The sequence below is a fragment of the Alexandromys fortis genome, unplaced genomic scaffold, assembly GCF_014885135.2.
Source record: "Alexandromys fortis isolate MF-2015 unplaced genomic scaffold, M_Fortis_MF-2015_v1.1 scaffold_3, whole genome shotgun sequence".
In the NCBI taxonomy this organism is placed as follows: domain Eukaryota; kingdom Metazoa; phylum Chordata; class Mammalia; order Rodentia; family Cricetidae; genus Alexandromys; species Alexandromys fortis.
The window spans coordinates 31,456,682-31,528,770 of NW_026067909.1; the positions used below are offsets into that span (position 1 = coordinate 31,456,682).

At 43.0% G+C, this 72,089-nt stretch overlaps 1 long non-coding RNA gene across 2 annotated transcripts; it reads left to right on the forward strand.

The window, feature by feature from the left end:
- The first annotated feature begins 24,110 nt into the window (after window positions 1-24,110).
- On the forward strand, window positions 24,111-36,992 carry LOC126498331 (uncharacterized). Of its 2 annotated transcripts, XR_007590816.1 has the most exons (5): window positions 24,111-24,294; window positions 31,293-32,072; window positions 32,813-32,977; window positions 35,851-35,984; window positions 36,770-36,992. It is a non-coding gene; the product is annotated as an uncharacterized lncRNA (long non-coding RNA). The 2 variants fall into 2 exon arrangements; XR_007590815.1 differs by having other exon boundaries at window positions 35,851-36,992.
- Window positions 36,993-72,089: the final 35,097 nt, after the last annotated feature.

Consider the following 72,089-nt stretch of genomic DNA (forward strand, 5'->3'; position numbering starts at 1 on the left):
GTTGGATGGATGGATGGATGGATGGATGGATGATGGATCAATGGTTGGAACAATGAATGGAAGAATGATGGATGGATAGTTGGTTGGCTGGCTGGCTGGATGACGGATGGATAGATGGTTGAATGAATGGATGGATAGATGGTTGAATGGAAGGATCAATAGATAGATATATACTGATCTACACTAGTAGAAATAATAAGGATACAGCCTAAAAGAGGGCTTTTTAAAAATGTACACCTTTAATGCCTCTGGATTTTTTTAAAATAACAATCAGTACAGATATGTCAATGTATTCAGTGTGAATGCATGTCTAAAGTAACAAATAACTCTTTTGTCTTTATTTCATGATATAATCTCCATAGAATGAAGCACCATGTGAAAAACAGGACACTGACTAATTACTTCTGGAGTGAATGCATTAAACAGGGCGATTGCTTACCTTTTCTTATTTCTCTAATTCTTATCCCTTCCCATCGAGCATATTCATTGGATATTTTAATGTACTCATGCTAATGTTTTGCAACTTCTTATTTCCGACTTCAACTTCAAACATACAGTTTGCACTGACATATGAACTGTGATCCTTGATCTAGGATGTAGACTTTCTCCTGTGACTTTACCTTAAGACCCTCATCCACTGCCACACTGGTGACTTTAAGATTCTTGCACCAGATAGTCAGCTGACTCGAACATAGATTTCACCTTGGGTAAATTTCAACTATATCCATTTTTCTTGGAGTGTATCGATACACGAGGGATGCTGTAGTAGGAATCAAATCTACAGCATATTAACATTTGTATGTAGAGCCTAAGTAGAAGGCAGGGCCTGCTACTTCTTCCATTCCTGTTTTCTCTTATTGTTTTGCTTCCAGATGTCTCTCATTCCCGTGTCTCAATAGCCTCCTAACAATGTACTTAAAGTTACTTTCCATTTGCCTTAGATTTGCTGATGAGGTGTGATACAGTTGAATCAGGTACAAATACAATATATAATGATTATTTTTAAATTGTTTTTGCTGAATTTTCTCAAATACAACTTCCAAGTAAATACACACGAAGAACGAATGTACTAACAACAAGCCTGAGAGCTGAAGAATAGAGAACAAAGCAAATAACAGTAATAATAGTTTTTCCAGAAGCAAAGCAGATGCCTTATTTCTTAAATTCCATATTCTAAAATCATTAAGATGGAGGCTCACTGATTAAGAGCACTGGCTGCTCTTTCAGAGGACCTGGATCCAGTTCCCAGCACCTATATGATGGCTCGCAACCGTCTGTAACTCCAGTTCTAGGGCAAACAATGCCCTCTTCCTACCTCCTTCAGCACAGCGCCCCTGCTAAGACGTGTAGCTCTTCTCTCTCAGAACTATGCAGCTTGACTTTATTCTCATTTTCTGACACAATTCTTCCATTGTTGGCCCGTCTAGTGACTGACCACAAAACAGAGCTGGGTAAAGTACTCCGTAAGTATTGATTCTCCTCAGGTTTGGTGGAGCTGTTGATGTAGGTTTCAGAACCCTATCTAGATGCCTATGTTTCCAGAGGTGAAAACTTCTGATCTTCCTGTTTTGTTTTTACTTCTTATTCTTGGCTGTGTTTAGAACAGCATGCATGGCCGGGCAGTGGTGGCGCACGCCTTTAATCCCAGCACTCGGGAGGCAGAGGCAGGCGGATCTCTGTGAGTTCGAGGCCGAACCAAAAAAGCTATGGAGAAAAAAAGGAGAAAAAAACAGCATGCATAATTGACAGAAGGCAGCTTAGCAATATTAGGTGCTGACTGGATATTTTATCATTTTAATAAGAAGACTGGAAACCACTAGCTGAAGATGCCTAGGGGACGAGAAGAAGAATGTTGCAAATTTGGCTCTAAAGCTGAGCATCTGTCTTAGCGAGGTCACAGATCAGTCACGTGATAGTTTAGTAATTTAATCTGGGCTTCTACTGAAACTCTGGCCAAGGGTTCTCTTATTCAGAGAAACTGGAATGAAAGTCTGTGTTGCTCTTTTCCCTTCCTCACTTAGAGTCAAAGGTATGTAAAAAGTGCTGGTAAGTGAACTCTAAGTGGCTATGGCCCAAGAAATCAAGCCCACTGAAAACCTCAGTGGGACATCTGCTATAGCCGTGTGCAAAACGGAGCTGAGTCTAAGCACTGTGAGGTAAGGCAATGCTTGTCTCTGAAACCGATAGAGTGAGATCAGGTTGTGAATATGCAAAACCACATCATAATGATATTTGTGCTTATAAAAATAAAATGTATGCAAAATATTCACAGATATTTTCACCACAATTAGAGTCAACAATTGTTTTTAAATCAAACGTCTATTTTTCATTAAAAAATTAGTCATTTGTTTAATTTTGTGGGATTTGAAGATATTTTTCTGATTCCCTTCAATCTGAACACTTATTATTATTACCTTTTATTTATTTTATGTCTGAGTGTGTCTGTCTGTGTGTGTGCACATGTGGAGGTCAGAGGAAAACATGGAAGAGTCCTTCTTTCTTTCCACCAGGTGGATTCCAGAAATTGAACTCGCTGTGACATTCAGACTTCACTGTGGGGCACTTTTACCAAATAAGTTATCTTGTCAGGCCTCTCTTCAATCTTTAGGTTTTTATTTTTATGATTAAGAAAACAATAGATTAAAATTTCTTCATTTTTAGTCCCCCTATTGTAATTATCTAAATTTATTCATTTGTTACTTATTTCCCCTCTTCCTCCTAGGCATCTTTCTCTCCCACTACCCTCCATCCCTATCCCTCCCCTCCCATCCTCTGCCACTCTCCCTTCCTCCCTAGTTCCCTCTTCTCCTTCCCTTCCCTTTCTCCTCCTTTGCCAGCCCTCTACCCTTCCCCCTGCCCCTCCTTAGTCTACCCTGCTCCTCTTCCCCCTTTTTCTCCTCTCACTGCTTTGCCTCCTTCTCCTCCTCTGCCTACTTCCCTCCCCTGCCCCTTTCTCCTCCTCCTATCTCTGCCCTCCTCCCTTGCTTCCTTCTCCTCCTCTGCCTGGCCCCCTTCCCCTCCTCTGCCTGGTCTCCTCCCTTCCCCCCTTCTCCCCTTCCCCTTCCCCCTTTCTCCCTGCCCCCTTCCCTGTCTCCTCTTCCTCTGCCTGCCCCTCACCCCTTCCCCTTCTTTCTCTCCCTTTCTAACTGTGGCCTTTACCTGCTCCCCTCCAGGGAGGATTGCCTCTGATGTTAGCAGCTCTGGGCCTCGCTGCTTCTAAGCTGTCTAGACTTCATTAAGTGCTATAAAATATACTAAATATTGTCTTGGAAAAAGTTTAGGTGACAAATCAAGACTTGGTAATTTTTTACTAAACACCATTACAATGATTAATAAAAAAAAAAATAGTCCTTCCAATCAAAAGAACCTAAGGGAACTGTGGGCAACCCTGATGCACTATTCTCAGGAGAAGAGATTAAAGGTGCAAAGAGTAACTGGCTGTTCTCTGGGCTAGCAATTTGGATTCTCACATATTACAGTAAATATTAAATTTCTACTTCACAATTTTGGCTTTAGTAAAGCAAATGTTTCAACTAAAATTCAAATTTACCCTTCACAATGAGTCCAGTCCTGCATATATTACTGAAACAGCTGTTAAATGTCTATGTTTGTGTTGCTATTGGAATGATCCTCCGTCACATGAGCCCTTCCCTGAAAAGTCACAACATTCCCAGCAATCCCGTTTGATTTTCCGTTTCCCCAAAGTCTTTGCAAGCCACACTGTAATGCTGCTATTTTGAAGGGCAGCGATACTTTAAGAGACCCAAGGCTAAGAAAAACACACCAAGTACTTGCTCATTGAAAATAATTGATGTGTAATTCTAACTCTTGGGCAGCTACAGGGCACGGCCGAATCCTGGGTACAAGCTGAGGGCGGCATGCAGACAGACATGATGCCGGAGACAGAGCTGAGAGCTCTACATCTCGAACTGCAGGCAGCAGCAGGAGATTGGGTTCCACCCTGGTTTGGGCCTATACTTGAGCATATGAGACCTCAAAATCCACTCCCATAGTGACACTTTTCCTCTAACAAGGCCTCATCCAACAAGGCCACACCTACTAATAGTGCCACTCCCTATGGGCCATGCAAATCACATGAGTTTATGGAGCCATTCCTATTCAAAGCACCACAGTCCTCATGCCTTGCTCAGCTTGCTTTCTTATAGAACCCAGGACCACAAGCCCAGGAGTGGTCCCACCAACAACTGGCTGGGTCCTCCCCTTTCAACTCTAATTAAGAAAACGCCCTACAGCTGGATCTTTTGAAGGCATTTTCTCAATTGAGGTTCCCTCCTTCCAGATAACTCTAGCTCATGTCAATTTGGCATAAAACTAGTCAGGGCAAGCAACAAGAGTTCTTAACCACGAGCCATCTCTCTACTTCAAAGAAGTGTCATTTTTAAAGGGTGTGTTCTGGAATTAGCTGTTTCCACCTTGGAAGCACTGGGTGTTGGGCCTTGACAAGCCCTTGCTGCTAGTTGGCTTATTTGTTCGTTACGTGGGTACCCCAAAGATTCCGGGCATCCTGGATCATGGCAGCCTTTAGCCTACATTCTGAGCATAAGCCAAAATTAAGTACATTTAAAATGTCCACTAGGTTTCATGTGCAAAACTTCTCAATCATTTGCGCTATACACAACGTGGCGATGTTTTTCTGTGACTTGGACACAACATAGGAACTCCCTGGAGGCCAGGTCGTTGATCATGTTACATTGCCTGCTTAATGGACACAGCATCTGGCTTCCATCACCAGCAAACAGACAAAACTAAACAAGAAGAGCTAGGGTATGTGGCTCAGTTGGTAAGGTGCTTGCTTAGCATGCGTGGGGTTGTGGGTTCAATCCCCAGGACCGCACGTACTGGTCCAGGGAGATGCACTCTCTTGGTTAAGGTTTCTATTACTATGAAGAGACACAGTGCCAACAGCCATTTAATTGGGATTGGCGTATAGTTTCCAAGGTTTAGTCCTTTATCGTTATGGCAGGAAACACGGCAGCATGCAAGCAGACATGGTGCTGGAGAAGGGACCAAGAGTTCTACATCTTGATCGGCAGGCCACAGAAGGAAAAACTGTCTCCTGATGGGCCAGACTTGAGCTTATAAAATCTCCAAGACCTCCCCCACAGTGACACGCTTCCTCCAACAAAACTACTCTTATTCCAACAAAGCCGCATCTCCTAAGAGCGTCCCTCCCTATGGCCCAAGCATTGACACACATGAGTCTATGGGGTCATGCCTATCCAAGCCACATGAACACCTGTAACATAGCAGTGAGTAGGAGGAAGCTAGAGGATCAGGCATTCCAAGTCTTTAGCTACTCAATGAGTCTGTAGTCTGCCTGTGTCGTAAATGACTCGTCTCAAACCGAACAGAGCCCTCCCTAGAAAACAGTCACTGCATCGTCAGTATTAGAGATCACTTGTTGAGTATGAATGCAGACGAGAAATAAGTTAGGAACTGCGAACTGATTTGTCATTAAAAAAATATTTGTCATTAAAAAGATCTGTAGAAAGGTTAAAACTCGGTTCCCAGATGGGCATTTACATAACCCCATTTATTAGAAGTCTTCATTTTTAGAGCATGCTTGAGAGACCCTGCAGCTTGCTAATGGTGATTTAATGTCACCTAATGTGATAAAAATTGGTTAATGGGAATTTATTTTAGTATTCCCCTGTATTAGGCAATTAATCACTTAAATCAACCATACATTCCAGCCATGTTAGGAACTAAAAGATGCTCTGCTATGGGCCTGATGAGAGATTCACACAGCTGCCACTCAACAGCCACGAAGGAATGCAAAATCTTGGAGTCTCCACTGCTAAGTAGAGATATGAAGAAAAGTATTACTCAAGACAGAAACGCAGTAAATGGGAAACTGATAAATATACTAGATTTGAGCAAAATGAACACTGCAGGTTAGGTTTTCCCAATGGGGGACTATGTCTCCTGAATTGGCTTTGTCTTATGTTTCTCCTATATTAGTTGGAGGTGATACACACTCAGAAAGAATATCAGAAAAGTCCTTCCTAGCTTATAAAACATTACCCCATTCACGACAGTCTTCACGTGATCCCATTCACGACAATCTTCACGTGACCCCTTTCATGACAATCTTCACCTTGACTATCCATGAATGAGATGTCAGTCTCCTGCCTGGAGACACAGGACACCCACGTACACACACCAAGTATGTGAATGTTTTCTTTGTTTCCTTCAAATAATACTGTTGGAAAAAACAATACAACAGAACATCAGGAAGATTTATGAAAACATCCTAGGCTGTGTATTCAGCAAATTGCCTTTAAAGTTGGTGAGAAATTATCACTGTCCTGGGTAAGCAACATCTCATGGATGAAAAAAAAAAAAAAAAGCTGACAGGCTCCTCACCTGTGCCAGTGCTGATGTAGCAGAGATACAAACAGCAAAAATACAGCTGGGGTGATGGTCAGAAGACACACATGGTGGGGGTGGGGGGAGAAAGAGAGAAACAGAAAAGTTTAAAGTTCCTAGGTCAGGAAAACATACATAAATACAGACAATCCCCACTGGTATAGTAGTGAACAAGTCACAGTGGTCACCTCAGCCAATCTGGACCTCTTCCCACCAGGCCACTGGGGAGCTAGATTTTCCCATTGGCTTCCTAGCTCTCTGCTATTCCTCTTAATATTTCCTGGATTTCTCCTGCAATCTTGATTTTCATGTGTCCAGGTACAGAACTTGCCTAGCAAGTCCATAGTCTGATCCCAAGCACTAATTTTTAAGATCAGTGAAAGTAAAAGAACAATCACTCAAAAATACCTTTCATTCCCTCATTTCAGTGACTAATAGCTGAAGAAGTCAGGAGAGATCAATATTTCCTCATATGGATATTCCACAAAGGCCAAATAAGCCAAACTGAACTTTGGAGAATAGTCATTTGGTGTGGGAAGTCCTTCTGTCTATGTGTTGCTTTTATTGGTTAATGAATAAAGCTGTTTCGGCCATTGGCTTAGCAGAATAGGGCAAGGTGGGAGTTCCAAGCAGATAGTCAAAGAGAGAGTAGGAGGAGTCAAAAGAAGCCATATAGCCAACACAGGAGACAGATGGCTCTGCCGGACCCACCAAAACTCATGGTAATACACAGATTAATGGAGATGGGTTTGTTTAGGATATAAGAGCTAGCTTGAAATATGCTTAAGCTTTTGGCCAAACAGTATTGCAAATAATAAAGTTTCTGTGTGATTATTTTGGTTCTGGGCAGTCAGAAACAAACAAGCAGTCTCCCCCAAGAGTCATTAATGTATGTGAAGAGATACATGTGGTTATCAATGTATTTTTATATTTATTAAGTAAAGCCGTTTTTGAGATTATATCAAGAAGGGTTAATTATTATGCACGGGTTGTTTAATTACCTTGTATGTAATTTTGAAAGCTCACAGTATAAGACCAACTATTTGGTTGTTAATATTTTCATAGTATTTCTTTAGAAATCAATGGTTGTGATTATTGGTACAGAAGATAATTTTGTGTCTATATAAACAATATATTGATTTATAAATTTTGTAGAATATAGATGTCAAATATAGTGTTATATAGTCTCTAAAAATTAGAATTAAATATTATGAATAAAATACTTTGTCAAGAAAAGGGCTTACCAGTTTGATACTTTTTTGTGGGGGGAGTGGATTTGAGACAGGGTTTTCCAGTAGATACTACTGATCTAGTCCTAGAACCTGTTCTGTAGACCAGGCTGGACTCGAACTCACAGAGATATGCCTGCTTCTGCCTCACAAGTGCTGGAATTAAAGATATGTGCCACCGCCGTCTGGTGATACTTTTGAAATAATATGCACTGAATGAATCTTGCAATATTTTTGAAAGATTATGTCCTTTAATCCTTGCCTGCTGTGCTTATGAGTTCTTTATTCTCTCTCTCTCTCTCTCTCTCTCTCTCTCTCTCTCTCTCTCTCTCTCTCTCTCTCATCTTTGGTCATACGGCTGCTTGCACACATAGCTCTCTTCCCAAGATACCTACCATATGCCTTGAACTGGGTAGGTACTCTGCTTTTTCCTTTATTCTCACAAGCGTTAAAGGACCTTTTCAGCAGATGAAGTAATTAAGACAGCTCTCCAGGAGATGGCGCTGTATGTCCTCAGAACTACGACTGAGCAGTTCTCCGGGGAAGAAAATTCCTGAACTCTTTAATTCTACAATTTTGGCTGTTTTGATTTTTTCTATAAGTAAAAATGTCTTTCCCGTTCTCCTCCCCAAATATGATCACATAAACCTATCCTAGACATTTCCCAGGGCTGCCAAAGCGTAGTACTACCAAGTAAAGTCTCCAAAAGGACAGCCAAACTTAAAGAAACTAGAATCCAAGATCAAGGTGTTGGAAGATAACTCTCCTATGGGAGGCCAGAGGGGAGAATTCTTCCTGCATCCCCAGATTCTTCTGCTCATGGCAGCACCTCTGGCTGCCTCCCTAAATCTGTCTCCACTCATTTCAGATGAGGACCTTTCCAGAGGCCTCATTTTAAGTGAGATCCAGCTGCAGAGACTCCGTTTCCAAATAGTAGCGGAGTCAGGACTGTAACATGCCTTTGGGGGACCGCAGTTAAGTGGTAAAAATAGCATTATTTTCCCTTCCTGTTCAATGCGGATCGCCGTTAATAAGAAGACCAAACACTTGTGTTCATTTCTTATAGAAGAATTGTATTTGCATTATTTTCCATCTCATTATTCTATGCAAATTTGAGCATCATTTGATTGGTGTCTGAGACTAATCTCCACCACTACTTGAGTTCAACAAAGCCTCTTTTTAAATACAAAGGGTGAGGGCTGGAGATGGCTCAGCTGCCAGGAACACTGGCTGTTCTTTCGGAGGTCCCAGGTTCAATTTCTAGTACCCATGTGGTTGCTCAAGATTATCTACAAGTGCTAGTTTTGGGTATTGCAGACCACCTGACCCTGAATTTACTGTAAACAACTTATTTTCCTCTGCGCTGAGCCTGCAGCTGCTCTGAGCACGAGACCCTGATGACAGGGGAGTGGGTTCTGATGAGTCTGCAGCTGAAAGATGCCAAGAGCTTGGGCTTGGCCAGAGCCCTATATAAGCTGCCCCTGAGCACAATAAAGTGGGCATTCTTCGCATTCTTGTCTCAAGGATGTCTTTATGGCCCTGTCTGTCCGTCTCTGTGTGTATGTTTTTAAATCTTCAGCCTAGTTCCTGTAGCGAGTGGAGTATGGAACAGAACCGGTATAGTTTTACCTGGATCTGATGCCTGCTTCTGGCCTCCACAGGCACAAGATACACATGGAGTGCACAGCCATACATTCAGGCAAAACACACATATACATAAAATAAAATAGAAAAACACTTTGGAATCAGCTAGATAAGGTCAGTACCTACACGTGAACAGGGCAGCTTAGTGGTGTCATACGGTTCACAGCACAGATGTTCATTGTCAAGAAGAAGAATTTCATTGTTCTAGTTCCCTTTCAGTTGCTGTGATAAAACAGTGACCAAAACTAACCCGGGGAGGGAAGGTTTTGTTTAGATGATTGGTTACATCAAGAGGAGCCAAGGCAGGAACTCACAGCAGGCAACTGGGGAGAAAATCCAGGAAATAACATACTTGACTGTCTTGCTTTTCGCTTCAGCTCAGCTAACTTCCCTACAGAACTCAAGACACCTGCTCAGAGTTGGCGCTGCAACTGTGAACTGGGACCCTCTCCTGATAAGCAATCAAGAGAATGCCTCACAGGTCTGCTCATAGGTCCATCTGATGGGGGCAATTGAAGTTTTCTCTTCCCAGGTATGCCAAGTTGACAACCAAAATGACAACCCTAACAACGATTCAGATATCTGTCATTGGTTCTGTCCACAGCAGCACCGGCCTGCTGATCTTACTTGCGGAAAAATCCCTCTGGACTCTGAGCCCATTACTCTAACCAGCACCCGATCAGGAACTGACTTCCCAGAAGAGCTACTTAGCCACTGATTCTTTCCTTTGTGTCCCAGGTGAACTTAAATGAGTTTGTCCTAGATATTGAGAGTTCTGATATTTTCTTTCTAACTTGGGATTAGAGATCCTCCCTGGGGATTTTCCCTTTTCTAAGCCTCATGACGCCTCATTATGTGAAGCAGAAAAGGTCTTTCTCCATTGTCTTTCTTTGAACAGTATTTATTTGGTGTTTTCCAACTTCAGCATTGTTGACAATCGGGACTCAGTCATCTTTCAAGGGGAGTTCTGTCTATCACATGGCATTCACTAATGTCCCTATTTCCACCTACCAGATGTCACGGAACTCATCTCCCTCCACCCCCTCAGGACAACCAAAAGTGTGTCTGCAGACTACCCAATTCCCTGAGAATCAAATTTGTCACTGACTGAGGTCTACAGACTAGACTGCTTTTTAACCCATTAAAGACAACACAAACCCACACTTGTCGAAGGAAAGAAATGACACACTGCCTCTTCTTGGCTTATTTTTGCAAGCAAGCTTTTTAAGGAATATAAGAATAAAAGAATTCTTTTAAGAAAGAATATATACACAGTGGCTGTCTGACTTTATTCACTAATAAGGACAGCATAATATTAATACTGACAAGATGATATCATTTATTGGTAAATATTCTATTTGGAGTTGTTTTGAAAGCATTTACTTTGAAGATATTTAAGGACTAAAATATGAATTCTTTCTTCTCTCACACATGCATCAGATTTAGGAAGACAGCCCAAGGAAACACTGCTAAGGCCGGGTTAGAATAATACTACGAGGAGAATAATAAATGGAGAAGTGGGGAGATGTTCTTGGAATGTTTGAAGTGTGTCTAGCTTTCCTTTGCCTTTGTTTTCTTCTAGCTGAAGACAAGATGGAAGAAACCGTTGACTTGGTTGTGCTGCCTCAAAACTTCAGATCTTTGTTCTCACACAATGGCTATGAAACCTGTTAGAAAACTAGATTCCCCAACAATGGACACTTACAATAAAGATGTGTGGACTAAAGGGTACACTGTGTGACTCACTCGGCCACACTACAGTTTTCATGCCAAGAACTGTTGGTTTTTGTTGGTTGGTTGGTTGTGGTTGGTTGGTTGTGGTTGGTTGGTTGTGATTGGTTGTGATTGGTTGGTTGGTTGGTTTTTGTTTTTTCTTTTAAATTTCGTTTTGTTTTGGGAGGTGGGGAGGCTGCAAGGGCAGAGGGTGGATGAGAAGGGACAGGGAGATGATTGGGACCAGGAAGAATGATGTGAAATTCACAAGGAACCAAGTCAAAAACAATTTTTTTTTTTAATGAGAAAGACAAAAGAAGACAAGAGTTGTCTGGACTGGCTTGTTTTACAGAGGAGTCCAAATGTCGCAGCAAATATGAGCCTTGAGGAACTGCTCTCAATCCACCTACCAAAAGCCCCAGAGAGTCTCATCAAGTACTTTCAAAGACTGACTCCTGAAATTCATCATTAGGCCAATAAGCACTGGTTTAAAAAAAAAATTAGCTGCAGCTAAGATTTATGTCATCAAAGAACACGAGGCAAGAGGTTTTTTTTTTTTTTTTAAATTCTTCTTTCATGTATCACATCCCAACCTCAGTTTCCCCTCCCTCCACTCCTTCCGCCTGCTCCCCACTTCTCCCTCTCCCTTTCCCTTCAGAAAAGAGCAGGGATATTACTGGGCTCTTGTCAACCAAGCACGGCATAACAAGTTACAAAAAGACCAGGCACAAACCCTCATATCAAGACTGGATGAGGCCACCTAGTAGGAGGACAAGTGTCTGAAGTGCAGGCAAAAGAGTCAGAGGCAGCCCCACCCCTACTCTTAGGAGTTCCACAGGAACATCAAGCTACACAACCACAGGGCATATGCAGAGAACCAAGCTTAGACCCAGGCAGGCTCCATGCTTGCAGCTCTATGATCCTTTGTGATCCTACTTAGTTGCTTCTGAGGGCCATGTTCTTGAGGTGTCCTTGACCCCTCTCCAACCTTCACCCTCTTTCCTGAGTGCCTCCCCCAAGCTTTGCCTAGCACAATGAAAACAGTTTCTAAGAGGAGACTGCAGTCCCAATGAGCCCTGTTGGCTGTCTCCAGCAGCACACAGGATGCGAAACCAAGCAGATTCACACAGCAACAGACGACTCAGAAAACAACTGCAGGGAAATGGGGTGTGAGCAGAAAGTGCGTAAACACATTATTAAGTCGGGAAGCCTTGTTCGTGGATGTGAGACTGGGCCAAGCTAGAACAGAATTCGGAGCCGAGGAGTGAGTAACTCAGCAAGGCTGCATCTTATGTAACTAATTAAAGTAGCGTGCTAGAAAGTAGCTGCTTGGTTCTTTAATTAAATTGAGCATTTTCTAAGGGGAAATTTTAAAATAAGGTTTTTAAAATATGATCATTTCTCAAAATGTGCTTTTAATAAATAAATGTTCTCTACACACAGGTGATGCTGGTGTCCTCGGTGTACCTGGTGAAAACAGGTTCAGGTGATACTGGTGTCCTCCGTGTACCTGGGGGAATATGTACAGATGATGCTGGTCTCCTCCGTGTATGCGGTGGAAGCATGTTCACATGTGACTGGTGTTTTCCATGTACTCGGTAAAGGATGTTCAGAATTACTTTTCTGTGGGGTCTCTGAAGAGCCTGCTCTGTGTTTTTTCCACTGTGTGTGGTTGTTTATAACCGTAGCAAAGACTCTGGGTTTAATTTGGATACAAGAATGGACAGCTTGGCCCTCCCCACATTCACTGAGACAGACAATGTTAAAGGGTTTAATCTTCAGTTTATTATGGAGAAAGAGATGCAATTGCAAGGAAAACAGGACACAGGATTCATGTCTGAGACCCGCATCCCACTCGTTTGTAGGACAGCCCTAAAGAGGATCCCTCTTGATTCCAGAAAAAGACACAGATATGAGCAGGACAAGTCTGTGCCAGGAACAGAGGAGAACCTTGGACCAGCGTGTGTGAGCGCGGAGGAGGGGTGCGAACCAAGCAAGGACCTGGGCTCCAATCACCCTCTATCCCTCCAGATAGGAGGGCCATAGGCTCTGTGAGTCCAGCTGTACTCTGGTCCCCAGACAGGTTCCTGTGTCGATGTTCAAGCTACACGGCGGACTCTAATCTGGGACTGTGAGCTGAAATATGCCCTTTCTTCCCTAAGCTGTGCCTATACGCAGCAGCACCGGAAACAGAGCAAGGACATTCTGAAGTAGTCGAAACAGGCACCATGAGAAAATGGAAGGTTGGTGAGGCAGAAAGGAGACAAACTCCTATTCTATGAGGAACCTAGCCGTGGTGTCCAACATTACATTGTATGAGAACACATTGACTTTTCCAGGCAGACGATTTTAGCATCAAATTTGGGTCAAAACTAATTTTCTTCCTCAAAGCTTAATTTTGTTATTTAAAGGGAAGTTATTAAAGGGAAGTACTAGCTTTAAAAAAAACTGTTTATAAAAGTGTGGATCATCTCTGCATTTCCCCAGTTCTGTCTGGAGGACAGTTAGCCGTCAGTGGCGGAGAGATATAGTGTTATTAGCAGAGGCTGGCGGCACGATTTCTCTCTTCCAAATGTGGAGTCTGCGGTATGTTGTGCAATGAGACTGTGATCCAAAAGAAAGACAAGATGGAGCCAAATGGGCCACTTGGTTCCAGGTTGTGCAAATTGGACCGGAAGGGACACATCTTGGAATCATCATGAGGCAAACCAGTTAAGGGAATGTTTGTAAAATATTGGATATTATGAACTGGAGTTTTATTTTTATTATTTTTTTAGCACAGCAGCTGCCTACAAATTCCAATAGCTGATAATTGTCCATGTTAATGGGAGTGCAAAGAAGCGTGGGTAACGGCAACAAGGCGTGCACTTCGGGCTTTGGTGTGCAGTCTGTGTTCTTGGCACCTGCTTCACCTACATAACCGTGTTTGCTCACAACCGCAAATTCATTATGCTCCCTGGTCTCTGATGAAGGATGTCATGGCAATGTCATTTGGAAACAGAATAAGCTGAGAGAAGCAACCCTGGAATTGAAAAAAAAAAGTGTTGTTATAATGCACTAGGCACACACTGTCTAGCAATGCCCAGAAGCTAATTAGACCTTAGACATGGTAATGTCTATTCTCTAGAACTTGAAGGTAAGATCCTACGACTGAACACAGCAATGCTTGAGACACTGAGTGTAGGAAAATAAAGTTGGTGCAAGCTTGGAAGCTTCTTCAGTCTGGCCAGCTTTTAAAGGACTGGGGGTAATGTTTATGCTATAAGAAGAGAAAAATAATCAATAGTTGCGTTCAGTCATGAACCCTCTCAGATACAAGGATGGCCTGGCAAGACTTGCTCACTGGCGCACAGTGGCATGAAGACTCCAGGGAGTTACCAGCCACGTTAATATTCAAAGCCTGCTCTGCAAGCCCACAAGACAAAATTCACTCCTGACACTATTAAAGGGGCCAAGAACTCATGGCTAAATAGATCACAGACCGCCGGCAAGAACCTTCTACAATCATTCTGTTAGATAGATGTAGAACTAAACACGTTTCTAAAGACGTATCTTCATACCCACCCGTGGATTATTGTATTTCTCAGCAATAATAAGAGAAGCCTTTTCTTGCAGTAGATAACACTTAACAAAAAGGCCCACAACTGGTCACTGTGCAAAGAAGAGAAACTGTGGAATTCCACGCCGCAATGGAAGCTGTCTGTCACACCCACTCTTCTCGAGGCTCAGAGATCAATGAGCAAGAAAGGGTAGAAAGATTATAAGAGCCAGAGTCCATGGGTAAACTACAGCAAAACTATGTTCTGGAAACAACAGAGCAATTACACGTCTGACCTCACAGGAGATGCGACTGCAGGCACAAGATTAAGTGAGACAAATTACCAGTATGTTCAGCAGAGGTGGGCATGAAGTCCAAAGCCAACTAAGGAGCTATTGGCAACTGATGGCTCCTGTGGGACAGAGAGTCAGGTTTGTTTAGGGTGAAGACTTTTAGAGGCTATCACTGCCCTGGTAAATAGCCCCACATCCATGCACATACTGCCAGCCTTGAGAGGACTCAGTCAGTTTAAACAACAGCAAAATGGAACACATAAAATTGGGAAGGAATAATGGTGGAGGCGACCAGAAAGGATGTGGAAGGCGGAGGCCAATGAAAACACAATAGGAGAAAAAAAAAAAAAAGATCTGGTCCATCTAACAGTGATCCTAGCAGAGGAACACTGAACTGCTACACAGGAAAACCCAATAGGCTCCTGTAGACGGAGCATGAAAAAGGCCCGTGGAATCGGGGCACCGAGTCATTACCTCTCCCATAGGTAACTCATGCTTTAGAGTCTGCTGCTCGCCTGTTACATTAGCCTGGCAAAGATCAGCATGTTCCTGACCTTTGACGATGAGTTATTATGTGCCGCACAGGCAGATCCAACATCAAGATGTCCCTTCCTTCCCAAGATGTGTCATCGTGGGTTCAGATGGCTGTGACACTTGTTCTTTTACAGATTTGTCACTCAGCTCCACCCGTGAGCTCACGAGGCGTTCTCTGTGACAAGCAGCCCGAAGAAGGAAGCATTCTGCACGGCTTACATTTTATTGCCACCAGCTAGACAGAAATTCTGCTCTATGATAGTCCAATCGAGAAAGAGAATGCTAAAGAAAACCAATAAATCTTGCCGTCCACACTCCTTGGAAGGAGAGGAGGCACAGACCCAAAGGTTATACTGATTTATGAAGTGTGGCTAAAGAGTCTGCTTTGACCAGTCACTGCTAAAGACCAGTGACTAGAGAGACCGGGATTCAGGAGCAGAGTGGAAAGCTGCTCACGCCGTGTGGATATTCACTACGGAGCATCTACCTACAAGAGATGGTAGATGAGATAACCCATCCTGAGTCTGCCAGTCAGGTTCTTCCAGACCCTCCCGGAGAGACTCTCATTAGCCCTTGTTACGTACATCTGCAGTAGCAACCGCAAGGCACTAGAGTAGGAAGAGCTTTTTTTCCAAAGAAAAGCCCAGGCATTTCCAAGTGAATGGGTACTGGGCAGCAAAACACCACAAACAGGCGTCACTTTCTTTATCACCTGACAAGGAGCAACATAAAGGAAGATGGGTTTGCTTGGCTCACAGTTTGAGGGTACAGTGCAGCATGGCAGGAAAGACCTAATGGCAAGAGGCTGGGGGGGCCGGGGTTCATTAGGATCCATGGTGTCAGGAGGAGGAGGCTATTCACGTCTCCACAAACCAGGAAACAAAGGCAGTATAGGAAGTAGGCTGAATCTTCTGTTGCATCCCAGATAGATTCAGTTCCTCCAACTGGGCTCCTCTTCACGCTCCCCAATAGTACAGCTGCCAAGTGTTCAAATGTAAGAGCTTTAGGGGGATTATTTTACCTTTAAGCTGTGTCACTATTTTTCCACCACCTATGGGGTGACAGTGAAGGTACGGGGGAAGTTTCCTAGACACAGAGCTGCAGAGAGACCCCTTTGGAGGGTGGGAATCTACGCGGCGGACACTAGGATAGAAGAGGTGTTGGGAAAATGAGGCTTTATGGAATAGTTTTTGGGACAGGGAGTTCAGAGGAGGGATGGCTTTAAAAAGAATAGGTGTAATCTCAGGCACAGTTTGGAGTCAAAGGGTTTTAAACAAGCAGAACACAGAGCTGGTGGGAATGGAACAGGGGTGGATTTGGAAGGAAGGGGCGATGGTGAAAATGATCAAAATACAATGTATGAAATTCTCAATGAATTAATAAAAGTATTCAAAAGAAATCAGCATATAATTGTAACCCTCAGAAGCGAAGTTTATTCAAGTAGGGAAATGCAATCAAGATGGCATAGCTAATAATGAGTGGGACTTGTTTAGCTGATAGAGCCAAGCGATGCTCACCTCAATGCATAGATTAAACAGAGGCAAAAGCTTGGGAATACTTAATTGTAATTATATGATCATACATCAGCATTTTTAATTGTAGTATGTACATGAAGGTGACATAGGGTATGAGTGACATAAACAGGAAGTAGGAAGCGCTATTCTTGCCTCCTGATAATGAGCTCCTGTGCTGGGAGGAGCCAAAGGATCCTGTTTCCATTGGATGGGAGTTGAAACAAAATTATCCTCTGCTATGAGTAAGAAAGGTAAGACAATGGAAACCCTAAGCATCCCCTTTGTGCCGTTACGAATAAGGAATGGGAGAGGTGAGCTATCATGGCATGTTTCCCCAAACATGACAAAGGAGAGGAAATGTTTCAGGTAGAGGACAAGCCTATGTGGAGTTGGACATGAACATCTGGGAACATCTGGGCTTCAGAATTGACTTTTCGTTGGTCTTTGCTTTTTTTTTTTTTTTTTTTTTTTTTTTTTAGGACTGAGACAGAGAAATGATGTTGTTCTACAGCGCTACCCAAGAACTTATTAGAGCAGACTAGAGATGATGCTAACACGAACCAAGTCTTCTGCCCTCGGTTCTAGCATACAATCCAGTTGGCTCACGTCACATTGCTTTACAGTACAATGAAGCAGACTGTCCTAAGTTCATGCATGCTGCCAGGAGAAAAGCCCAGGGGCTACTGGGAAGTTCCTCCTAGCAAGGGGAAGTTTTGAAAACAAAAATGTAGGTTCCAGAGGAAGAAAAGGCCTCCCAACAGAGCCTAAGACAAACTTGCAGGTCCTGATCAAGGCGAGTTTGCAGGAGTTACTACGGGATAAAGATAGGCAGTTTTCAGATTGTGAACACCTTCATTTGTTGAGTAGAGACATAATATTTATGTCAAACTTTTGCTATCACCTAGGAGATTTTGAGATAGATTGAAATAACCTCAGAAGACTAGTATGTAAGAAGATTAAAAATGGAAACCATTTGGAGACTGCTGAGCCCATTCCCAGGAAGAAGCTGAGTGATTGCATGAGACCTGTGGACAGCTAACGTTTCTTGACTCTTCACCAAGGCCAAGGATGCTGCTGAGCTGTGTCTGCACATGAACGTGTCATTTAGTGCCCAAGAGAATCAACGCTCACACTTCTCCAAGGAGCAGAGGCTGTGGGACTCCAGTTGCCGAGGGCTTGCAGGCACCATGGTTTCTCAAGTCTAAAAAGGTAAGCAGTGTGCATGGCCAGAAAATCCACACAAATGCCATAAGGTTTCCTTCTAACTACACGCTAAATTCCCAGAGGTGATAGGGTCTGACAGGGTCTTACGAAAAGACTAATGCGGCAAGTTAGCACGTACGGGACTGCATGGGGTATCACTGAAATCCTAACTCCCGTTATCTCAGAATATAGCAGTATTTGGCACTGGATCTTTGAAGATAGAGTTGTGTGTAAGTGAAGTCACACGGACAGAGCTTATTTCAATTTAACTGCTGTCCTGATAAGTAGATACTAAGAGAGGCCCTGTGAGAATGTGGGGAAAGGAAACCCTACCTATGCACTATGAGAGGAAAGCCTCAGTGACTCCCAATCCAAAGTCTTTATTTTGGATCTTCAGCCCCCAGGATTAGGAAGAGAACTTTCCTTTCTTCAAGGCGCCAGGCTGCGCTAACAGCAACCCTGTAAACTCATTCTTCAGGGAAGACCAGACTGCTGAGAGTACATGGCATTTAAGTTTAGAAGAGATGAATGTAGGATTTCTTAGATCAGCTCAGCTGGTCTTGCACATAAAGGTGAGAAGAGAAGAATCCCAGACGATTAGTAAGTTTGGGGGTTCTGAAGCTAGCTAAGAGGAGGAGAAAAGCAGGACATGCCAACTCACGCAAGATTGGGAACACACACAGAGTACCCTTGGAGGGGGACATGAGGGACACTGCATTCAAAGTGCTATAAATGGTCCTTGTGGAGAAGGAGCCCAAAGAGACCCAAGGATAATGTCTTTGTTTGTTTGCTTCACAGGAAGTGACTTCATGTAGGACCAAGGGTAGAGGTATTAGGAGAGCCAGGGGAGAAGAACGTGCAAGTATTCACAAAGTTTTATTTTCAAAGCTCGTGTTTCAATCGGGCAGCAATTACTCTAGCTCATGTAAAAACTTGCTTGAAGTTTATAAGCATGATCATGACAGCCACAGACTGATTTGAATCCTAGAGGTGCCATTTCTTAGTCGTGTGACACAGGCATATCATCACTACATGCTTATATGCTTTTATTTCTTTTTTAGGAAATAGGTAATGTTCTCTGCTTCATGGATGTTTGTGATGGATGAGTGAGTGTTAAATGCTTGCGAAAAGACTCAGGTAAGTTAGCCGATCTTATCACATTCCTCATCGCCACCATCACCATCATCATCATCACCACCATCATCCTCATCCTCAACATCACCATCATCATTAACGCTACCATCATCACTATGACCACTGTCATCACCACCATCATCATCACCACCATCATCACCAAGACTAAAACACAGGAAAGCAATATTGGCTACCAGACACATTAACTGGATTGAGAGCTAATTAAGCTTTCATAATCTAAGTAGAATTTACAGGGTTTAGAGCAGGGGGCTTCAGATTTACATTAACTCTGGAAACCCTTTAAGTCTATTTTCTGAATCAATTCATAAACTAAACCTTACATCTACAAAGTCAGGACACAATTTCCTCTTGCAACTAAGGGATAAAGCAGTTGGTAGACTGGTTCTAGATACATGGAAAAGTTCTAGAAAGACACAAAATGGATTATAATTTGCTGTACTCGCTATTCAAAATGAAAACTGTCTTTGTGTGCAGCAAGAGCTTCAGGGACAATCAGAGACCCATCAATGAAGCACATAAAATGGTGAGTTGTTTTATCGAAATAGTGCACATAGGGTGTAGCAGAACAATCCATTATACACCTTCAAAGTAGTGTTGTCAAGATACCAGGAAACAGGAGTTAGTACTTTAAGGAAGAAGTCACCACCCTTCATTCTAATGGGAGTTCAGAAGACCAGGGTGTCTGCAGAATCACGCTCACTAAAGACTGGGCTCATGGGGTATCAGAGGAACCAAGAAAAAGGGTTCCTTAGAAGAATGGCAGATATTAGGGGGAATGACCCAGTCCCTTCATTAGACTGCCCACTCTTTATTTTACAGTGATGGAAAGAAATTGTTCATTATGATTGTCCAATTAAAAAAAAAAGGATATTCTACTTCTGGGATGTTTTCCTAGATCTTCAGAATCATTACTGGTTACAGCCTGGAATAGATGCAATTTCCTAAAATCCCCACCAATCACTGGTATATGGCCTTCCTCTGGTGTCACTCTACAGGTGTGGTACATAGCCTGAAGCTCCGTGTGCATAAGCATTGACAAAGACATGTTTCCATAGCTCATGACGTAACCCAATTATACAGCTTTCCCATGGAAGATGGAGCTAGTCAAGGGCATAATGCTTGCACCAAGGTTCCCGTAGAGAGTCTGGATGGCCAGGAAATGCATACTAGGCCATCTTCTCAATTAGGAACCTCTGAGAAGATTAGTCATGAAGCTTTAAAGAGGAGCCTAAGTTACTATGAAGAACTCAGGATGTGGGGCATACCAGAAATGGGTGATATCGCTAAAGCGACCTACAGACACCTACTGGACATATCTCAAGAGAGAGCCATGTGTGCTCCGTATGTCAGGCCAAAGGATGAGCTAAGGCCTTTGACGTCCACCACGTGACTAAAAGGCTTGACGTGGAGCTGCAGATTAGTTTGCCCTGCAGGGCTTTGATCTTGGCTTAGCCCAGTTTTTCCTTGTTGTGACTCTTTTTCCTTAGGGGATGGCAGTGTTTAGTCTGCACATCGCATATTGGGAATATAGAACTCTTGTATTTTTCCAGGCACTCACAGCTAAGAGGGTGCCTTGAATCTCAGTGAAAACTTTGGAGTCTTCAAGTCTTGAGGCTACCAAGGCCTCAGGGACTTCTACGGCTCAACCAGATTCCTAGTGTGTTATGAGATGGCCATAAGCCTTTGAGGTCTGGGGTGGAGTGCAATGATTTCCATCTGAATGTCCATACAGCCTCATGAACACTGAGTCTTTGACTTGAGGCACTATTTTAAAGGCTGCAGAACCTTTATGCAAAGCAACCTGGCTCCACCAGTAAGTCATGGAGGTCCCTGAATGTGACACTCTTTTGGAGTTCTATCTGCCATCTTCGGTTCTATAAGTAAGGCATCTCTATCACATCCTTTTGCCTCCTTGGAGGAGTGTCCCTGCCACCATGAATGAAAACCCTGTGAAGCCGTTAAGAGAGATAAACCTCACTTCCCTTAAATTCTTTCTCCCGGTATTTCTTTGGCTAAGAAAACCAATACCGCACCTCGGCTACCTAGTGCCCAAGCCTGTTTCTTTATTCTCTTCTGCGTTATTCCCATCAGCGTTGCCAAGATTCTTCACAATGCATCTCATAGCCGCATGTGCCCCACAACCTTTGTTCCATTTCTTCTATAAGCCAAGCATTTTCTGTATGCTCTCTGCCAGGTTGTTTAGCGTCTTCTTGTTCCACACACTCCCCGATGAACTCTCAACAGGAAAGAAAAATGTCTTATAATTACTTGAGTTAAATTATTTGGCTTACATTTTCTACTGCACGTTCACCTAAAGGTGATAACTGATTTTAAAAGCTGTATCTAAATATATCTAGAATAATCGCTTCTGATGAGTATAAAGATTCTAATTGAAGGAAATCATGGGGTCATGGTTTAATTGGCCACATGTTTTCTTTGTGGAACGCATAATACAAGTGTGCCTGCCAATCAGTGCATGTGAGGAGCGGAGTTCACTGCTGCTGCCACGGCCTTAAGCAGAAATATCTGTCATTTCCCTCCTAGCAAGAATTCTTTTCCTTCCTTCATGAGATCTTATCTCAAGTTTAAATTAATTTTTCTATTTCCATGGTTGGGAGGGGTCATAGCTTCATCTGTCCACTCAATACAACCCAGGATCACATGAGAAGATGGACCCACAACTGAAGAATTGCCCAGACCGGATGCTCTGTGGCCAAAGCTGTGAGGCATTCTCTTAGATACCAGTTGATGTAGGCGGGCCCAGGCAACTGTGCCCATACCATCCCTAAGTAGGCACAGCTGAGCAAGCCAAAGGCTACGAACCTTAAGGAACTGCTCCTCCCTGGTCTCTGTTTCGGCTCATAATTCCAGGTTCCTGCCTTGCGCTCCTGCCTTGGTCTTCCTCACCTATACAATGAAGTAAATCCTGCCTTCCTCGAGTTACTTTTGGTCATGGTGCTCAGGACAGCAAGAGAAAGCGAACTAGCACGGGGTGTTTGAAACCCAAACCAAAGTTCTTTGACTTGTCCCCACTATACGCTGTATCACAGGGCTCCTGATAGGCTTTTCCTATGTGTGTGTAGGCAATCGAGTAGATGGAAACCTGGCTGTGGGAAGTCCTTCTACTAGTTTAAAAGGACATGAATAGGCAAAAGAGTGTCAGCTGAACCCCTTCCCACATTTTACCTATTAACTTTAAAACAAGCGATTCTCTGGCAAGGCAACCCTCTAGGGCTTTGTAAAAGGCATGGATGGGGAAGGCAGTCGAGTTCTTGGTGAGTAGTGTGTCAGGACAAACTTTTAACATGAGCTCACCGGGCCTACCAAGTGGACCTTATTAGTGAAATGGTCTGTCTGTACCTTCTGCAGGGATGGTTGCAGACCCTGAAAAATGTGGTTTCCAGAAGACAGAAGAAAAGAATAAACATAAACACAAGTCTTCAAATATCTTGTGTGTCTCCAAAGCAAACAGTCCCCATCTGGATTTCTCTTTGGGCAGCGACAGATACAAACCAGGTTGAAGAGAATCTGTCTGGCGTCGCTCAGACCCTTATGTAAAGAGGGGAAAGCAACTTTCTTTCTAGACACAAAGTAATAAGAAGTAAACTGGAGTTTGGAGCAGCTATTAAATATGTAAGTGGGCCATCAATCATAATTAAACAGAAATGGAGCCCACTCTCACTTCTTTATTGCCTTTTTCCATGGTGAGGCCCCTAAGAGAAGCCTAGGGAATGTACCATCGTCCCTCTGTATCTACACGAAGGTCAGTTTCACTCCTTCCAGACAGCGCATGGTTTGTTTACACAGTTCAGGCACCATCTTACCAGTGCTGTAGAATGGAAAACACACGCCGGCCCACAAAGGGATGCCAACTAAGTGTCTATGGCTTGTGCTGAGAAAGCATTTAGGAGGACAAGGCAGACCTAAGAGGCTGAGCCAGTGAAAGGTGAGGATTTCCCTCCTCCTGGATGATGAGACTGAATGAGCGAGTCCTCACACTGCTCTTTCATGGTCTGCGGATTCATGATGCTAGCCGACAGCAGGGCTTTCCCTGGAGTTTCTCAGTGGGTAATTTATATCTGCATTTCAAAACATTAAAACATCATTTACGATCTTCAGAAAATTATGGGAAGGGATTATTTTTTAAATAAATTAGATGACAATTCTAGAGAGGAAGTGTTCACTTCTAGCTTGTAAAGTGATTTGTTTAAAAAAAATTTTTTTTTTTTTTGGTTTCTTTTTGAAATCTTTTCTAGACTGTTACAACCATATGGGCCAGCAGGGGACAGTGATGCTTCATCACAAGACTGAAATCTGCTCCTCAGGCTCCACAGGAAGAATTATTCCAACATTTCACTGCAAATCAAACCGTAATTATTAGCTAATGTCCTATCCCACCACCAACCTCAAAGGTCATCAGAGTATGTTTTATAAATGAAAAGAAATGGTTAGCTCTAATTACATGTAAAATGAGTCTTATACGCTCTGAAATGCTGGTTTCTTTGGGTTTTTACTTTTCATCTTCAGACTGAGTGGGTTATCATACACAATACAAAAAAATGGACACAAGGACCCTTCATAAACTGGACTGGACGCACCACAGTTTAACCTGAGGATGCTGATTGGCTGTCTCCATGGTTTAGAGCAATTCCCATCTGTGTCCTGCGGGCTCAGGACCTACTGAGTTGCACAGTAAGACAATTAAAAATGTACGTAAGACAATTTAAACCACTTAAATGAAAGATTAAATAAGGAAGTAATTTTTTTCCAGGGGTAGGCAGGTCTGTATTTTTCAATTTAGCACGTACACAGAAGAGAAATATGAACTTTGGCCTAGGCACCCTGAGGTGGAGTTGGAAACTCAGCAGTGATTGGAACACGGGGTGCAGTGTGGGGAGATGCCATCACTCCTGTGAAAAGGGTGACATCATTGAGACGGCAAAGAACAGTGGAGGCTGAGGCAGAACCTTCCAAGGGATGGCAGATTTGGAGGACTCCCGTTCAATGTGGTACCATCACCCTAACTCAAAACAAATCCAGCAGGACCTGGAACAGTGGCTGGAGGCTCCAGAAGATTTCAGGTAAATACAGAGAGGAGTTTGCAGTCAACAGCACCTATGAGCAGGTGGAGGTTTCTCTGAGAATTCTCTAGATTCAGACAGAGCTGAGCTCAGTGGGCCCGGGACAGGCTTGTGTTCAACGTGCAATCTCCATTTGTAAGATCTGGATGGGATAGCATACACTACCAGGGAACTGTTCCCATTGATCTCCAAGGACTTCCTATTGTCTCAAGCTCCACTGTGGTGACAAACATTCAGCTGTCTATGTTTGAAGAACTGACCTCTCTCTCTCTCTCTCTCTCTCTCTCTCTCTCTCTCTCTCTCTCTCTTTCTCTTTGAATGCTTTGCCTAATTCAGGTGCTCAGGTGAGTGTGTCTGTGTAAGTGTGGCAGAGACTGAGTGGATATTGACCAGCCAAGTCTCTTTACACAATATTCTATGGCAAGCCCTAGTCCACTGCCATGTGCCCATCACTGTACAGGAAGTGCTGAGATGCTCCAGTCTGTGGTCTCCTTGCATATGGCTCCCTTTACATCATAGTTGCTTCCTGCTGAAGTTGCAGAGTTGACTCAGCCTTCATCCCCCTGTTCCTCACCAGGCTAATCCAAGCCTCTTCTCTTCCCAGCCAAGGCCCAGGTACCTCCCTGTGTTCAGCCCACTGCCTGGAGGGTCTTCATTAGCCCCACTTTGTGCTGGTAAAGGCCAGCATCTAGGACAGGCTCTCAGGGAGTTACCGCATGTCACACATCATCTAAGTGTGAGGATATTGGGAGGCCCAAGCCATACATCTAACCTGGTAGGCAAGCCCACTGCATTCTATAGAAGTTTGGGTTAGCTACAAATAAATAAATAACAGATATTAATGTGCTCATCAGCCAAAACTACTAGTAGTTAGTAAACAAGACTGTTTTGCTTACTTAATTTACTAATACGATTGTAAGAGACATAAAAAGAATCAACCTTGATCCATGTCAGTATTATGATTGATTCCGGTGAACCATTGAAGTTCAGAAGCGGGGAGACTGGATATTTATCTCTCCTCCCTGCTCATCTGTGCAATCCTACAAAACACCAGTAAAAAAGACTATTCTCCTTATGGGAAAAGTACAATCAAATATCATTCAACTCCTAGAGCGTGTTAACGTATGTAAGATCGTCATAGTACCTTACTCATGGGAAATATCCCATCTGTGTCTCCTTCTATTAGAATCAAAAAATAGCATCAGGTCATTTCTGGCCATGAGTGTTGGTAACTCTTTTCTTAGCTGTGACTTTGGACCTAAAACAGTGCCTGGTGTTCACCGCACTGAGACAGTTGCAGGGAAGCATCAAACTTACATAACGATTCTAGAGCATCTGGGTTGACAGGGCTCCCAGAGCACTGTACCCATGCAGCGTGTGATGGGCATGCTTGCATTTATCAGTGGAGATAATGACCACACAGAGGAAAGGCTGACACGTAGGCAAGTCCTTCGAATATAATAACAGTAAATAATTATATGTATTATAATAAATAATACTATGATAATTATTGCCATAATTACCATAGCAACTCCAACAGTGTGGAAAATAATAATTTTAGATAAAATAATCCTTCCGATGCCGTTGGACCCCCCGATAATCACATGCTGTGGAATCTGTGTCAGATGAGGAAACAAAGTCACAGCGAGTCTTCTGATGCCGGGGGTGACACAGAGGAAACTCTCAAGTTATAACAACTCAATTTCAAAGCCAGGTTTGCTGAGCCCCCTATCCAAGCTCTTCACTGTAAGCCTACTTGGTCCTGTTGAGGCTGCTCAAAGATGGATACAATTCACTCTCACAAAGGGAAGCTTAAGTGGCAGCAGCTATGCATTAGTCCGGAGAAGAAAGCAAGCACATTCCCAGGCTACAACATCACTCATTTTATTTCACACGAAGACACCTCGTCGGCATCCGAACCAGGGAACCTACTGACTGCACTGAGTGTGGAGCATTTGGCCACGCAATCACTGAGCATCTCACACAAACTGAGTGACTGTGTACTGGGCTTGGCATCATGGGATGTAAGCCCAACCAGGTCAAGACACAGGGGAGCCAATGAGTTGTGCAAGCATCAGCTTTGGGAAGCAGAGCAAGTCTGAAATGCAGAGTTGAGTGGAAGGGTCCAAGTGAGGCACCACGGATGTCTTGAGCAGCTGCCACGCAGACTGTGGCTAACCCAGCTGTCCCGGTCCCTGTGATCTTGTGATTGCTCCTTTAGCTTCTTCAAACCAGAGCTGTTCTGAAATGGCTCAGACACACTCTGGAAGAACCTTATCATACTCCATTTACTCCTGAGGGATCAGAACTGGCGGGTCAAGTGCTGTGCCCTGGTCTAATCAGCTATTTCAGGTTTGACCAGTTTCCTTACGGTAGTGGAACAAAGTGGCTGGGTGCATTTCCTGGTTTTCATTGTTTGTGGTTAGCATTCTTGTTTCTTTAAGGGCATGGACACTGGAGGTCCATGGCTGAAGGCTGTGATCATCCTTTGAAAGGAGAGTCAAGATATCTCAATTATATAATAATTATAATATATAATAATAAATGATATAACTCTTCAATTAATGTGTTTATTTCCCCTTTAACCTTGTGCCGTCCTTGTGGATACTTTCAGGACAAAGAAGTAATCAACTATCTCCTAAACCTGAACTCCAAATATTTCACTAGAGATAGTTATTGTTTTATATCTAGGCTGTGTGTGCTGGTGTATGTGTGTGTGTGCTTGTGTGCACATGTATGTGAGTATCTCTGTGCATGGTGTTTGTGTGCACACTTTTGCGTGCAAACATGTGTGTATGTGAGCATGTGCAGGTGTGTGTGAGCAGGTATATTTGTTTTTGTGTACTTGTGTGAACATGCAGGCCTGTGTATATTATAAGCAGGTGTTTTTGTCTTTCTGTGTATATTTGTATGTTTATGCAAGTATGTGCAGGTATGTACTTGTGTGTATGTTTATGTGTAAAGTGTGCTTGTGTATATTGTGTGTATTAGTATGTACAAGTGTGTGTTAGTATGTACAAGTGTGTGTGTGTGTGTGTGTGTGATAGTCTTCTGTAGGGACAAAGGGCCAGATTGTGATTTCTAGCAACAAATTTTGAGAGAAAAACCTGGTTAATGTTTAATCTGAAAGAAAAATAAAAGGTTTTCTCATTAACTAGGCTTAAGAAAATCCAAGTCCACTTTGAACTATTAATAATTACTGATACAAAACCACATTTGCTTGCTGAAAAATATGAGACATTCTTTTCCCTTGTTCTTTCTCATTCAGATGCTGGCAGAATTTACACTTTAATTCTAAATGACAGATCAAAATTAGTTTTCTAAAGACATTATTGGGCAATACTTTTTAAAATTTGTCTACTAGTGACTCAGATATTTTGGGAATTTTCACATCATTCTCGGATCAACTTCCACATCAAGGTGGCAGGATCATTAACTCCTAAATAGAATTTAAAATTTTACAATATGACAAAAACCCTTATAACTAAAAACAAGTAAAAAGAGTGTAACTAGTCACACAGCATGTATAGTTTTGTCCATAAAATTTTAAATGCCATTTGTGTGTATGCCCCTGAAGACTTTAAATCTTCTAGTCGGTTGTCTATCGTTCTTGCTCAGGTCTATGGTGAGTTCACACTGATGTTTCAGAGGAGAGTGCTGCACACTGGATCATGCTGGTGCCTCAATGTCTTCTCTGGCTCACACCTTCCTATAACTGATGGTCTGCTCTTTGCCAGACACTTTGCTGAGCACTTCTGTTTTTTCATTGCCAGACTGTTCCACTGAATGGGGATGACGGCCATCCCGGGTGTATGTAGGACTTGAGGATGGGGACCTAGAGGTGCTAAGCACTAGATGGGAGGAGCTGAGCTGGACATTTACACCAGACCTTTCAATTCTGTAATTTTACCATGGACATGGGGAGTGTATTAAAATGTAAAAAATCAAAGTGGTTTCCACCCTTTGAGAAAACTGAAGACAACATATAGACAAAAATATCTCTATAATATGATTTTATTCAAAATACTACTATTTGGTAAATACTATAGGAAGCAGGGAATTCACGTACACTGAGTGTCTAGAGTGTGCCATCAAGCCCACTGGGGACTTTAGATGTTATATCTCACTTATGGTTGAATTTCACTGTTAAGGGAGTGATTTAGGATTCCTTTGCTCTTTCCAGGCAGAAGGCATCCCACAGCCTCATGTGTCTAAATACTTGGTTTTAGGCTAGTGGTTCTGTTTTGTAAAATGGTCAAGTCTTTAGAACATGGAATCTCTCCCTAAAGGAAATGGGAATCCAGCTTGTTAGTAAGGAGTGAGACGTCATTGTTGTGAGCACAGCCAAGGCATGCTTAGCTGGTTGGCATGAACTCATGAAAACTTGTGCTCTTTTCCCATGTGAGGGGCATGTCTCAGACCACACTGCTCTGGGGCTAGTTAGAAATTTTTTTGTCTCAGTATTTTCTAGGTGGCCAGTGAAAGCTGATGAATTAGACAGAACAGGGTCTAGAGTATTTTTGGAGAATCCCAATCCTTAAGTTTGGAGTATAAAATAATGAACTCAGGAAAAATTCCAACTTCAATTCCAAAAATTTGACACCTGAAGTTTTTACCTTTGATTCAGATAGGGCTTGACTAAATCCATTTGAGAACAATTACCTAGATAGTCAAGATACTTGCCCAGATAGTCAAGAGGTCTTGTGACTAAATACAAGAATATAGGAATATCAGGGCTGGAGAGACAGCTCAGCAACCACGAGCATGTTCTGTATTTACAGAGGACTCAAGTTTGCTTCCCAGCACCCATGTCAAAGAATTCACAGCCTGTAAATCCAGTTCAGAGATACCTGCTGCCCTCTTCTGGCCTCGTAGGCACCTGCCGCACATGCATGTATACTCACATAGACAAAAACACAAATATAAATACAATAAATCTGTATGGATATGCGGTGAGATGAGTTGACAGTTGGGAATACACTGTAGAAGACAATGTGGTCAAGATCTCTGGCAATAAAGGAATAGGAACGGGACTGAAAGGACTTAGCTTACAGGGGAATGTCGGAAATCAGTGCCCAAGTCATCTTGCTGTTTCATGTTTCTCCTGGTGCTGTGGGAAATCCTTCAGCCAGTAGCCTTTAAGATACCCGCCCACTTGGGCGTGGCCTCCTACACTATAAATGCCGATGTAATGTTCGTCTCCACTCTCCCAGCTGCTGAATTTAGTTGCTGTTTTTCTCATTGGAGCAGAGGACTGTGATCTGAGAGTCTACCCCTAAATAAATAACCCTCTATTGTACTCAATTTTGAGCTAGTGTGGGATTTCTTTTTAGCATCCGTCTTCATTCCGGGGTCACGGTGGCTCAGGTGGAGGTCCAGTTCAACAAATAGGGTTTTTCCGCTTTTTGATCCCATGGTCCTTACAATAGAGCATTCAGTGGCTGCGATGTAAACCCCACAAAGAGCGCTGCCTATCCACGCCGATTGGAATGTATGCATTTCTGGAATCAAGATGCCCTTATGAGAAATGGAAATTACCTTTAACAAATGTGAACTGCTTTTGATATATTTCACCGAGGATTGGCCACCAGAAATCTTGAAGTTAATGTATGGGTTCTTAATCACTCACAAACTCACTGAAATAAAGATGAGAGGAATGTGTTCTGTGAGAAGCTTGCCCACGCGTATCGCGCCCCCTCCCCTTTCCCAGGTGACAGGATGGGACTGGTTCCATGCTGTCCCATCTCAGCTTAATCCCTTGCTGTTACTGAGAAGTGGAAAATGCAATTAAACGCACTTCTGAAACCCTCCCCAGAGTGTGGCTTGCATTAGGCAGGCAGAGCATGGGGACAATGTGGACAGGCCGTTAGAGCCGGTAGTGTCGCAAAGCTTCTGGGAACCAGTTTGTCAACTAAACTGTCCCGTTGGCAGCTGTTAGGATCAATCCTAGGTTATTAAAGGAGCGCAGTTTAAATAAACACACTGACAAGTTTTGTTGGGGATGGGGCTCCACCTTGGAGGACTAGCAGGAGGTTGCATGAGGGCCGGCTGTGGGTTCTATTTTACCCTGAGTGATTCAATGACGTTTTTAGTATTAGCAGAATTTAAGCTGAGGTTCCCAATAGTGTAGGCAGGGACCCCAGCCTTATGCATTATTCACATTTTAGGTAAGCAGGGGCTATCACGCAAGCTGCCCCCCCCCACACTTCACTTCTTTAGTTTAAGAATATTGCTTTCTAGTCTCACCATAGGCCCATTTGCATCTCTTACTGGGAAATCATAAACAATAGTGACAGGGATTTAAAATAAGATGTTAAGTTCTCAAATCCCCTTGATTCATTTGGTGACCATAATCAGGCCACCTAGCCTGCTGCTGGTGTGGCTTATCTGTTCTCACAAGCATCTTCCACTGAAGAGGGGATTGATTGAGTCTTCTACCTACAGTGTCTTTGGAGACACACTGGATGTAAACCCGATGGGGCAAGCACAAGAGGAGACTATTTCCTCATCATATTCTCCAAAACAGAGAAGAGGCTGGCATGGTCAATCTTATGAACATCTTGTTCCCCTTGGAAAGCTCTTTCTTCTGTTTCTCTCAGTCCTCATGTTCCCAGGTGCTCATCTCTGCTCCTGAGGTGGAGGCTCTTTCATCCAGCGCTGTGTGCCTCCTCCTCTTCCACGTCTCGTTTTCATTGGCAATAACCTCTATCTTTTTTTTTAAATTTAAAAAAATTTTTTTAATTTATTTATTTATTAAAGATTTCTGTCTCTTCCCCATCGCCGCCTCCCCTTTCCCTCCCCCTCCCCCAATCAAGTCCCCCTCCCTCGTCAGCCCAAAAAGCAATCAGGGTTCCCTGCCCTGTGGGAAGTCCAAAGACCACCCACCTCCATCCAGGTCTAGTAAGGTGAGCATCCACGAAACTGCCTAGGCTCCCACGAAACCAATAGGTACAGTAGGATCAAAAACCCATTGCCATTGTTCTTGTCTTTTAAAGCAGAATTGGAGAGCTGCGTGCAGTCTCCGTGGAAATGGATTGGAAGCACTGACATTTCTTCCCCCAGCCTGTATCTGCTGCTCAGTCTCAACTCTTCTGTCTCCACGACCCGCCCAGCTGTCACTCTTTGCTAAGTTTGCTAAACAAACATAGGGTGACTGGAAGTCTTTATCTGCGTGGAGAGTCTGGTGCTGGACAAGCACAATGGGGAGTGCTCAGGATCAGGGTGCTGTGAAGAAGACATGGGTGTGTCTTCCGTGAACCCTAGGATCTCTGGATGTACCAGCAGCAACATAGACTTTTCCTGGCTTGTTCAAGGCTGGTCAAAGCAGCTCCTGCCTCACACTTCTCAGACCCAGCAGGTCATATGTCAGTCATGCTGACATCAGGGGGACTAGGAAGCCAGGTGCCCACCACAGTCTCCTCACCCTAACCTCAGCCACTTTGAGTGACTAGACTGTGGCTCTGTTTTCCATTTGCATTTCATGGACTGACTTTATGTACTTGAGCCAAGCTCATACTTATCCCCGTGTCCCGTTGACTCCATATGCTGTAAGTAACCTTTAACTCTCTGCTGAACTGAAGGACTTGGCACTCCCCTGTCTCACTTCACAGTAAGCATTCAACACACGCAATACGCTTACAACCAACATACTACTTCTCAACCCACGCAATATGATTGCAACCGACATACTACTTCTTAAACAGGAACTACAGAGATGGGAACCTTCAACAGAAGGAAATTTGAGCAATGACCATCCTACTCCATGGCACCCTCTGGCGGTCAGTCTTTTTTATTCTTTCTAAGCTTTATTTTATTTATTACAGGTCTCATCCCTGCACTATACTGCTGGCTTTGTTTCCTGGGTCCCAGCAAGCCCACAACACATTCCCTTCAGCCATAACCACAGACTACCTACTCAAGGATAGTATAACTGTATAGTATAACTGTATAGTTTGAAAGAACTAAACACAGGAAAATATAAATACAATGTAAGAAAGGTATATTTATAGTCCTGTTACAAGCAATACATCTCAGAAAAAGGGAAGCAAAAACCACATGAAAAGCCTTATGGAGAAGGATGTTCTGAAGTGGCCTAGGTGGGAATAAAAATAGAAGGTGTAATGTGTGAAACCAACGTGAGAATTAAAGGCAAATGTGAGACCTGGAATGTTTCAGGGTGAGATGCCTTCTACAAGAAGGTACCAGGGAGTCTCCAGAGATTTTCCTGAGGTCAGACAGGGAAAGAGAGGTCAGGGGATGTTCAGTAGGAGAAGTGCTTTTTGCTGGCAGCCAGGGGAGTCAGGTCATAGCTCAGATCTGTCACAGCCAGACTGTATATTTTAAAATTATTTAACATCTCTCCTAGCTGTCTTCTTTGTAAGGTAGGCAGCATGGTTTATAAAGTTCAGTGATTAGTAAATCTTTTGGAGATCAAATGCAATTTGATAGCATTATATATAGAAATATCGCGAGCCCGTGACTTATTCTGATGAGTAACAACACCCTCCAACTTCTGAAGGTGAGACAACAGCGTGAAGTGAGACCGGAAGAGCCAGAAAACAGATTCACGGGAACAGAGTAGTTGCCAGGCTTTGTGATTATGATGTGGACCATCGTGACAGCTCTAGAACATGGGAATGCTGAATGTACGGCTACTAAGGGAAGATGCTTGCAGAGCTGCTTTGTGAGTATATAATAAGAGAACAAAAACAGCAGAGAGGGGGCTGTCGTTCAATATAAAGAGGCTTGGAATAGGATTACGATCTGGAGTGGAAAAGTTGTCATTGTAAAAGGCCAGACAGAAGATGTTCAATTTGGAAGCCATATTTTTTCTGTTGGCACTATTTAACTCTGTTAAAAAAAAGAAAAACAGAAATGGTCGCAGACAAAACACAAATGAATGGTCATGGCTGTGTTCCAGCAAAACTCTCTTTATAAACAAACAAACAAAAAAAAGCAGCAAGACCAGAATTGGCTAGTTGAATTATCTGACCACTAAGCAGAATGGTATACAAGACCTGTTGGTTTTCAGAAGGCTGAACTTCGAGGGATTGCACATGTTAGTGTCTGTAGCATTGCTGTGGGACAATGGTTTTACCCTTTAAAGATTTGTTTCTTGTACTTGTTTAATAAAATGCTGATTGGCCAGTAGCCAGGCAGGAAGTAGAGGCATGACAAGGAGAACAGGGGAATTCTGGGAAGAGGAAATCTCAGTTTGCAGTCATCACCCAGAGGAAGAGAAAGCAAGATGAGAATGCTTCACTGAAAAATGTATCAAGCCACATGACTAACACAGACAAGAGTTATATGCTAATGCAAGTTATAAGAGTTAATAAGAAGCCTGAGTTAATAGATCAATCAGGTTATAATTAATGTGGACCTGTGTGTGTGTGTGTGTGTGTGTGTGTGTTTAATAAATGGCTATGGAACCTGGTGGGACAGAAATCTCAGTCAACATAACATCTACCAAGCAACACCAATGTATAAATCAGCAAGAAGATGGACGTCGTCTTAAGTGAAACAAGAGTAGATTCTCTGTGAATAGGATTGACAAACCCTTAGGTCAATTAACCAAAGGAAAGGCATGGAACACACAAGCTAATGAAATTAGAAGTGATGGGAGAGATATGACAGCAGATGAAAATGAGATTCAGAAAACCGAGGACAAGCTTTCAAAACGTGTATTTCACAAAATTGGAAATTCAAAAACAGAGGGAAAGATTCTTGGATTCATACACCACAGTGAAATTAAGGCATGGCTAAATTAATAATTCAAGAAGATCTGTCTATAATGAGTAACAAAGTTGAAGAAGTAATAAATGCCCCCAACTAAAACATTGCAGGGACTAGATGGATTCGTAGTAGAATTCTACCAGAACTTCAGAGCAGAATTGACACCAGTATCACTCAAATAATCTGTTATACAGAAGAGAAAGGAAGATTTTTAAACAAAGAAGATTAGAGATCTGATGAACATCCATTCAAAAACCTCCTAATACACACTCAAAACCACGCCCAAAGGTTACAAAGTAACTTCATCTCAGAGAAGAATGGCTGGTTCCACAAACATAAATCAATAAATGTTGTCTATCATAAAATGACACAAAGGTAGAAATTATATGATCATCTTATCACACACACACACACACACATGCACATGTGCATACACACGTGTTGGGAGCTGTAAACCCCCAGATCCTGAATTTCTTGTAAACAAATTGTTTTCCCCTGATCTGAGTGTCTACAGCTGCTCTGAGCACGAGACCCTCAGGAGTTTCTGATTGCAGGGGAATGGTTTCTGGTGCGTTTGGCTGGGGTGTGGTTATCCCTATATAAGCTGCCCCTGAATACAATAAAGGAGGCATTTTGGGGACATTCTGGCATCAGGGATGACCTGTGTCTCTATCTCTGTCAGTCCGTGAGTCTTTGTGTGTTTCCAATCTCTAGCCCCTTGCTCAGTTTATGAACTGTATTGTAGCGCATAGTGCACAGATGGGTATGGTGCGCCACACACACACACACACACACACACACACACACACACACACCTGGAAATGAACCTAATCCAAGTGATGAAAGGACTTTACAATAAAATGTTAAGGCACTGACGAAATCAAGAAAGACTTGACTTCTTAGAAAGACAAGAAGAAGATGGAAACCCACTCCTGTACAAGGATTAAAATAATTAATATTATGAAAAATGACCACACTGCTATAAGCAATAAGCAGAGCCAATTTAATACCAACTAAAATAACAATGTTCTTTACACATACACGCAGAGAACATAAACAATTCAAAAATGTATATGGAGACCTAAAAGAATGTGGATAGCTGAAAGAAATGTGGACAAAAAGAATACTGTGGGAGATTTGACCGAACTTGGTTTCAAACTCCAAAGTCATCTCAGTAAAAATAGAATGGTGCTGGCCCAAAAGCAGACCCGTAGACTCATGGGCTAGAATTGAGGGACCAGATGTGAGTCTGCTCGACAACTGTTACCTGACTTTTCACAAGGATGTCAAAAATCCACATTGGAGGATGAAATCTTCAGCAAACAGCTCTAGGAAAACTGCAGATCAACGTCAGAGAAATGGAATTAGATCCTTACTCTTCCCCATGCACTGAAGAACTCCAAGTGGATCAACATTAAGAGCCAGTTCCCAGGATGGGCTGGAGAAAAGAAGCAGGGCGTTACACTTCAACCTATAGGCACAGGTAAGGACTTACTGAGCAAGACTGTAGTAGCACAGCAATAAAAAAACTACCAATGGAATCTCATGAGACTAAAATGTTTCTATATAGCAAAACAAACAGACATGAGTGAATAGACAGCTACCAGAATGGGAGAAAATCTCTGCCAGCTTTTCATCAGGCAGAGCATTAGGGTCTTAGACATACAAAGAATGGGGTGGGGCGGAATGGATACCCTAAACTCAGAAAACAAATGATCCAATTAAAAAAAAAATCTATAGAACTGAACAAAAAAAATACCAAAAGAAGAAATGCAAATTGTTAGGAAGTACTCTTAAAGCTGCTCAACATCTTTGACGTTACAGAAATGTGAATGAAAAAGAAGACTCTTCACCTCAGTCACAGTGGCCATCATCAGGAATACAAATGGCAGCAAATGATGGTGTGGATGTGGGGAAGACGCCGTATACACTGCTAGTGGGGATGCAAACGAGTGCAGGTACTTGAGGAAACAGAAGGGCTCTCAAGACCCCGCTACACCATGCTTGGCCTTATACCCCACGGCAGACATTTGCCGCCATGTTCTTTTCTGTGCTATTCACTGTAGCTAAGGAATAGAATGGATCTAGACGTCCATCCACAGATGAGTGGACAAGGACATGTGGCACATGCACGCTTTGAAATATCACCTAGCTGTGAAATTGGCAGGGAAGTGGATAGAACTGGAAAAAGGTATAGTGGGTGAGGTGATAAAAGCTGTATATACATTTTCTTTCAAACACAAATTCCAGCTTTTTCCCCCCCTAATCTTTTCTCCTCTATCAGTGGAAGCCATGGAAGTAGAAAGGGGACACAGGAAGGGAGGAGGATGCAGATTATATGTTAAATGAAAGTAACGGGGTGAAACATTGAGAGTGAAAAGCTTAACCAGGAAGGGATGTGGGATGTGGGGGAAATCGGTGGGTAAACGGAAGCTAACCAAAGGAACAGGGCGTGCAAAGCCAAACAGAAGCTACTGTCTCTTTTAAAAGGAGAGGAAGGATAAAAGAATACAGGTAAAGTCAAAGAAGAATGGGAAGTCCTGGTAGGTAAAAGATTATGCAGGTTGCGTGGGTAAGAGAGGGGAAAACCACTGGTGTATGAACTATAAAACTAAGGATCTATGAAAAGGCCTTGCTGAAAAGGTCTCCAAAACAGCACAGGCTTTTACCATTGACCTTGGTGACATACCATAACTACATGGTAAGACCCTACAGAGGAAGAAAATACTTGCTTTGGTTGCAGGACTAAAGAAACCAATCCAAAACCAACCAGGAAACTCCTCTGATGGTGAGCTTTCATACAGGCTTCTGGGGAAAAAAAGACATTAATGGTCTTAGCAGCTTTAGGACTGCAGACCACCAGAACCTGAATTTCTTGTAAACAACTTGTTTTCCTCTGCTCTGAGCAGGCTGCAGCTGCTCTGAGCACTGAGCACGAGACCCTGATGGCAGGGGAGTGAGTTCTGGTGAGGCCTGCAGCTGAAAGATCCCGAAACCTGGGGTGTGGCCAGAGAACTGTATAAGCTTCCCTGGAGTACAATAAAGTTAGTATTCTTGTCTCAAGGATGTCCCATGTCCCCATGTCTCTGACTGTATGTGTTCGTGTGTTTTAAAGTCTCCAGCCTGGTTCCTGGCTCACGTACCATAAAGAACAGAGCAAACGTGGTTTTTTACAAGACACTATATGTTGCCATGCTATCCTCACTAGCAGCATAGTGGTATGCCTATTATGGGGTAACTAAGCACTTTCTCAACGGAAATTAGGCTTAGGAGGGGATTGCCTGCCTGGCACTGTAATCCTGATCAAAAGCACATAGCTGGGGAGGTCATAGGAAAGATCCTGCTATTGTAAATTTGCTAGATAGTCATGCTATTGGATTACCTTCTAAATACGTATGCTTATACCCATAGACGTGGTTGTTCTCAGCCGCGGTCAGAGGAGCTTCCTTTTGCAGTGGGCAGCAGTCACTTAGAGATGTAGAACTGACCACAGTGCAGAAGATAAGGGACTGGGCACTGAGCCTGAGTGGGTGGCTTTGTAAACCTCATCACCACCAAGGCTCAGAGAACATTGCTGAAATAATAAATGATCTGGAGGATTTTATGTGTCCGTACATGTCTACACTACACACACACACACACACACACACACACACACACGCACACACACGTGAACTTCCTAAACACTAAGTACTTAAATTATGTTCTTAAAATCTAGGATAATTGATAGTTAAAATTATTTCATTTATCCCTAGATCATTTTAACAGACAGAATAAGTATTTGACGATCTTTGTGAGAGTACTTAGGGTCCCATATTTAACATAATTTCTCATCATAAGAATGGATTTTGTAGAATTCTTCACAGGAGGCTTTAGGAGACATTTGATAATATGAGTGTAATTTGAATAACACTTTACATTTTTCTTATGGTAATACATTGGGTATATGAAGATAAACTTTACGATACCTGTATTTCAGATAAAGAAAGTGACCCCCACAACATTATTAATAGAAAGAGCTCAAGGGTTTTTACTGTTGTTGTTACTGTTTTGTTTCTGTCCATTCCTCTCTTTACTGTTCTCTTGGCTTCTACCTCCCCCAGAAAACCTTCTGCAATTCCAGCTTGCATACCATACTCATTTTAGGGATAGCTAACAGTAATCACTGATGTCCTGAGATTGTGCACTGTTATTTGGGCTGGGTTCTCTGACTACAAAGCAGAGGGCCTAGCTGGCTAGCCATTCAAGTCACTGGGTCTTGGCTCCATGATTCATTTTCCTTTATAAACAACAATAAAAACCCAGAATATGGTAAATAGAAGAAGACTGAAACAAAAGGAAACACTGAATACCTCTGGAGAAGCTGATTAGAATTCTTGCAATGAAATGTAGTTATTGAGGGAGAGTTTTCATGATGTTGATTAGGAAGAAGTGCTAACTGCTAGCAGGCTATTTCTTTGACAGGAAAATGATCTAATACACCCTTACATCCATTGGCCAGATAACTATCAACTGCTCTGTATTAGATGAAGTATAAAGTTTGGGAAACCCAGTGATGAACCACGGCACACTCCCCCAGGACTTTTCCTCCAGACACATCCAGCAGTGAGTAGCTGGGGACAATGGCAAATGTCCAGCTTCTGAGACAAGACCATCAAGCCACACCAGAGTCCGTTGGAGTCTAGGGTAGAGTTCCAGTCTCAGAGGAAAACAACAACACGAGACAGGAAGCCAGTGCAGACACTCGGGGCAGACTAAATGAGGATGATGGAGAGAAGAGGGCAAAGTCACAGCTTGATAAACACACAGCCCATGGGTAGAGAAGCCTAGGGAAGAGACGCCACGAATGGAAAGGTTACCCTCACCCCATCCACTGAAGCCGAGTGTAGGGAACTGGGCGGCACTGAGCCAACATGGACTTTGTTCAGCTACCAAAAGACAATTGCCATATGGTGTATTCAAAGTGCTCAATTTTAGTAACCATTTTTAATTAGCTCTTCTTAGAAGATTTTAATGTTTTGTCTTCCCTAAAGTTAAATTATCATGTGTATTATGAAAGGAATCCAAGTCAATTACATCTTCCAACAAAGCAAGAAAAATCATTTTGTTGATAATATGTTTTCCTCACTCACCAAACAGCCTCAGTTTCAACAACTTGAGTAGAAAAAGGGGTAGAAGCTCTCTGAAACTGGCAACTCTCCAAGTAGAAGCTGGCCATTTCCGCACCACTAAATATCCCCAGAATCTAAGATGAATATTTCAGAGCATTCCTTTATTTGGGACAAAAGAGATCACAAACTGAAATGTTTAATTCATGTATCAGAATCCTACCACCTTTGTGATTTCTATGCTATAAATTTATAAAGCCCTCCTATTTTACTGAGGTTTCTGGGAAATTTGAGATTCTAGTTCTCTCAAAACCAGCTTGCTTGAAGTTCTGCAGAAATATCGGCAAGCACTAAGAAGTTATGTGCATTTGAACTTTATGTAAATAACAGGTGAGTTAGTCATTCCACCTATTTTATGCTGTGTTCCACATTCTATGCGTGTGTCCTGCCTAGTTCTGTGTCAGCTTGACGGTAGCTAGAGGACTCTGAAAGGAGGGAACCTCAGCTGAGAAAATACCTCCTGGCGGAGGGCCAAGCCCATTGTGGGTGGAGTCATCCTAGGTTGGTGGTCCTGGGTTCTATAAGAAAGCAAGCTGAGCAAGCCATGGGGAGCAAGCCAGTAAGCAGCACCCCTCCATGGTCTCTGCATCAGCTCCTGCCTCCAGGTTCCTGCCCTGCTGGGATTCTTGTCCTGACTTCCTTCAATGATGAACACTGGTGTGGAAATATATGTCAAATAACCTTTCATTATCCAGGTTGCTTTTGGCCATCATGTTTTATCATAACAAGAGTAACACTAAGACAATAGGCATTACCCATGGGAAAGAATACATCATATATGTGTGTTATTATACATATTAAATGTGAGTATGTGTGAGAGCATGTATTGTACTCTCTGGAAGAAGACCAAATGACTACAGGAGCCCTAAAGACAGAGCAGGGTGTCCTAACTGCTGGACATTTCCAGTTTGTCATTGCCACAGGATGCACTATGCTCAGGATCAGGTGGAGCTCAGGAGATTCTTCCTGACTGAGCAGAGCGCTAGGACTGTCCGTCAGAATCAGAAAACAGCCAGCAAGGGCCAGGGCCAGGGCCAGGGCCTGGCATCGTAGGTAGGGGAGTCATGCCACCTGCTTCAAGGACCTTATGTTTGTCTTTACCGTGAGTGAAGGAATCGCAGACCTCTCTCCTAGAGCACAGCTACGGCTGTGCTGAGTGCCCAGAAGCTAGCTAAGTGGCGGCACACTTCAGAGTGTTTAAAACCCAGAAAGCCACAGATATTGTTTGCAAAATTGCTTGTTTCTTTACAATACCACTATTCATTATGTTTCATCCACTATGCCAGGCTTCCTTTTGGGCCACCAACCAGCTCCCAAATCATGACCCGGAAACAATATTAGTTATAATTTTCTGCCTTATCTTAATGCTTGTTCCTCCAGCTCTTATAACTTAAATTAATGTGTTTCTCTTCATCTACATTTTGCCTGGAGGCTTTTTACTTTTGTTTCATTCTGTGTGTCCTGTTGTCACTGAAGACTTTGTGTCTGGCTGGTGGCTGCCTGGCTTCTGACTCCACGCCTGTCTCTTTCTTTCTCCCTTGTTTTCTTATCTCTAGTTCTCTCTTCTCCCAAGCCTAGATTCCTCCTCCTATTTATTCTCTCTGTCCACCAGCTCCACCTATCCCTCACCTGTCTAGCTATTGGTCATTCAGCATTTCATTAAACCAATCAGGAGCCTTAGGCAGGCAAGATGAAACAAAGTAACTCATCTTTACATAATTAAACATATGTAGCACAAACAAATGCAATACATCTTTGCATCTTTAATGAAGGCATCAGAGACAAAATGCAACACACCTTCACATAATTAAAGTAATATTCCACAGCATAAACAAATGTGACACATCTTTACCTAGTTAAAATAATATTCCACAACAATCTACTCCCCAGCTGCTTCTACAGGACATCCTAGTACAACAGTGGGGTTTACAAGAGAATATGTACAATTCTCTTGAAGGAGCAATGATGGCTTCTGAGAGAAGGAAATGTTTCTTAGGGATGAAGCAGGGGCCTGTGAACCAATCGTAAAGTCGGGAGAGATCTGGGCAGCAGAGCAGTTCAACTACAAGCAAATGTTTTGTGCCCGAGTGAATGTATTTAGTAGACGGTATGTGATAGAGTCCCAAGGAGGTGGGGAAAGAGAAACGTCTACGCCACTCAGAGAGAGTCCTGAGAAGACAAAAGAGGATATGCAGCCTTTATGGTTCACAAATAGCAATTGCTGTTTGGTGGAACCATACTATTATGTGTGTGTATTTATTCTCTCTGCCTGCCAACCTCCCTCCACCCTCATCTCTCTTCTGCCTAACTATTGGCTATTCAGCTTTTCATTATCCTGGCAAGGCCCTCTCTGAATGTTCTTACCTTTATCTGCCCATAGTATGAAGAGGCGGGAATGTGCATGTGTAGAGCCTCAGAATAATTGTTTGCCATCCTACCACCATCCATACAGAGCAGCTATTGGCAGTTACTCCTCCATACTAATACGGTAGAAGGCCTGGATGTGTAGTGAAGGAAGTTTGCTTAGGGTTTCATCTCAGTGACGAAGAACACGTCGCATGCCTCATGTTTCAGCAGCAGATCAAAAGGTGGATCCTGTCAACTGTCACGTTATATCCAGCTGACACAGAATGAACAAACATCTTACATGCTCACAGTCTGGCTGCACAAGGTGAGTGTTCATTTGGCTCCCATTTTGTTGATGACATATAAAAATCATGTGTGTCGCAGTGAGACTGGGAAGTAACCAGTTGCATGTCTTGAGCTTCAGATAACTCAGTGTACAATAGTAGATGATAATCAGATGCTGAGCCCACTTTGGGGTGGGGTGGGAGGTAAGGACCACGAGAGAAGCCCTGGGTGCTCCCTATCTTATTTCGATTAGATGTTTCTGTCGGAGTCAGACATAAATCATGCGTGGAGTGATTGATTGACTCTTGTCACTGAGTACAGTAAACCCAATTAAATGCAATGAGGTTGATGGTTTCAGTAACAGCGCACAGGGGGAGGAAAAGAGATCCAGTAACAGCCCTTTGCTAGGAGACCCACACAGCTGCAAGCCGGAGCAGCTTACAAAATGGCAACAATTCCTCCAACACGGGTCACCAGCAGTTCTTTCTTTCTCCCCAGTCCAGAATCGAGCACAGAGCTGGTGAGTGGCCTTGTTGTGACCTCCTTATCTTTGCGTTTCAGTTGTCAGTATCATGGACCCCGTTTCCTACCGGACTCTAAACAAAATGGTAGGTCTGCAGAAAGTGTCCCTCTCCGTAGACTCCTGCAGAAGCAGTGTGTCCTGGCTGAACCTAAGTCCTGTGGGTTCCTGAGCATCCAGGGTCGAGGACAGACTAGTTCAAAATGCGAGCAGATCAGCACAAGAAGTCTCCAGAGGTTTCGGTAGCAAAGCGGCAGTGTTCTTGCTCACTTGAGCATCCCGAACAGGTTCTGGTCAGTAAAGGCCTGTAAGGGCCAGTGCCAGATCTGGGGAGGACCAGTGACAGGGTGATGCAGGTTTACTGTTCCACCTTCACTTGCATAGATTGGTTTTTGCCTTGAAGGACGCAGAAGTGCAAGTAAAGAGGGGCCGTGTGTTCTGGAACAGGCGGAAGCTTGACTTTCCCGCAGCCCCACCCCTTCCAGCTGCGAAGGAATCAGGCCTAAGCTTATCTAGCCGCTGCAGGAGTCGTGAGATCCGTGCATCAGATTCTGTCTGAGAAGTGTCCTTTGTGAAGGTGGAGAATATTATGCCTACTGAGATTTTCATTTCAGTTCAATCTGCTCTCAGCTCCACAGAGCGTCTGAAGAGGGGCAATCTGGAGGGATGAGAGCTTTCAAAATGAGGGAGCTGGGTGAGCTAGGGAGGGTGTGCCGTGGCTTTAGCATTCGCAGGACGCCTCTGCAATGCTATTTATTCTTTAAGATGGCAGACAAACAAGTAAGACTTTTATTTTCCTAGATTTCAATCTGAATATCACGGGCATTGTAACACCTTTACCACCGGAAAAGAAGAAAATTCGATTTTATTGTTGTGGACTCAACCATCACTTTCCTTTCAATGTATAGGGGTTTCAAATTCAGTATTCTGGCCCTGAGAGCAGGTGTCACTGAGACGAACAGGGCCTGGGAGTGAGCTGGTTCCCGCTTACACGGCTAGCTCAGCAGCCTTGCTCCGCGCATTATGTAAACGAAGTCAGGAAAGATTTAACTTTTAAATTGTCAAACTGATGATAAACAGCAAGGAAATCATTACTTATTATATTTTTATTAGATATTTAGACCACTTTCCTGGCATCTGTCTGCTTGCTAGCGAGTCTCGGAAAGCCGAGCGGAACGGCAATCTCTCAAACGATTCCTGGGTTTTGCTTATTTACTGCTTTGTGAGCCTAATATGTCACAGTCGTTCTGCCTGGAACCCCAGGCTCTGAGCACATATTTTTAATCCGCTCTTTCTATCTTCTTGAGGGGAGATCAAAAGATTTCGTGATTTATGCTGACTTAGCAAGAGCTAGTTAACTGTCTCCCCGCAAAGGTGAGCGGTAATTTTTTTTTCCTGGTCTTTCTTTCGCGGTGGTGCTTGGCACAGTAGATTTCCTCACACATTTGTCAGAGTGAATTTATTGAGAGGGATTTATTACCACTAGGTATTATCCTGTCATTTGGTCACCTTGCAGCTCATTTTATTAATAACACGGTGCCGGCGTCTTCAAAGTCTTTTGCGTCCTTCCTGAGAGCTGCCTGGTATCCGCATGGTGGTGGCACGGGGCTGGGTCCGTTCTGCAAAGATCACAGATCAACATCCGACCCCAGTGTCACTCCATGAGGCGCAGTAACAAGGGAGTAAACGCCGCCCTCTGGTTCCCCTTTCTCAGTTCTGCTTCTACCAAGTCTGGCAGGGTCAAGGCTTCCTCGGTGACTGGGCCACAGTGTTTGTTCTTTTTTATCGTCCTCACACAGGCACTGGGGGTCTTGAGCGGCGGTGGTTCCTGAGGTTGCAGCTTTCATTGTGATAACCTGACCGCTGGAGGCCTTGCCCTTCGGTCTGTTTAATGAAGCTCTGAGCTAGAGAGGGCCTTTGTTCCCTCATCGCCTTTTCCACAGTTTTACAACGTGCCCGATAAAGCGCTTCTGTGGGGTTTGTCTAAAATAAGTGCATTCGAGGAGTTACAGGGCACTCGGGAGAACAATATTATCAAAGATGTAGGGAAAATGTTTCAGTTGCTGAATTTGCAAGCACGGGATGTGGTGAGATGTTAGGAAACAACCTTCCCGATTTTTAAAACGTGGGATTTTAATATTCTCCTGGGAGGGGGGCAACAACCCATCAAGATAGACCTACTGGCAATGCTTCAATTTTGAATAAGTAGCACAATGAGTCTGAGGACGGGGTTAGGACTCCTGCTCGGTTGCAGGGGCTGAATGCCAGTGGGGATGCCAATGGGGAAGCCAGTGGGGAAGAGGACCCCAGGGCCCTGCACGGCTCCTTGGAAAACCAGTGGACCATGTCAGAAGCAGCTCCCTAAGAGGACCTGGAGCTGCCTGCCCATTTGCAGGATGGTTTGAAACGCTTCTCAGGTCTATTCTAAGAACAGGTTCTCAAACAACATACCTGGGGTCTGTGCTTTGGAGACCCCTGAGCACCTGGAAGAAATACTTCTACGAGCAGTGAGGAGCTAAGTCTAACAGGCATGAGGTTCATGGAGATGGTGTACCTGAGATAGGAACAGAATACTAAGTTTTACCATAATTAAAGCCCCACCCCCACCCCAGCAAGGCATTTCAGCTAGGTTGGAACCAAGCAAGCCCCAGAAATCCTCCTCTCCCTAGATGCCCAGTCTTTTAGGTGTTGTTCTAAGATCCAAACATCAGTCCTCACTACCGGTCAATGAGAGCTCTTAGTCACCGAGTCATCTCTCCAGCCCATATCTTGAGAGTATTACAGACCTTACATCTTTGATTCATAGAATCTCTTCCTAGAAATTCATATTCTGATTGTATCTTTGGAATTTATAAGCATTCAGCTTCATATCTCCACCCTCTTCTTTTCTCACTTGTAATTGACATACTCTCTTCCCTACCATGTCCCCTGGACTTAGATGTTACACACCACATGTTAGCCTTTACTAGCTGGTTTCTGGAGGACTTGAGTTATCTCATTGTGTAGGGTCACGATGCTATGCGTCCCATGCAATGAACTCACGCAGGGTGGACTACCTTCTCGGGGGACTCCTGTTTTCTGTGGGGTCTAGACGAGTGCCGACCGCTAAACAATTTGAGCAATTTGCTCTTTGCACATAAAGGGAAGTCTGTGGGTACTGCCCTGTCTATGGTCTCCCAAACACTAAACATCAAATCTTAAAACTCTTTTTCTCATACAATAAACTAATTTGGTTAAATTTTATGTGTCAAAAATCCTCCCCCCGACAAAATCTCTCCAGTTCCCTACTCACTAAACAAGCACATGCATTTTAATGGGGCTAATACTTCTGGATGGCTCGATGTTTCCCTTATATCCAATGGTGGGCATGGTACAAAGGGTCAGAAGTTGGGACAGACATGGCAGCCACAGGGTCTCTTCTGAATCAAGGACTCGCAATCATTTCTTCATTAGAACAATATTTACTTTCTCTCCCACAACCACAAGCTCTCAAGTCTACTTCCCCTGAAGTCGGGCACACGTGATACCGAGACTCTATCCTTAACAAGAATGGCTCAGGGCTCTCGTCAATTAGTTCCCACCACAGCCCTCAGACCATAGAAGGGAGGCTGGGGTGGACAGAGCAAGAGCTCGAGAAAGGGAAGGACATTTACCTAAATTCCATCCATTCTGGACCCATTCACGGCGCTTGCTATTGGGCAATTATTTGGTTTTCTTTCAATTTGCTGTTATATTCACCTAATCTCTAACATGTGTCTCTAAATGACCAGAAGCCCAAATGAGCAAAGACCACAGACATCCCAGATGCAATACACACGTACTCTTGGGGGTTTTCACACTAAAATTATGCCCAGAGATCCAATGTGCAAGTCTGAAACCCTTCACCACATGCAAGATCCGTTCCAATGAAATGCGAATTTTCATGAACATGTAAATCTTCTCCAGCACAAGTGAGGCAATAAGCATGAAATCAAAAAGCAACAAAAAGCAAAAAAACCTACTGAAGGTGTATGATTCTATTAATAGCACCAAATAGAGAGTTCTACAGGAGATAGGATAGCATACTAGGTTTTTTGTCGTTGTTGTTAATTAAATATATTAATCTCTTGGTTGAAAGCTACTAAGAATAGCATAGAGAAACCTCTTTCAGTTCGCTGACTTTCTGAAAGTCACTTCTGGTGTTGATCATTTTAGGTAAATAAAACTTTCACTGATCCTAAGAAACTGGACATTATTCTTTCCTAAAGCATATTCACCCACTGCAGCTAAATTACATGACTTAGTTTCTTCTCTTACCAGATTCACATCCATCTTCTCTTTATTTGATGGAATATTGTTAAATTTGACACTTAAATCACTCAGTAACTCAAAGGTATGCGAATGCCTTAATGCCTTACTCTAATAAATAAAAATGTGCTCACAATTTTCTAATAGAAGCTATATCTATGAGAAGAGAAACTGTGGAAAAATCTAGAAATACCGTTCCTTGGTAAAATGAAAAGTAGCATGCCTGATACGAGACACTTGAATATTGCTTCTTATGATATTCATTCATGCTCTTGAATGTTAGTATATCTCACTTCCAAGTTGTTCTTCCTCGGCAAAAAATAAATATTTAATGAAGTTGATTGACACTGGGACTGACTGGGAAATCATGCCAATAAATTTTGAAAAACTGGCTTACAGCAGAGCACTGAAGAAAAGGCAATGTCACTTCATCAATGCAGAAATGAAAATATATTTTCAATTTTTCATGTCTTTAACCATCCTTTCTTGAGCTCAACAAATCTAAAATATGTAATTGGACAAAAAGCAATTATAGTGTGGACATTTTGAGCTACGGCGATATTTGCAGTGAGAACTTGCCTCTCCACCATTTCTCCTCCATCAAACTTCCTTTTTGTTTCAATTGTAAATGACCTGAAAGGTACTCATGTATAGTCACCTTGAAAACCAACCCAAGATAAGTAGCCCTTGTTCCAATGACATCAATTTGTCACATAAAATACAATTGGAGAGTCATTCTTTTTACCACACCCTAAGGATAAGAAAGGACATCAGTAGTTTGTACCCATGATAAGTTTCTTGAGGGGCTGTGCTTCTGTGAACTACATAGGCACATCCAAGCAGTTTCTCAATCGTTGCTCAGTCAAGGAAATGGACTGCAAATGCTTCATGGTCCTTGGAAGAATGTCTGGAGGTCATTGAGAGCTTTATTGGTTGTATATAAAGTCCTATGGGCATTATTCTGATTCCTCCAAGGGACAGAATAAATAAGATATATACAACACACAAGTGGTATATGTAGATACAGAGATTACGTGTAGGTATATATAACACACATGCTATTGACTCAGACAATGGTTGGGACGAAGTTCAAGGTATTCAGAGCTGCTCATATGAGTCCCAGCCCTAGCCCATGTCTGAGTCTGAAGCCTCAGACTGATCGATGCCCTCAGCTTAGAGACAGTCAAAGAGAAAGGATCCATTCTGTTTAGCCTTTTATTCCAAGAGATTCCCTGTGAAAGCCTTCCTCTCCTCCCTCCTCAGTCTACCCCCCTCCATTCTTGAGACATGTTCTCACTGTATATCCATTCCTTGCTTTACTGGAACTCAGGGAGATCTGCCTTCTTCTGCCTCCCAAGTGCTGGGATTAAAGGCGTATATCAAGATGCCTAATCAGTAACGAGCATCTTCCAACCTCAGTCAGCCGGTTCAGCGCCCCTCCCATTCACATGCTGTGGAACTCCCCCGCTCTGTCTGGCTCAGTGCCTGGCTGTATCATTGTCCTGAGTCCCTCAATTATGCCATATGTTAAAGTTAAGTGTTTTTAATTACCCTTGATCAGTAGACCCCATGCTTATGGCTACTGCCAGTAGTACCTGTTGCTATCTCCTGTCCGGTGCATATGCATGTGAAATACACAGATATATGTGCAGCATCAGTTTGTAGGTGAGGGCAAAGGAGAAACTCAGGAAAGATACACTCTATCCTTCTTCCCCAGTGCCATTCCAGTCCCTGTGGGATCTTTCTCTTCTAGTCTTTGTAGCACCCCCAACACCTCATCTAAGACACAGCATTCGGTAGGCATTTAATAAATGCTCACTGAATAAATGGATGAGTGAACAAATGAGTAGAATAAGCACTTATGAAGCTGAAGAAAAATGAAAGGAAAAGAAAGGCTTAGGGGAAACTGGCTGTTTTTGTTTGTTTGTTTTTTGCTGGACATTTTATAAACAATTCCTGTCAGAGAATAGTTTTAAGAAGTAAAAACTGGGAATCTACCTTGAATTCAGTGTCAACTTTTGAATTACACAGACATTTCTTTCTACTTCTCTTCCAAAATACTGCACCCCACTATCAGGGTTGTAACAACAAAATCAGATTTATGTGATCATAAATTTTCCTCAGAATAAATGCATATAAGCTAAAGAAATCATTAAAATGGCTTTAGATTTCTTACATTTCTTTGAGTCATAGACTTGACACTTCTGCAGTGACTCACTGTAAAACAGCAAACCGTATTTTGCACACGAGCAGCCCTTTCCTCTCAGAAACATGCTTTCCTGGAAAGAGTTGGCAATATCAGCACTCGCTCTGGAAGAAGCCTAGTGAGGTTCTAATCGCTGGTGGGATTTCAGACAGATTTGTTCTTCAATGTCCACACAAAGAGCCGTCTGAGGATGCCAAGCCCCCTCTCTGAGTGGAGTAGTTGTGTAACACTTCCTGTTGACAACAGAAACTTACTGTTGTGTCATTCAGAAAAGCGGCGCTCCATCCCACACAGTACCACACAGTCAACAGTCAACTCTTAACTACTATTAACTGCAGCTGACAAGCCGCTGTGAAGGGGAATGGCTGAAGAATTCCCCAGCAGTGATGTTTTCAATTGTCCATTGAAAAAACAAGCAAAATATCTAAAAGCACTCAGCATTTAAGATTGAATCTTTACACACACACACACACACATACACACACACACACACACACACACACACACACACACACACGCTCCAAGCACCAAGAAAGTATTTTCCTTAATTCTTAAAAGCAGCTGGCAGACAACTTTGCTGTTCAAGACGAGGAAATCAAACAGCAGACAACAGTGGCTATGGAGGCAGCAAGGAGAGAGAGGGATGGGAGCCACCTGGAACCAAGGCATCATTTTTTTGTTCGGTCATTTGATTGAATTGTTGGTTGGTTTGGTTTTTGAGATAGGCCCCTGCTTGATAGCCCAGGCTAGCTTCCTTACGATCATCCTACCCACGAGATTCAAGAGCTAAGCGTACAGGAGTGAATGAGAGCACCTGGCTTACATTGTTTTTTAAGAAAGTGGAATGTCTGGTTCTTCATCTCACACATCACATCCCCACTAATGCCTAGAGTAATGTGGGTAAAAGTAGACTCAGCGAGTTCAAGTATCAAGGGTTAATTAAGTCCGTTGTATCCAGTGAATACATGGAGGAGCCAGAGGGGACCACACATCAATGAAACACTGGAATGTTTTAAGAAATGCTTGCTGCTCTCATTGTGACACAGATAACTGTGTGTAGCCAAACACAGAGATCATACTTTTGAGGAACATGGGAAAGACAAAGGCCATTTTCCACAGTAGAGAACTTGGTTTGAGAACATCGAGTCATCAGGGGGTTCACTCAAAGAACCAGATCCATGCCTGCCAACCCTGAGAGACACACTGTCACCAGAGTCAAGTGGGGGAGAGGCCGTGTGTTGCTACACATGATTTTTTTTTTCAATATAAGAGCTGATGCAACAGGAGAGGAAATCCTCCTGACTTTTCCTTCACAACTGGAGATCTGGTAGAGGCATACACTGTTGTTAAAATTTCCCCTAGAGGTCCTGAGAGCTGGGCGTGAGACAGAAGCATCTGTCTGAGCACCTCTGTGTTCTGGAATAAAATATTTGTTTAACTATGTAAAGATGTGTTGCAGAAAAATTAACTAAATAATAAAGATGTCTTGCATTGCATATGCTGCATTTGGTTAATTTTGTAAAGGTGTGCTGCTTTTGTTTATGCTGCAATTGTTCAGTTATATAAAGATGTGTTGCTGTTTCACCCTGCCAGCCTAAGGTACCCGACTGGTGTAATAAAAAGCGGAAGATCCAATATCCAGCCAAAGAAAGGGTAGGTGAGACTGGTGGGCAGAGAGAAAAGGGGAAGCAGACATTCAGCCAAGGGCCAGTCAGCCAGGTAGGGAGGAAGCAGGGAAGTAAGATGAAGAGGCATAAAGGAGATAAAGGAACCTTGGGGCAGCACAGAGATCAATGAGAATGAGCTAATTTACATTTTACAACACTACTAGAGACAGGGAGGGGAGCAGAGAAAAATGTAGAGCTCAATAAAATTCAATAATAAAATAAATAAATAAATAAAGCCTAACTACTAACTAGCTACAAGCCTAAGCTAAAGTCAAGCATTCATAATTAATAACAAGTCTCCGTGTTATGATTTGGGGGTCCGTGGTCCAAGAAATCCTGCTACGCCTTTGATCTCTGATACACGAGAGTTCCTTGTCTGACTTGCATTGGATATCAAAAGCAGCACAGCATGGCTGGTGTGTATCCAAACGGTATGAGTGTGTCATGGTGTCAGGGAACCCCCCAATGCAGGGAAGGAGAGTGGCATAATAGGTTTGTTCTCACCAACCTTGTTGCCTTGATCGTCTCCTGCCCACTCCTAGTGAGCAGAAGGTACGTTCCCAGCATTCCACAGTGTGTCTGCCCACAGCGAGCTCCTCGCTGTATTCCTCTGCTCATCTCAGCCCGTGTACCCCTTCCAGTGTGGGTAAGCACTTAAGGCTTCGAATGAGAGTGGAGACATTTGTTATTTAAAGTAGCCTTCTTTCAATTAGAACTTTTTTATGCTCCAGTCTCCCAGTTTATGAATCCCTGTGATGGATATAGCTTCTTTTCGATAATTCCTGGGGATGAGTGAATAGCCCCAGTGTTTACTTAGCAGGGATGTCAATGAATTATGAATGGAAGCAAACCGTTCCAATGGACAAGCACTCTAATTAATAAAGCCAGTTCGTCACAGCTTTAAAAATGCATGAGCAGCACCAGGGCTTTGTAGCAATGTAAACCGATGCAGGTAACAGATCTTAACAGCATTGCTGGGGAAAGAACAAGACAAACAAGAGGTGAGCTGGGTGGACCCAGAACATCCCCCTTTGCTTTCAAATGCCTCTTCTGCATTGGTACCACAAAGACAGGGATTGGACTAGATCAATGCACTCGCCTAATGAAATCTCCCTTTGCATTCGGTAGTTTAACCCCTAGCATTCACTGATAATCCCTTGGTGGAATATTTTCCATGGGCATGCTTCTACATGTCAAATATTTTTGAGCTATAAACAGGGTCAATAGGCAGTTTGCTTACATCCCTTGCTTGATAAAAGATCCAACTCTCTCAATATGTTGGTAGATGACAGCTGTTTACAACCCCTGGACCACATGCTTTGCATAAGGGCATGTATTGTCGCTATGCTAAAATTAACAAGTTGATTCTGATCTCACGAGATATTTCAGATCCAGCTCTGATGTGGGAGTGATTTCTTATTAATAAAGAAACTGCCTAGGCCCATTTGCATTTGATAGGCCAACCCTTAGGTAGGCGGAGAAAGCAGAACAGGATGCTGGGAGAAAGAAGCTTAGTGGAGGAGTCTCCATGATTCTCCCGCTCCAGACAGATGCAGGTTAAGATCCTCCCTGGTAAGCCAGCTCGTGGGCTGCACAGAATATTAGAAATGGGTTAGAACAATATGTAGGAGCTAGCCAATAAGAAGCTGGAACTAGCCGGGCCAGGCAGTGTTTGCTGCTCCTATTTCAACACAGCACCACGTTTTAATCAGGCAGTTCCAACGCTTTGCTGGATATTAATATTTGGAATATTTTATCCTATGTTTCTCTCTCTGCTTTGCCTCAGACAAGTCATTTGTGTTTACTCTTTTACCTATAATTGAGCTGAGAACTTCCATTCCTGATCTGTTCTTGGATAAAGAGTGGCATTCGGGCACAAGACATAATGTCCAGTTTAGCAAGAGCAGGAAGCAAAGGTAGAGTTCCTAGCAAGATTAGGGATTTTAGTTTGATGATTTACAAAAGGAGTAAAAGAGATTCAGAAGACTTGAGCCTCGAAACAAATGAGGAAGCAAAGTACCTGGGTGTGGAGAGGGCCACAGAGGCAACCCCCAAGAGCTGAGGGGCCCAGTCCTCTCACTGCCCAGAACAACACTGAAACCGAACAATGAACCTGGGAGGAGATTAGAAGCCTCAGAAGTCAAAGGTTGAGACAATCCCAGTCTCTCTCATCTTGCAGACTTGATAAGGGACCCAATTAATATTAGACCCTGAAAACTGTGGCATTTAAGAGTTCGGTTTGTGGCAGTTTGTTACTGGGCAGTAGGGAGGTATTCTACTAGACCTCCAGATAATTCAGAGGTTATCCACAGGAAAATTACACATGAACATGGGGAAAGGATTTGTAGAAAAATACATCTGGCAAGGCTTAATCTGCCAAATTGTAGATGATCTCACAGATGGAACTCTCTAATTGATACCAACATTGTAACCTAATTACAAAAACAGGCTTAATCTTGATCCATCAAATATTTGATATAAGCAGCAAGTTGGGGAGTAGCGTAAATTATTTGGAGTTTCAGTAGTCAAAAGACAAACTGAAGAGTGGATGGACCCATGGGATATTAAGGACTGTAACTATTATGAATGTTAGGTATGAACTTGGTTGGAATATATCTGGAAAGCTCAGGAGTAAAGGAGTAATTTTGCCCTCATTTTCTTGCCTGTCACTGAGGCCACATTGATTCTGTGTTGAGCATCCTCCGAGAGTGCTAATTTGAATCTAACTTGAAGTCTTTGCCGTATGACATTGACCAGTCATCCTGGGGAACCCACAGGTGGAGAGCTGAGCTATGAATTCTGCACACGCAAAAAGAATCCCTACCCTTCAGTACTGTAAGTTGTTCTACTGTTTGGAACCACAAATCTTCCCTCAAGACCAGTGCCTCTGTTCACTTTCCTCCACCCCTGGCTTGGGAAGAGGATTTCTCCATAGAGGCTCCAGTAGGAGAGTGTTTGAAGTTCTATTGATGCCTGAATCTGGTCACAAGTTGACCATGCACAAGTTTCCTGTTCTCTCAGTGGCTTAGAAATAAAGAGTAGTTAAAGCCATTGCTCCTGAAGCCATCTGAGACTGCAAGTGGGGAGATGACACTTTAATGGCTCACAAAACTATGACTGCCTAGGGTACATCTGATCACGTGATCACTCTATTTGGGAAGATTACTGATTCCCTTGAGAGTTTTCTGTACTTGCTGAATCTGGTGGCATAGTCTGTTGTGTGAGCTGTGAGGTTCTGTCTCCTTTGTTTTCACTGCACTGTGCAAAGTCCTTCACATCTGAACTGTGGAAAGTCCTCCACATCTGCACTGTGGAAAGTCCTTCACATCTGCACTGTGGAAAGTCCTAGACATCTGCATTGTGGAAAGTTCTATGCATCTGCACTGTGGAAAGTCCTTCACATCTGCACTATGGAAAGTCCTTCACATCTGCATTGGGAAAAGTCCTTCACATCTGTACTGTGAAAAGTCCTTCGCATCTGCACTGTGGAAAGTCCTCCATATCTGCACTGTGGAAAGTCCTTCACATCTGCACTGTGGAAAGTCCTTCGCATCTGCACTGTGGAAAGTTCTATACATCTGCACTGTAGAAAGTCCTTCGCATCTGCACTGTGGAAAATCCTTCACGTCTGCACTTCCCCACAAGAATACAGCAGAGCCAGAATCTGGTTGACCCAAAGGAGCATGAGCTTTCTCCAAGACTCAAGATAATGTCTGATGCTAAGGGTGATCTTAGGTGTTGGTGAGCAAGGCCAAGATAATGATGTCTGATGCTAAGGGTGGATCTCAGGCATTTATGAGCAAGAACAGGCAATGATGTCTGATGCTAAGGGTGGATCTCGGGCATTGATAGGCAAGGCCAAGGCAATGGCAGGGCAAGGGCATGCCTGAATGGTATGTAATTTTTAATTAATGCTTCAAACTTTCCTTTACAACAGGTAGATAAATTCTCAAGGCAATCATAAGTAGTAACTAATTATGGACATTATCCACAGGCACTAAATTTGAATGCTTCCTTAAACTCTGACCTGATCCGTGTGGATATATCACATTGACTTATCACCTAGGCAACCATTCCTTCTTCTCTAAATAAAAACAGTTGAGTAGTTTCAAGGCCAAGTCCTACTCTGTGTCAGAGGTTAGAACCTGACAGGGAACACGTAAGGTCCTATCCCTGTGAGGCTTTCATTCCAGCAAATGATAATGAGATAGGGCATACGTGACTTCAGAACAGACAGGCTCAGGAAGAAAATAAAGGGAAGAGCCTGAAGAGGACTTAGAGAGTGGCTGAGGGCAGATTCTGAGGTATTGGGCAGGCTGAGGAAGGCTCATTGGAGAGTCGGGGTTGGGAATAATCCACAGATGCTAAGTCATGATGAAATCTGAAAAAGAACATTCTAGGAAGAGATTATACAACACACACACACACACACACACACACACACACACACTGATAATTTCCAACCTCCTCAGAGCCAGAAGAAAGGCCAGTGTGGCTACAGCAGAGAGAAAGAAGGGGCTAGAAGGGGCTAACTGGAGATGAGGATGGAGAGTCAGCCATTTTCCCAGGCTGAGTGCATGACTAATGGGCTAGAGGGAGAAGAACGGACAGAATTCTGTTGTGGATGGTGTCTTTCCCAAGAATGTCAGCACTAACTTGATAAGAAACTGTCTTACTCAGTCCCCCTGTCCCAGCCAAGCATGGAACAACCTTCCTATGAGTGTTTTCTGAGGACTACATGACACGCACATGGCAGGAGTCCCTGAGGGGTTTGATGAATTATCCCTGAAATGGGCACCAGAACTGCCCTGGACATGAGCTCTCAAATGTGCTGAGTCTCTTCAATGAATCCCGCGCACTACAACCATTTCACGTATGCAGATAGTCCCTGACTTAAAATGACTCAGCTTGAGGTTTTTAAATTTTACACTGGTTAAGAAGTGACACATACTCAGTAGAGAATATACAAGGAAACTTAATTCTTCACTTTTGTAAACTAGTGATATAAAGCCCTGTACTATATCACAATACTTAACCAACAAGCACAGGGACTGAGAGTCTGTATATGGCAGGTGAGGCCGAGCTGTAGGATTTGATAGGATAAAATGCATCTAAGATACTGTTTTATTATATATTTTTTCAGGGGTAGCAGGGCCATGCACCTCAAGAGTGCACATGCTGTAGGATTTGGGGTTCTCCTTCTACTATATGAGTCCTGAGAATGAAACTCAAGCGGCCAGACTTAGAAGCAAGTTCTTACTGGCCTTAACATGCATTTTGACTTAAAACAATTTCAAGTTACAGTAGGTTCAATGTAACTTAACCCCACTGTAATCTGAGGAGCATTTGTTTTACCTTATTTAATGTAACTTAACCCCACTGTAATGTGAGGAGCATTTGTTTTACCTTATTTACATGCTGACAGTCAAAAATTATCATTCCAGTCAAAAAATGAAGAGCTAAGACACAGAGGCCAAATTCTGTAGCACCACAGATCATCACTGGATGAGAATTTAGGCCACCCTTCTGCTTCTCTCCTACAATCTCTCTAGTGACCTACAGACGGTAAGTATTCCAGCACCAAACTGTGGAGTATGGTCAAAGTAAGAGATGATGAAAGAGGTCGTCTGAATAGGGATACAGATCTAACCAGGATGGGTGAAGTTTTTAAAAAAGGAGAAGAAAAAGGAAAAGAAACAAAGATGCAGAACAAAGAGATGGAGGCATAAATGGAAGCATCTGAGAACATGGATGCCGAGCATCCACGAGGCAGGAGAGGACCTCAGTGCTGCTTGTGTTAGTAAGCATTGTTCATGGATCTTACTTAATGAGCAAGCAGTTGCTTTATTTATCCTATTTTCAAGAGGAAAGGAATGAGCTTCTGCAAGTTTCAGTAAATTGACCGAAGCCAGATGGCTAGTGACCAGCTGAGCTGAATTTCAAGCCCTTGGGGAATCTTTTCCTGGCCTGGCTGAAGGAAACTGGAATGGTTTATTTTTCATAGGAAATTAGAGACACCAGAAACATTAATTTTTATTTTTAAAAATCCTAGCCTAGACCAAGAATATGAGTGTCCCATCTTTTCCAGGGGTAATGATAATAGGACCTGGCTCAGGCTCATCTGGAGAATTCAGAAACTGGCTCAAATCCCTCAGACCTCTTCCGACTTGGACAGAGATTTTGGATCCACTCTAATTTCTTAAGAGGTTCTCTCTGTCACAGTGACGGAGTGTCCTCCCTTGGTGGAAATCAGGGGGGTCTTTGGCAGCTGGTTCTTTCCTGTCAGAAGCATGCTGGGAGTTAGTCTCTTGATGCTGATGTGAATTTTTTCTGCTCCCAGGGGTCTCCTCCCCCAGTCTACTACATCGCTGACCGCAAAGACTAGGATTGAGCTTGCCAGCATGGTCTGCTCCAGCTCTGATTCTCTCAGTTCACTGGGTGCAAATCACTGGTGTGTGTGTGTGTGTGTGTGTGTGTGTGTGTGTGTGTGTATTGTGGAACCAGTCAGAGAATCTCCCACATCCACATCCTTTCTCTTACTATCTGTAAGGTTCTGAGGACCTTGACATGGGTCTCTCAGCCCCAGATTGAAAGCTGACCTGAATAACATCTGATTTCAAAAACCCACTCTTGATCCTCTCATTCAACCTTAACTCATACCCTTCAGCCCAGAGAGTCTCATTAACTCTCCACACTGGTGAGTGGTTTTCCATAATGCAAGTCGATCTTGTGTAGACTTTGGCCCTTTAGACGTGCATGGATGTGTCCCATTCACCTTATACAGAGAACATGTATTCATATGCCCACAAAAGGCTTCTGCTTAACAAATTCCAATTTTCCACTGGTGTTTTATTTCTTCAGGATTTAAGTACCTATGTGTTTTGGATTCCCCTATTCTTGCTGGCTTGCCACTAATTCAAAGTGAAATATTTGAACTTGGGAAGGCCCTGAACCAATTCTACAATGAAAAAGATACAAGAAGAGAGGTGACTCCCAATTCAAGGCTCATTCACATCTCTGAACAGCCCTTCAGGGAGTGCAGAGCAAGGGTGTGTGTGTAGGGTCAAATTCACAATTAGGAGTCTTTGACTCTCCAGACTGAAGAGCTAGAAAGTTATACTCAGTGTTATAATTGCATTGCTCGATTGCATTTGCAAATGTATGCATTTCAAAAGGCAACACAGGAAGGTGTTCTGTATTTGCCAGAATGTTTTAAAAACCTAATGCAAAAGCACAAGGAAGGCATTGGTCCTGCACCCGTGCTTGCCGGGAGAGGACTTATATTTGCCAGGAGAGAACCAGTCTGGGGATATCCCCACTTTGATTGTAGGGTTTCTACTTGCCTGAATGATTAAAACACCAAGAAATATTTTCCCACTTGACCAAATTCAGAAAAAAAATAGTCTCAGTAATCAATGGTATGCATGTATTGGACACTGTTAGGGAATCTGTGGTGTACACCCCATGGAGTACTCTTCTTAAACACCACTTCTTCCATAAACACTATATTTTCCTTTTCTTCACTTATCCTTCTTTGGAAATGGCTGTGTAAAGATCTCAAATGAGCCTTAATTGCAGGGGTTGTATTACAGATGTACCAGCTGGGGTTGGTCATCCCCATAGTCAATTGTTCCATGTGTTTTGTTCAGTTCAGCTTTCTGAAGTAGTCTCCATCTACTGCAAAAGGGAAAATAAAAATCTCTTCATGAGGTTTGAGAGCTACACTTGCCTACATGTGTAAGCATTTAGAATGCAGAGAGTGATGTGGGATTCCCCTCTGTATGCTGTGAAGACCATTGGTGAATAAAGAACTGTCTTGGCCTGTGGTAGAGCAAAAGAGTAGAGCTAGGGAGGGAAAACTGAACTGAATTCTGGGAAAAAGAAGGGCGGAGTCAGAGAAAAGCCATGTAGACCCACCAGAGCCGGACAGAACTTTAGCCAGTAAAGCCACAGCAATGTGGCGATACACAGATTAATAGAAATGGATTCAATCAATATGTAAGAGTTAGCCAATAAAAAATTAGAGCTAATGGGCCAAGCAATGTTTTAATTAATACAATTTCTGTGTGATTATTTTAGGGCTTATCAACCAGGAACTAACTAGTGAACTTACTCCACCAAATTGGTGCCCAACGTGAGGCTAAATCCATGTAATACCTGAGGGGCTCTTAAAAAAAAATCTAGACACTAAAAAACAAAGTTTAGCTACACTTATTTTCCTGAATGGGCTTTGCATGCTGGCCCATTCTTAAGAGAAGTAGTAGAAAAAAAAAAAGAGCCACGGTTTAAAATGCTGGCTTTCTGGGCTGTGCTGCTGGCATAAGCACTGACTCGTTCTGGAGGTTCAGCTATGGAGCACCCATATGCAAATGCTCCCACCATGATCAGCTGCCATCCTCTGCCTTCATTGGAGGCCAAGTTTAAGGGAGTTTACTACTGACTTTCACATTTTACCACTGTGAGCTAAGTAAACCTTTCTACTTTACAACTTAGCTGCCTTTGGTATTTTGTAGTAGCAACATGAAACTGATTAAATCGAATTGATACTGACCATTGGTCAATGTGTTGTGCTTTAAGGTACTAAAGGTTACTTTGTGTCCAAGTTCACTCTCTACTGGCTCAGTCTTCTCTCCAACCTCTTCTTAGTAATGTTTGCATATAGAAGCCATGGTTTATACCTAACTAAATTCTCTGTCCCTACTTCCCACCATAACAACTTCCTAATAGAAAAAAAATGTTCATAGATATTATTTAATTATAATTCTTTAATAAAACCTGCAACATATGTTATTTTGTTACCTATGGTCTGATTCTGGGCCAGATATTTCCAAGTTTTTGGCCTCCTATCAAAAGATTTGAAAATATGGGCTCACAAGGTATTACTAAAGAAGTAAAATAATTTTGTTTCGTGCAAAGCAATAGTACAGATTTAAGAAGTACACACTGTCAAGGAGTCAAGATTGACTCTTGACTATATTAGTAAACATATTTGAGTCCCTTGATTATTGTTCAGGGTGTCCTTTTACGGTGTATGAGAAGAAGGTCTGGTTACTAAGGGACATAGTTCGGGTGGTTTTCTATTTTGATTGATAGATTCGGTCATATATTTATTTTTCCTGTTGTACATGTCCCTTCCAATAATGCATCTGAGTTTCATTACACATACACCCAGTTATGGACAGGCATAAAATGGTAAGTAAGGGATTCTTCCTAAAAACAAACTTGAAGGAGGCAGTTTGTCTCACTGCAAATACACTTCAAACCAGTTCAGTCTAGATCAGTTCTTCTATTCCTTGTACCTGGACACATTAAGAATACACTCAAATCAAAACAGCCTAAATTGTTGCCAAGGGCAGAGAAAGACATTGTTGTTCTAAGGTACAAGTAGCCCAATGTGGACGGAGGCTCAAGGAGACTGTGAGGGTGCTGGGTGCATTCTGTGCGGAGGGATACATGAGCACAGTGCGTGAAGGTGAAGGAGCTGAACTGCCAAGTGCATTTTTACAAGAGGAGGGTTTGCCTAACCGCAAGCCAAATGGGATTGTAGGATGAGCGGTTCCTCTGCTTGCCTGCCTCTGTTTAATTGCAAGAATGCAGCTACGTTTCTGTGAAATGTGTGCTCTCTCCAGTTCTCATCATTTCTACACGTTCAGTCTGGTGACTTCTGCTCATCACAATCCCTCCTCTGGCATCTCTGGTATCTCCTCAAAGAGTGAGGGATTTTCAAGCGTGACGTTTATTTATTTTAATCTGTGCATTGCAATCTTGTCACGTAATTCTGCTTTTCCTAAAATAGAACTTTTTGCATGGGTTCTAATTTTGACCTTTAACTCATATTTGGTGAGAGGGTTTTTTTGGGGGGAATTTTTATTCTGCTGAAATCATAATTGGTATCAGAACATCTCAATTAGACTTTTCCTCTGTGCATGTTTGCCTCTAACCTATCCCATGGATTTTCACTGAAAAGCTTCCACTATACCACTTTGCATAGAATTCAACCAGTTCAGATATTATTGGATAGAAAATGGCATTTTCAATAGGCCCACTTGTCAATTCAGCTTACATGCCCCAGCGTCTCTTATTTTGGACATTAATTAACCTGCAATTGATGCTAATTGGAAGTAAAGTTTACTGTTCGATCTTAGTCATTCTAAAGTAGGCGCCAAGTTTTCTTGCAAATATTCATAACAAGACTGTTTTGTCTTTGATTTGCTCCCCGCACCCCTAGGGTGCTAAAAAATTTTTTTGTCCCCCTCCCTCGTCAGCCCAAAGAGCTATCAGGGTTCCCTGCCCTGTGGGAAGTCCAAGCACCACCCACCTCCATCCAGGTCTAGTAAGGTGAGCATCCAAACTGCCTAGGCTCCCACAAAGCCAGTACGTGCAGTAGGATCAAAAACCCATTGCCATTGTTCTTGAGGTCTCAGTAGTCCTCATTGTCCGCTATGTTCAGCGAGACCGGTTTTAACCCAGGCTTTTTCAGACCCAGGTCAGCTGGCCTTGGTGAGTTCCCGATAGAACATCCCCATTGTCTCAGTGTCTGGGTGCACCCCTCGCGGTCCTGAGTTCCTTGCTTGTGGTCTCTCTCCTTCTGCTCCTGATTTGGACCTTGAGATTTCTGTCAGGTGTTCCAATGTGGGTCTCTGTCTCTGTCTCCTTTCATCACCTGATGAAGGTCTTGAATTTTGCATACAAATGGATGGAAATAGAAAACACTATCCTGAGTGAGGTAAGCCAGACCCAAAAAGAGAAACATGGGATGTACTCACTCATATTTGGTTTCTAGACATAAACAAAGGACATTGAGCCTATAATTCGGGTTCTTAGAGAAGCTAAATAAGAAGGAGAACCCAAAGAAAAACATATAGGGTGCTAAAATTTTAAGAAGTTGGCTATATATTCAATGAGAGGAGAAATTAAAAAGATGTACATGTCATTTTGTATCTGTGGGTTTGCTGTTTTTCTAGTTGCTGTTGGATCATTCAGACCCCATGGCTTTAAAAGAATACAATTACACTAAAAACGGATCCTGAACCAGGAATAGAAGCAGGAAAAAGCTTCAAGGTTTTCATATTTCTTCTTCATATTAACTGATGTTATTGGCATTAGAGACACTGTGTAGATACATAATTTACCAACATAAATGCACATCGATTTCAGGGAGCTTAAAGAGAAAAGCATTTATGATTCTACAAAGCTGAATTTGACATATTTTAAATAAAAAAGGGGGAATAGGAAAACATAAATTCAAATTTAAACAAGAAGAGAGGATGAGACAGGGAATGGCCGTCAAATGGATTGCCCTGTGCCAGAGTGGTCAGGGTGGGCAGAGAGAAGAGTGCTTGAAGAGGAAGTGCCGCGAGTCTCCCAGACACCATGTGCCTCGTGGCTAGTCCAACTGTGGAAATACAGTGCTAATACTTCACCCACTTTGTCCACCTCCATACCAAGTACATTCAAGAGCCAACTCTAAGGCCAAACTACTCTAAGCCCATGAGGAAGAAAGCAAGCAAAACCATGAAACTGACCTTAAGCCATTTGACCTCCTGGGCTGCCAAGTCACTTCATCACAGAACTGGAATTTCAACTCAAACTTTTTAGATTTCTGTGATCTGATGGCTCCATTATTTTTAGTTCTAGCTTCAACGAGCAATTTCATGATCAGACTAGTAGGAAATCCTATGCTTGTTTTCTCTGCCTACAACATGCCAGGGCCTCCAAGGTCTTTGGTTATTCTTCAGCTGATTTCAGACATGGGATTTGCACACAAGGACACACACAGATGCACATCACACACAACGGATCCCCATTGTGACACGCCTCGGTGGCTGCTAACGTGTCTCCCTTGCCTTTCTCTTTGTCTAGGTCTTTGAAACCAAAGCCTGGGGGGTTTCATGTGCTGGATATAAATGGCAGCCATGCGTAGCGCCCATCCTGGGACTACAGTGGTGCTGGAGCCCTGAGTGTGGTGAGACCACTGGCCACAACAGGACACTTAAGCGTAGCCCAGAGAGCCACACGTACCAATCAGTTGGTAATTACTGGAGCCGTTTTCTCTGGTCTGGGAGTGAAGTGGTCACAGGAGGCACATTCTGGGTGAGAAAGGAAAAGCTTGTTCAGAGACACGGGCTGTAATCAGGGGACAGCAGATAAGCATTTTAGAAAGTCTCCCCTCGCCTCACAGTGATGAAGAATAAATGACCCACCAGCAAATGACTCCCCATCCTCCTGCTGCAGCTCCCTGGAAAGACACGCAATGCTTCTGCCTGGATTTCAAAGATGGTCTGGGCCTCGCTGTGGTCATTAGTGCTGTAGGAAAAACAGCGGTCGATCGATAGCCTGGCTCTGGGGAAGAACTTCAGGACATCATTGCTCTCAACCACAGTTACAGTGTGAGAAGGGAAAGACAGATATTTATGGGACTTTTCTATAATAGGAGACTAGAGGGTGGTGGTTGAGAACTGTAAGGGATTTGGACTTCCCAAGAGGAGCAAGCCAGTCTATAACACAATGCCTCCCTCCCTTGTCACATCCTAAACCAGCCTTCCCCTACATGACACTCCCTCTCACCCTGCTCCTTGAGCCAGGTTCTCTCTTGGGCAAAGAGAACATTCTTCCAAAATGAACCTTTCAAACTCTGTGCTCAGGCCTTGGGTAGACGGTGTCTATATTTGAAGTCATGACCAGAAGGAGGAGGGTAAAGTAAGCCTGTCGGTGGATTAAACTTTTCACCTCTGAGTCCATGTGTGGTCTCAGGGAGTTCTTTCACTATGGGTAATAATTTGTCCTCGGTCCTTCATGACATGGCATATAATTGGGGATTTGTTGGCCCTGAGCAGACTCTGAGGCTGCTGCCGAGATAGGCAGCCACCGGGGACGATTTTAAACTCCAATGGAGAAGCCGCTCTGAGGACCTCATAGACTCTGCACTCTGTCTGCTTCCAGTGCTGGCTCAGAAGATGATAAGGGTCTCTAAAAACAAATTTAAAAATTCAACAGCATGGCTCCCTTCTGGGTGAAACCCACTAATCACCCTACCGGAAAGCTCCAAACCCATCATGCCTGAAAATATTAACTTAGCATTTGAACCTTCGTCTAGCACATGGCTCGGATTCTCATTAGCATTTATGACCATGAAGTGGATTTAATTCATTTCTATTCATATGAAAGAGGACATAATTTGAAGGTTTGCTTTGCTGCTAAAATTATTGTCGACCAATTGCTAGCAGGGACAGAGGAGGAAACAGGAAGGGGGTAGGAGCAGGACTTTTTTCATGGTTAATTATCTTGTCAGAGTTGCTGACTACAGCACGCAGTAGACAACTCACCCTTCAGAGGCACAGGGTGGTCATCTACCTCTGTCCGTCATCCTCATTTCCCACCACCTCCAAAAGACAGCATCGGATTATAAATCCAGGAGTGCTGCAGCCCGTTCAGAAGGAATGGACCTCATTCCTCATCATTTGATAATGGTGTAGTTGTAGTTTAATAAATAAAGACTGCCTGAAGATCTGAGAGTAAAACAGTCCCACTGGTCAGCCTCACAGACCAGGTTATGGTACCATACACCTTTAATCTCAGTAACCACAATGACACACACCTTTAATCCCAGTAGCCGCATTGAGTAGTGCGTGCCATTGATCCCAGTGGTGCACGCCTTTAATCCTAGCCCTAGAGAGAGATATAAAATGGGGGAGAGGGGGAGACAGCTCTCAGTCACAGGCCCATTCTGAGATTCTGGGAGGCAGGATCACCATTTCAGACTGAGGTCGAGGTAAGAGCCTGTGGCTGGTTGTTTTGCTTTCAGATCTTCAGGTTGAACCCCAATATCTGACCTTGAGTTTTTATTAATCGTGCTTCATATGGGAATATTAAAATCAATTTTTAAGCCTTATTGAAATATGACTGGCAGAAATTATGTGCAGTCTAAGGTTTGATAAACTTATGTATATACCTGTAAAATCACCAACATAGTTAATATTTTCAGTGTTTACCTGACCCCCAGGATCCTTAGCCCTCTGTGTTGGTTAATTCTACATGTGACTTGGCTGGGCAAGAAGGTCAACATTATTCTGGATGTTGTTTTGGAAGCATTTTTTTTTTGAACAAGATGAATATTTAAATGAATAGGAATTCGGTAAGGCTGTTGGGTGTAGGGTGGGAGAACCACATCCAGGTAGTAGAAAGTTTACGAGAACCGAGAGTGGCCCCTTCCCAGACAGAAGGAAATCTGCTAGGATGCTGTCATGAACTCTTCCCGAAGCCCCATGGTTGCCCCTCCACCAGATTTTGCTCCCATGGGCCCCAAGTCATGTAGACCAACTCAGTAGAAAAAATCCCCCCTAACACGCACCATGGTAGTTCTGTTCTCAAGAAACACTCGGCTCCCTCCTCTGCCTCACCCATTCTCCTACCTGCTTCCTGAGTGACCATTGGTCTATTTCCGTCACCACAAATTACTTCATATTTTCAGAACATGTAAATGAATAAATCGTGTCCTCTTTGACTTCCTTACCCACTGAATCGTATGGTGTGGTATGTTCATGCCTCATTTGCTGTTAACCCATTTACTGTATGTGGGCATTGGAGGCTTATATTTTCTAGATCATATCTACTAGAAATAAAATTACTGTAAATATTTCTGCGCAAGCCTTTGTATTGCAGCACAGCTCTGTGCTTCTTGGGTAAAGAGTTGTCTTCTTGGGTATGGCATTGTCTGGCTGATGGCAGATGTGGCTAATGATGTCCTCACTCAGTGCTGTTCCTTCACACTGTAATAGATCAGAAACACAATCTACTGTTCTTTTATAATTCTGTCTCCTGGCTATGATTAATTTCATTCCTAGAGTTCTGCAGAACATTTTCACGAATATTTACAGGGGTGTCTTTCAACTTCTAAAGAAGGCAAATCTACACTCTCAGGCTTTGAAATAGAAACGTATTTTCAAGTGAAAAGTATAATGTCTTATAGTCTTTATATTTATCCCAAGTTCACAAAGAATGGAATAAAATTCACTTTGATGGCAGAATAGAATTAAAAGCTCTTTGCAGATGTAAAATATTTTAAATCTATGCCTCAGTCTAAAAATAGCTTCATCTATTTTTTTTCCTGGTACTGAGAACTCTGTAGTTCAATGTAGGGCTTGCCTTGACAAGGTAAATTGGTTTAAAAACTGAGAGCATTAAAAGCTAAAAGAAATACTATTGAACAAGAGATGAGTGCACATGCAGAAAATTACCTGGGGAACGATTATTAGGTAACACACTAACGAAACAACCATCAGCGTGTTTACTTTTCCACTTTTCTTAGATTTTGATTTGTTTGTCTCCCTGTGTGTCCAGGTCATTTGCCACCAAGCCCGGCCTTCACCACCAGTGGGCTTATCTTTCACAATCTCCCTTGGTGGCAAGTGTAGTGAATCAGAAAGGATGTATATTGAGACTATGAAAGCACCTTGAGACACAAAGAGAAACATTATTTGAAGTGGTATTATCATTGCTCTATAAGCAAATCCCTGTGTTATCTCCAATGATAGAAAGATCATTTTAGCATAAATAAAATAAAGTCAATCAGTTACTGAGCCTCAAGGCACGATCAGATAGGAGAGGTAATAAATCAGGCTGATAGCCTTAAAACAGCCCTGCATTCTTCTAGCTAATCAAATAAGATCAGAACCCAGCTATCACTGCAGGAGAAGAGCCAGATTTAATTAGCTTATCCAACAGTGTCATTTAGTAAATCAAAAGCCTTTGAAAGGTCGATGAATCTCGCCCTTATCATCTCATTATCTCCCATCACTAACGAGGTACCATTAACCAGCCCCACTAAGGTCATTTCACTACCTCACCAGAACCCACTCGAGGTAAGGACACTTGCACTTCAGAAATGGTCCTGCTCAGAAAAGTCCACTTATTTCCAGTTCTGCCTCAAAATGCCTTTAACCATAAAATTTGTCCACGTTAGTACCCATCAGAAATGCAGTGATTTATGATGAGCTTTGCTGTTGATTACTTATCTGTTCAGAATACTGGAGGTCCCCTAGGTGTCAGGAACTCTGGTTGGTACCCACGATAGACTGTCTTAGCAACATGGGTAGACTATACCAGAATGACATATCTAATACATGACACATGGATGTGTTTCTTCTGTGTGCATGGGGTCCTATGTCAGGCTTGGTGTGATGAGAACACTGAGTCAGGAAACGAAGCCTTGCCCCTTGGTGTGTATTCACCTAGGTAAGAGGAAAGGCATACACATTTGGGAATTCTATGTCAGGCTTCGTTGAACCGGTTCAGGGTAGTGTGTGTGAGTTAGGAATTCAAATGATGCAGAGGACAGAGATGAGGAGGGGACAAGATGGCTGACGTTTGAGGCGTGAATATAAATGGCTGTGTGGAAAAGAAGTTGCGGGAGAGAAGAGAGCACAAGAGCAAGCCAGGTCCACTTTATCAGAGCTTGGTGTCTCCATGGCAGTGACTGCCACACAGGCTTCTACCATGGAACCCTTTAAGCCCGCAAAGGCCTGATAATGTGGACAGAACAGCAACAGCTGGCTGGAGCGAGGAGTCGGCCAGCAAAGTGCTCGTCTCATAGGCAGGAGGATCTGCATGTAATCCCTCACGACACACGTCAAAAAGCTAAATCTGGTGGTTAAATACCTGTAATCCCAGAACTAGGGAGCTGGACACAGATGGATTCGAGAGAATCAAGGGCTCACTGGCCAACCTCAGGCAAGTGAGAGACCCCACTCAAAACATCAACTTTACACTTCTCCTTGGTAACACCTGCTGTTGAGCACTGCCCTACACACACACACACACACACACACAGGTGCATGCGCACACAATGATAATAACAGCAAGTGTACAGGGAGTAGTTTTCCACGCGCTTGTTTTTCATATATCAACTAGCTTAATCTTCAAGAGTGCTCGCCAATGCCTTCAATGGTTTAAACGGTCCAGATGCTTTAAATAAAGTTTACCCAATGTCAATCAGCAGTTAATAGGCTCAGACCCACTCCTGCCTCTCCTTTGTCTGGAAAGCCATGCAGCTTGCTTTCCTTCCACAGTTTCTATAGACAGAATGGACCCCAGCACAACAGGTTAAGCAGTGTTGATCTATGGTGGAATTGGCAAAAGTATTGGATTCGCATTGTTCTTGATCTGAAATGCCAATGCAAGATGCTTTCTGTTGGACACAATCAGCAGGGAGCATCCGGAGGGCAGAATGGCGTGTATGCAGAGAAGGCTATCAGAGCTAATTGACTGGTACACTAGACACTCCTGCCAGACCCGTGAAGCGGGCGCTGGCATGCTGTAGCTACTCAAAGCTCATTCACCCCGAGGCATCATCTCTCTCATGGTATCTCCCTTCAGGCAGGTAAGGAACTAGGTCTTCCAATAGTTTAATTTTCCCAAGGTCAGCACAGCAGGTGGGCCTTATCCTCCTCTTTTCCTCCAGGAACCAGTGAATCTATATTTTTTCATCAGCTCTGCATATCTATGGACATGAGATTTTGTGAACAACCTGTCAATGACGTATATCAGTTACCATCAGATATAATTGGTAGTAGGTCTGCTGCTCTGCTGGAGAAGAGACCGGAAGGCTCCTGTGGATATCAGAGCCTTTGCCAATATGTGGGTCACATAAACTCTGTGTGCAGTTAGCTGCGTAAATCCCAAAGGCTTCCATTACTAACCTAAAGATGAGCCCTTGATGTACTTAATTATTACAGATAGGAGCAACTGGAAGGAAAGCGTGGTGGCAAATGACTTCATCATCAACACACTGAGTTAACAGGTCCCCATGGCATTCGTTGGTTTCCGTGACACAGATCTGAAGTGTGGGACTCTTGCACTGTTTGTGACCCGTGGATTGACAGAGCCAGAGCTGTACGCCTTCGCCACACATGGTGAAGACTTATGGAGGCTGTGACCCCTCAGCATGTCAGTGATAAATTAAATGTGGGCAACGGCAGGCATGAATCACTAGAGGAAACAGCGTGGAAAAGCAAACATGTAGCTCTGTTGATCCTTTCTTTTCAACTTTTTTTTAAGAAAATACTTAAGCTGACTGAAGGTCTGTGAACCAAAAGATCTGAATGCAAATGTATAAACATGATTATATAGCAGTTTTTTAAATTTGTTAAGGTTATGCGTTTATTTCCCACATGTTTTCTCTGGACAGCTCACTGAAGGGATATTCTTCCTCCTTGGGAAACCTCCCCTCACGTTTATTTTTATTTCTGTTTTCCTTCATGTATCACATCCCAAACACAGATTACCTTCCCTCCTCTTCCCCGGTCTCCCCCACCTCCCTTATCCTCAAGATCCACTCTCTCTCTCTCTCTCTCTCTCTCTCTCTCTCTCTCTCTCTCTCTTTTTTCCCTTCAGAAAAGAGCAGGCCTCCCAGGGGTATCAACCAAATATGGTATACTCTGCTACCGTAAGACCAGACACATACTGCCACATCAAGGCTGAATGGGGCAGCCCAGTATGAAAAAAGGGTCCTATAAGTAGGTAGCAAAGAGTCAGCAACTGCCCCTGCTCCCACTGTTAGGAACCCCAAAAGAACACCAAGCTACTCAGCCATGACATTTATGCAGGAGATAGTCAGACCCCTATAGGTTCCCTGATCTCTGTAAGCCCCATGAGTCCTGGTCAATTGATTGTGTAGGTTATGTTCTTGTGGTGTCCCTGACCTCTCTGGTTCCTCCAGCCCCTCCTTCCTCTCTGCCACAGGACTGCCTGAGCTCTGCCTAATGTTACACGGTGGTTCTCTGCATCTGCTCCCCTGAGTTTCTGGATGAAGTCTCTCTGGTCTCTTTGATGAGGATTCTGCTAGGCTCCAATCCCAGAACATTGTGCCAGCAGGACAAGCTACAGTTTGAAGATTCTGTGGTTGAGTTGGTGTCCTACTCCCTCCACTTGAGGCATTGCTGGGTTACAGAAGATGGCCAGTTCATGCTCTGTGTCACCTATTACTAGGAGACTTTGCTAGGGTTACTCTCGTAGATTCCATGGGGGTTCCTTTCTACTAGGTTCCCTCCTCATCCCGGAAATGCCCCCCTCCTCAATTCCAGTCATTTCTCCCAGTGTTTATCCCCCCCACACACACTTGAACCTTCCTGTCTCCAACCCACCCACCTCCAGTCCACCCATGAAATCTATTCTATCTCCCCTTCTCAAGGAGATCCTTGAATTTCTCCCTTAAACACCCCTGTTTCTTAGCCTCACTGGGTCTGTGGACAGTGACATGACTATCTTACTTTTGAGCTAATATCCACGTATGAGTGAGTATATACTATGTTTATCTTTCTGGGTTTGGGTTACCTCACTCAGGATGATTTTTTTTCTAGTTCCATCCATTTGCCTGCAAATTTCATGATGTCATTATTTCTAACAGCCAAGTAATACTCCATTGTGCAAATGTAGCACATTCTCTTTATCTGTTCCTCAGTTGAAGGACATCTGGGTGACTCCCTCTTTCTGGGTATTATGAAAAAAGCTGCTATCAATATAGTTGAGCAAGTGTCCTTGTGAGAGAATGGAGCATCCTTTGGCTATGTGCTCAGGAGTGATTCAGCAGGGTCTTGAGACAGATTGAGTCCCAATTTTCTGAGAAACTTCCATATTGGCTTTTAAAGTGCTGTACAAATTTGAACTGTCACCAGCAATGGAGGAAGAGGCATGTTCCCCTTACTCTGCACCCTTGGCAGTATAAAATGTCCTTGTTTGTTTTCTTAGCCATTCTGACAGGTATAAAATGGAATCTCAAAGTTGTTTTGATTTGCATTTCCCTGATGGATAAGAATGGTGAATATTTCTTTACCTGTTTCTCAACCATTTGAGAGTTTACTCTATTGAGAATTCTCTGTTTAGATTTGTATCCCATTTTTAAATTGTATTATTTAGTGTGCTGATGTCTAGTTTCTTGAGTTCTTTTTAGTTTGGATATTAGCCCTCTGTCAGATGTGAAGTTAGTGGAAATCTTTTCCCATTCTATATGCCGCTGCTTTGTCCTACTGATGGTATTCTAACTAAAGGAGATCAAGGGGATACAAATTGGAAAGAAAGATATAAAAATATCCTTATTTTATAGTATATATTAGTGACTCCAAAAATCCTATGAGGGAAATCCTACAGCTGATAAATACTTTCAGTGAAGGGGTCAGATACAAGATTAACTCAAAAGAAAAGAAAAGAATAGAAAAGAAAAAAAAGAAAAGAAAAGAAAATCAGTAAGCCTCCTATATAAAAATGGCAAACAAACATTGAAAAAAAATCAGGGAAACAACACAATTCACAATAGCCACAAATAATATAAAATATATTGGGGTAATTCTAATGAAGGAAAGGAAAGACCTGTATGATAAAAATTTCTCATCTTTGAAGAAAGTAATTGAAGAAGATATCAAAAGATACAAAGATCTCCCTCGCTCATGAATCTACCGTGGACAGCAAAAATAGCCATCCTACCAAAAGCAATCTACAGATTTAATGTGATCTCCATCAAAATTCTAACACAATGCTTTAAAGACTTTGAAAGAACAATACTCAATTTTGTACAAAAGAAAAAAACAAGACAGGTAAAGCAATATTATACAAATAAAGGAAATTCTGGGGTTATCACCATTCTTGACTTCAAGCTGTGCTACAGAGCTGTTACTACTAAAAAAAAAAAAGCATTGGCATAAAAACAGGCATGTTAATCAATGGAATCGAATTAAAGACATAGACATAAATCCACACACCTAGAGAACTTGATTTTTTTATAAAGAAACAAAAAATATATGATGGAAAAGAGAAAACATCTTCAACAAATGATGCAGGTCTAACTGGAGGTTGGTATGTAGAAGAATGCAAATAGAACCATATCTATCACCCTGCACAAAACTCAAGTCCAAGTAGATCAAAGACCTCAACATAAAACTGCGTACACTGAACTAGCTAGGAGAGAAAGTGTAGAATCTCCTTTCATACACTGGCAGAGGAGATAACTTCCTATCCAAAAGACCAGTAGCGCAGGCACTAAGATCAACAAATAATAATGAGACTAGGGTGTTCACTGGGGTGCGTTACACACCGATACCCTTCTCTTTCGATTTTCTGCAGCCTATTTATCTGTGAGAACACATTTGTGTGAAAGAAACTCTGTCAAGAGCCTGAATGGCAGCGAGAAAATGCTTAGGGGTGAGGGAAACCGGTGCATATGGGGTTGAATGACAACTTCTTAATGGAAACCCTTAAAAAAAAAAAAAAAGTAGATTTCTGGCCAGATTTTTTAATGATTGCCAAATCCAGGCAGTCCGAGCCATCTGCTGCCTGGGTTCTCGTCCCCAATTTAGGGAGGGACTGGTGACTGACTGTCCTTCTGTAAGGAGCCATCTCAGGCCGACATCTGTCATCTGTCAACTACCTAACTGTAAAGATGGGCTAGGTTGCTGTGGCTGTCAATGGGCCATACGGACCGATCATAAATGAACAGCCACATCATGTACATGCAGTATGTATATAGGTGAACCACGATGCTGCTCGCTGCATTGTGGGTTGGAGCCCTGAGTGTGTGCTGCCGAGGACGGCGTGGG